This window comes from Ictalurus furcatus, chromosome 10 (assembly GCF_023375685.1).
Source record: "Ictalurus furcatus strain D&B chromosome 10, Billie_1.0, whole genome shotgun sequence".
Classification (NCBI taxonomy): Eukaryota; Metazoa; Chordata; class Actinopteri; order Siluriformes; family Ictaluridae; genus Ictalurus; species Ictalurus furcatus.
This window is the reverse complement of record NC_071264.1, coordinates 29,585,070-29,655,917: the sequence shown is the minus strand read 5'-3', so window position 1 is coordinate 29,655,917 and position 70,848 is coordinate 29,585,070. Positions and strand designations below refer to the sequence as shown.

At 40.8% G+C, this 70,848-nt stretch overlaps 5 protein-coding genes across 6 annotated transcripts in view; 4 read left to right on the top strand and 1 right to left on the bottom strand.

Moving 5' to 3' along the window:
- The window catches only part of LOC128613591 (adhesion G-protein coupled receptor G5-like), a 26,355-nt gene extending 16,356 nt beyond the window's left edge, over positions 1-9,999 (top strand). The window contains exons 6-14 of the mRNA XM_053634491.1: positions 75-197; positions 1,012-1,122; positions 3,221-3,263; positions 3,457-3,560; positions 5,767-5,885; positions 6,005-6,264; positions 6,882-6,981; positions 7,087-7,358; positions 7,924-9,999. Of these exons, the coding sequence (XP_053490466.1) occupies positions 75-197; positions 1,012-1,122; positions 3,221-3,263; positions 3,457-3,560; positions 5,767-5,885; positions 6,005-6,264; positions 6,882-6,981; positions 7,087-7,358; positions 7,924-8,063 (1,272 nt within the window). The 3' untranslated portion in view covers positions 8,064-9,999. The remainder of the gene's footprint in view (positions 1-74; positions 198-1,011; positions 1,123-3,220; positions 3,264-3,456; positions 3,561-5,766; positions 5,886-6,004; positions 6,265-6,881; positions 6,982-7,086; positions 7,359-7,923) is intronic.
- Positions 10,000-19,762: 9,763 nt separating this feature from the next.
- si:dkey-181f22.4 (receptor-interacting serine/threonine-protein kinase 2) lies at positions 19,763-33,098 on the top strand. 2 transcript variants are annotated; one of them, XM_053634366.1, is made up of 11 exons: positions 19,763-20,897; positions 22,130-22,280; positions 24,311-24,460; positions 24,733-24,875; positions 24,966-25,015; positions 27,418-27,579; positions 27,669-27,754; positions 27,844-27,912; positions 28,534-28,708; positions 28,830-28,988; positions 31,294-33,097. In XM_053634366.1, the coding sequence occupies exons 1-11, from the start codon at positions 20,758-20,760 to the stop codon at positions 31,599-31,601; spliced, it is 1,593 nt and encodes a 530-aa protein (XP_053490341.1). In that variant the 5' UTR covers positions 19,763-20,757; the 3' UTR covers positions 31,602-33,097. The 2 variants fall into 2 exon arrangements, with proteins under 2 accessions (XP_053490341.1, XP_053490342.1); XM_053634367.1 differs by having other exon boundaries at positions 20,807-20,907; positions 31,294-33,098.
- Positions 33,099-33,613: 515 nt separating this feature from the next.
- Positions 33,614-48,798, top strand: slc7a6 (solute carrier family 7 member 6). The gene is made up of 10 exons (XM_053634368.1): positions 33,614-33,844; positions 38,231-38,770; positions 40,929-41,054; positions 42,780-42,924; positions 43,042-43,165; positions 43,908-44,011; positions 44,109-44,205; positions 45,398-45,547; positions 45,835-46,018; positions 48,172-48,798. Exons 2-10 carry the CDS (start codon positions 38,242-38,244, stop codon positions 48,234-48,236), a joined length of 1,524 nt encoding a protein of 507 aa, XP_053490343.1. The 5' UTR covers positions 33,614-33,844; positions 38,231-38,241; the 3' UTR covers positions 48,237-48,798.
- Positions 48,799-48,887: 89 nt separating this feature from the next.
- On the bottom strand, positions 48,888-53,597 carry slc7a6os (solute carrier family 7 member 6 opposite strand). Its single transcript, XM_053634369.1, has 5 exons — positions 53,301-53,597; positions 51,155-51,451; positions 50,836-51,042; positions 50,304-50,436; positions 48,888-49,624 (listed from the first exon to the last, which is right to left on the bottom strand). The coding sequence occupies exons 1-5, from the start codon at positions 53,481-53,483 to the stop codon at positions 49,503-49,505; spliced, it is 942 nt and encodes a 313-aa protein (XP_053490344.1). The 5' UTR covers positions 53,484-53,597; the 3' UTR covers positions 48,888-49,502.
- A 5,416-nt stretch (positions 53,598-59,013) lies between these two features.
- LOC128613327 (zinc finger protein 709-like) lies at positions 59,014-66,513 on the top strand. Its single transcript, XM_053633992.1, has 3 exons — positions 59,014-59,518; positions 62,610-62,976; positions 65,320-66,513. The coding sequence occupies exons 2-3, from the start codon at positions 62,914-62,916 to the stop codon at positions 66,511-66,513; spliced, it is 1,257 nt and encodes a 418-aa protein (XP_053489967.1). The 5' UTR covers positions 59,014-59,518; positions 62,610-62,913.
- Positions 66,514-70,848: the final 4,335 nt, after the last annotated feature.

Below are 70,848 nucleotides of genomic sequence, written 5' to 3'. Positions count from 1 at the left end.
TAAAGTAACCCAGACGTCCAGACGTCGATGGGCCTGACCGTATACGTAATGTTAATATCGATCTGACGCTCCAGGCTCCGAGGGGTGTACCACCAGAGAGGATCCCGTCAGTGCACTTACCCACCTGCCTCAAACCCGCCAAAAGACGGATATCCAAGGTGGTGTGTAGCTTCTACAAGAACAGCACGTTTTTCCAGGTACAGTCTTTCTGTATTTCTTACACTAATAATAATATAATATAATAATTATATTACTGATGAAGTTAGGGTCATCTGGAATCTTGTGTATGAATAAGCCATCTTTATTTATTTCGCATTCTACAAGTAGAAGGTGCGCTCGTTTAAAATGATGTAAACGTTGAAGGAGATATATTTAAATGTAATATATTTGAATGCCCTTTTTATTTTTTTTATTTTTGTTTTTGAAGTGGACATTTTGCTTTAAATATCCAAGTGAAATTCAGTGGGAAATTCAGCTCCTTATTTTATTTATCTGACGGTAAGAATTTGGTTCACGGGAATCACATTTTTAAGACCCGACGCAAGAAAATACAAAGAGGAACATTATAATAAGAATAAAACGATTGATTAAAAGAAATAATAATACAAACGGTAAAATGAAACAAATATATACACGGTGAAAGTTCATTTAACTCCAAAAATTCGAGGAAACGAATTAATTCGGAATTTTTAAGTCGATAAAGCAATTGCTTTGAGCCAGATACGCTTAAATATAACAAAAACTCATTTTAAATGACAGACTTTGAGGTAAATTTTTGTTATATTTAAGCGTATCCGGCTCAAAGAAACTGATTTATCGACTTAAAAATTCCGAGGTAATTCGTTTCCTCGGATTTTTGGAGTTAAACGAACTTATCCGGGTTTTACAGTGTGTTATTGTAGAGATGAACGTCCTCGGAGGCGTTTGCGTGGTGAATGTGGGTCGGTATTCAGGTGGTGGAGATCGAACACGAGATAAACGGTTTCGTCTGTAACGTGTGTCTGCGTGCAGAAAAGTTCTCACAGGATTTTAGAAGACGTTGTTGGGATTTCGGTGGAAAACGAGATCATCACAAACCTCCCGGAGCCCGTCAGAATCAAGTTTCATCACCCGGGACTCGCGGTGAGTGAGAGTGTGTGTAAGTGTGTGTGTGTGTGTGTGTGTGTGTGTGCGTGTGTGTGTTTAAGTCACATGACAATGCAAACATTGCCGCTTCACAGCAAACACAGCCGAACACAACGCCACACTGAAGTGGTTATAACATGTTGATAAGCAGAGGCGTCGTGTTATTTCTCTTTCTCTGTTTAAACAGTCAGAGTGAAAGGCCACTCGAGTGCGTGTGGAGGTGAAGGACGAGGAACGTGAGAAATGACAGAAGACAGACAAAAGAAAGAAACAGAGCTGATTTTATATTAGTTTTTTTTTTTTTTTTAATCAACAGTGACCTCAAAATAGTATTTCTACACTTACGAAAATGTTTGAATTTCAAACCAAGCGCAGGGAGATAAAAGTGAAGCCGCGCTTCGTGTGAGGAACTCAACCATGTGGTTACTGTGTAGAATCAAGAAAGACTTTGCATCAGACACCAACCACATGCAGCTAGAGCAAAAACTATTCAAAACAGGATCATGAGTACAGATGGAGAGTGATACAGCGGAAACCGTTGATCAACCTCAAGAACGAGAAGGATGAAATTTGCAAAAGAACGTGCACAGAAAGACAGCAGCTTCTGGAGAATGGTCTCATCTTCAGATGGATCCAAATGGAACTCGCACGGATCTGATGGTAGAGCGTTTGTATGGAGAACTCGCACGGATCTGGTGGTAGAGCGTTTGTATGGAGAACTCGCATGGATCTGACGGTAGAGCGTTTGTATGGAGAACTCGCACGGAGCTGATGGTAGAGCGTTTGTATGGAGAACTCGTACGGAGCTGATGGTAGAGCGTTTGTATGGAGAACTCGCACGGATCTGATGGTAGAGCGTTTGTATGGAGAACTCGCACGGATCTGATGGTAGAGCGTTTGTATGGAGAACTCGCACGGATCTGACGGTAGAGCGTTTGTATGGAGAACTCGTACGGAGCTGATGGTAGAGCGTTTGTATGGAGAACTCGCACGGATCTGATGGTAGAGCGTTTGTATGGAGAACTCGTACGGAGCTGATGGTAGAGCGTTTGTATGGAGAACTCGCACGGATCTGATGGTAGAGCATTTGTATGGAGAACTCGCACGGAGCTGATGGTAGAGCGTTTGTATGGAGAACTCGTACGGAGCTGATGGTAGAGCGTTTGTATGGAGAACTCGCACGGATCTGGTGGTAGAGCGTTTGTATGGAGAACTCGCATGGATCTGACGGTAGAGCGTTTGTATGGAGAACTCGCACGGAGCTGATGGTAGAGCGTTTGTATGGAGAACTCGTACGGAGCTGATGGTAGAGCGTTTGTATGGAGAACTCGCACGGATCTGGTGGTAGAGCGTTTGTATGGAGAACTCGCACGGATCTGATGGTAGAGCGTTTGTATGGAGAAAGTCAGGAGCAGGTACTTGCACAACGAGGTAGGAAGCTGTTTTTCCTACACCAACACCTTCCTGCTGTTGCGTATTTCCTTGTGTTCATTGATGGCATCATGAACTCAGAAGGGTACAGAGACATTCTGGATCCAAACTTGCAGAAATCAGCAAAGACCAAAGTGGATTTCTCAGCAGGATAACGATCCAAAGCACCCGCTGCCTTTAGAAACTGAACTCTGTAGAGCATCTCTGAGATGCAGTGAAGAAGAACTGAGTACACTGTGTGAACTGAAAGTTGGAGGAAACTTCCACAGTAACTGTTACAGAAACTGATGCCCAGATGCTATGAAGAAGTTCTGCAAAACAAAGGATGGCAAAATACTAAATACTAAAACACCGTCACTGTGATATTTAACCAAGCCACTATTCAGCGTCCAAATCTGTCATTTATCTCATTTTGAACATCCATCATTCTTATATTTTTAAACATAACAATCGATATGTTTGAAAAGCGTGCTAATGGCGTCTTTCTCGAAAAATAAATGCCACTTGGTTTGACATGTTGTTTTGTAATGCAGTGAAATTCTTACATTAATACGTGCGCCTTAAATGTATGAATACTTTGCAGGTGTTTTTAAGTGTTTCCTGTCGTTTACTGTCGTGACATTTTTGGCTCTTTTTCTTTTTTCTGTCTTTTTTTTTTATACAGAAAACACAGAGGAGAAAATGTGTTTCCTGGGATACAAGAAAAGGTAAAAACTCATCGTTTCCCATTTCTGTGTAAATCCCGTCCAGCGCTGATCGGTGCACGAGCCCGGAGTTTAGTCTGTAGAAAATCTAGTAGTCTAGGTCTGTCTGTAGTCTAGGTCTGTGTGGGTGAGATATCAGACGAGACGTGACGTGTCTGTGACCCGTTTCTTCCCCCCCCCCCGCTCTGCCGTGTAGATAACGAGGTCATGTGGAGGGAGACGGGTTGCATAACGCTTCAGCTCAGCGCAGACGAGACAGAATGCTGCTGTAATCACCTCACGTACTTCGCTATTCTTGTGGTGAGTGACGAGTTCGGATGGAAACGTACACGGCAACCGAGTAATGATTTCAGGCACGTACAGACAGCTACAAAATTATTGGCACCCCATCATAAAAATGAGCGAAAAACAACAACAAAAAAAATCCCTGTATTAATGAGCAAGATGGACAATTGTTGTTATATTCATTTGTTGGTTTGTTTTCGCAAAAATGAAATAAAATACTGGTTTCTAAATTATTGGCACTCCACCGAGAGGCTTCCTCTAATGTCGGAGATGCGTGCACATACTCTCACAACATTTTCTTCTCCGGTGTACGCCGCAGTGTGTGACAGAGTTCAGATCCACTGACTGAAATGTTCATTGTGAAATATTCGTTTCTGTGTTGATTCTGATTCAATTTGGACTCACTTCAGTTAAGCCAAGGCTTAACCGCGACATGATAACACGCTCAGTTCCTGCCAAATGGGATCATCCTTATTACACTTTTAACTGTTTATGTATTTGTACATCCATTAGCTGACTTGTGCCGGACAACAATCCATCTACCTTTTTGTTCACAGTGATTGAATTTAGGTTTCAATTCTGTAATTTTACACCGAAGGACATAAAAATACTAATTGATTCATTAAACAAACAAACATAAATAAATAAAATACTATTTTTAGACGGATACATTCGAAGAATTGTGCGGTCCTCACCAGCATCTGTAAACAAACAAATAACGAGGCGACTACAAAACCACAACGGATTACAATACATCGTCGTTCTTTCCTAAAGAGTAAACCAACATTGAGAGACCAGGTGGGGGAAAAATAAGTACACCCTTCCTACTTCCACAATCATTAAGAGAGAAATTAGCAGCCGGGTGTTGTATCTAATGAATTGTTAGGTAGGAGAATTGTTAGGAATGGTCAGAGAAGCAATCGTTGCCGCTCATCGATCTGGGAAGGGTCATAAGGCCGTCTCCAAACAATTTGAAATTCACCGTTCTGCAGTGAGAAGGGTTGTTTACGAATGGAGAGATTGCGAGTCAGGTGCCAATCTTTCCAGGAGTGAACATCCCTGCAAATTCAGTTCAAAGTCAGACCGTTTAACGCTCAGAGATATAAAGAAAACCCCCCCAGACGTACATTTTAAAAGAGCTGTGCATAAACTAATGCCCTCAAACAGCAATGAACTGAAGCAATGATGTAAAGAAGAGTGGACCAACGTTTCTGAAAGACTTTTGTTGTTGCTAAAGGTGCTGAATTATGGGGTGTACTTATTTCTTCCCAGCTGGTTTCTGAATAGTGGTTTACTTTCAGGGAAAAAATGACTACGTATTGTGTTTTTATGTTGTCACGCGAGTTTAGTTATTTGTTTATAGAAGTTGCTGAAGACCGCACAATTGTTATTTAGGCCTGATAAATAAAACAGAGAATTGAAGGAGGGTGTACTTTGTCCACTACAGATACGGTCATGTGAAAAATAAGTACACCCGAATGGAAATTGTTGGGTTTTTTTGACATATTTGGACGTTTGATCCTCTTTCAAACAGTCACATGGAAAAAGTAAGTACACCCCGACATTTATCACACCTTCAATTGCATAAAATTGTACTCAGGTGTTGAAGATTGAGTGCCAGTAATCAGAACCTGCTTAGGGAGTGCAGGGTCTTATTTATACCCCTCTCATATCTAGTGTCTAGTGTTCCATTTGTTATTGAGGTGTGTGGTCATCATGCCAAGATCTAAAGAGGCGTGGGAGGCATGCCAGGAAAAAGCCGTTGCAAGACTTGCAAGAGAGTGCGTCATCTGAAAAACCTCTCGCTTCATACCAACTGCCAACTGTGAGGCACGGCGGTGGAAATGTTATGGTTTGAGGTTGCTTTGCTGCATCAGGGACTGGACAGCCTGCATTCATCGATTCAACTATTCAATTATTGACTAACAAAATTACATTATTATACATATATTTCTAAATTAGTATAGTATTAGTATTTTTAAAGCTAAATAAATAAATAAATCAATAGTGTTCTATAAAAGAACTGTTTTTTCGGGGTGTGTAATGTTTATTTAATAGAATAGTTTTTGCCCATTCTTTTGAAGTGTGCCAATAATTACGGACTGACTGTACTACACCTTGCTGACCTCAAATAAATGTACTTTCATTACCTTGGATTTTAAAGGGCATTTGTCAGGAAAGAAATCTTTAATGTCAGTTATATCTCCGTCTTCTGCTGTAGGATCTGAACCCTACGAGGAGTGTGCGCCACCTGGAGGCTCTGACCTTCATTACAGCGGTGTGCTGCGCCATATCCATCGCCAGCTGTGCCGTTCTCTTCGTATCACTCTGCAGGCAGAGGTCAGAGGTCATTCTGACGGTATTGCTGTAACGTGACGTCTGTGCGCTGTTGTGAAACAGGTTATAGAAGGTGTTAGAAGAACCGAATAAACACTTCGGATTTTGGTTTGTTTTTTCAGGAAATTGAAGAACCAGTCGAGTCTGGTGCACCGTGGTCTGGTCGTGGCTCTGTTCTTCCTCCTCGTTCTCTTCATCCTCACCGGCACCGTGGCCAACGCCGCATCCGACAGCGTGTGTCGCTTCATCGGCGGCCTGCTGCACTACATGCTCCTCAGCGTCCTCTGCTGGATGGCTGTGGAAGTGATTCACACCTTCTGGATGATGTACATGGTGTTTAATCCCTCACCAAAGCCATGGATCTGGTACCTGCTGGGATTCGGTACGTTTACTCGCTAATTCTCAGAGCGAAGTGTGTGAAAGTTTCAACAGTAAGAAATTCCGGAGCAACCCTTATAGTTTTTTAAGGCAAAAGTTTTCAAATTTAGTTGAATTTAGACACAGGATATTTGAAAATACCAGCTTGGAGTTTTTCAAAATTAAAAAATGAAGGTATTCCAGGTATCAATCCAAGCAGTAGAAAAACTAACCACCCCCCCCCCCTCTTTTGGGTTTATATGAATTTAGGATTTCCTTGGATTTTTGCAACCACGTTAATACATTTTTTTCTCTTTTTTACATTTTATTTCTACCAATTTTTTAAAGCCGGATCTTCAGCACTTAAGTTTCAGAAAGGTGAATCGTATGAAAATGTATGAAAATACGAATCAACAAACAAATAAATAAATAAATAAGACTAAAATGCTTTTTATTCTCTGCGTTGTGAACTCTGTAATTTTACATTAGAGCGGCACGTGATGTTTATGAATAATTGATAACTACAAGTGAAATAAGCCTTGTTTTTGTTTGTGTATTGTGGAGAAATCTGATCCTGCTGCATGAGCTATGATGAAAGAACGTCCTTGATTTGGAATTTTGTCATCTCCGCGTCCGTTCCAGGTGTTCCAGCTCTGCCGGTTGTTATCCTGGGATCCGTCGGAGACATTTATGGCCAGAGGACGGTGAAGTCCGACGATGTTCTCGCAACTCCGTATCGCATGTAAGGCATAAAAATCATTTCACAGTCTGCGCGTACGTGGATTATTTGGATTCTCGATAATAATAATAATAATAATAATAATAATAATGTGGGGTGTGGGTTCAGGTGCTGGATGACGGACTCTCGCTCGGCTCTGATGGCTCACTTCATCATCAACATGGGCCTGCTGGTGGCGGTGGTGAGCTCAGGCCTGGTCATGCTTCTCCTGGTGTTCAGGAAGATCCGTCACCGGGACGAGTGGAAGCGGAACCGCGTGGCCTTCCTCAGCATCTGGGGCCTCAGCTGCCTGTTCGGTTCCACCTGGGCTCTCGCGTTCTTTACGTCTGAAGCCTCAGAAACCGTCCTCTTCCTCTTCTGCATCATTAACTCATTACAGGGTGAGTTTCTGGTTTCCTGTTAGCCCTACGGACCGAGCGGTTTAAGTGCGGCACCATTGTTTATGTGGCAGAAATTTCCTGTAGAGATGATATCAGGACCAAAAGTTCCTGCTGTGTGTTTACTTTATAAGCTGCCCGCTGTTGAACTCCTCGTGATTCGGTCTGGAGTTTAGTGAAGGTCTGAAAGCCTTCGTTTAGCCTAGACTGACTATTTTCGGGAATTAATGGTAAATTATGAAATAAATTTTTTAATCAGATTAATGCATGAAGGAGGGCTGTATGATTTGTAATACAATGTTAAAATATGAAACGAATCATCACGTGGTGTAACTGCCAACACAACACTCAACGCTAATCAATCGATGAAATCAACAGAAGTTTTAATCAAGTTGACGGATCAAAAACGTAGAGAAATATCCCGTAATATAAGTGGAAACGATTCAATAAACTCAAAATACTGTAGGATTTGTAATAGAATGACACCTTCTGAAAGAAATCTCTCGAATTAAACTGTTATGAATCGCTTAGAACGCTGTATGATTTTCATGGAAATGAATCTGTCCAGGATTTTTCCTCATGCTGCGGTTCTTCGCTCTGGAGCGGATACAGAAGAACTCTCAGTCCAGTTCCGACTTCAGCAGCACCGGATCCACACGACAGCACATGCTGCAAGCTCAGGAGGAAAAACCCGGAGTGATCTCCTGAACAAATGACTCTCATATAAAAAGCTAGGAGTGTGTTTAGGTGTCCTTTTAGAAGCAGTTCTCAGAGACGGGCATTTATAAAGATTTATAGTTCAGCATTAAACCCTGCTGGTCAGGTCTGTGGCGGTGCACTGAAGAAAGAAAGAAAAAAAAACAGACCAAAAATTTTTTTTAAAAAAAAAAAGCTTCCTCGACATTAAGCTGCGTATTCGACTGTGTAAACCCTGTACTTTTCCTACGCGTTGGGATTTCATTCCGTCGTTAGCACTTTAGTTTTATTCCTTACGCTTTGACTACTGTTCAGAAATACTGTGTCCATTTTTAGATAGAATGGAAGGTAGATTTTAAGCACAAAAAGTACAAAAGGTTTATCATTAAAATAAATAAATAAAAAATGATTCAAATATAAAATGGTTTATTGGTTAAAATCTGGGGATAAACCCGACACGACCTTTATATATATATATATATATATCGTTTATTGCACTGGACATTAACTTTAAATTTATTCCTAATTCATTCACAGAAACTTTAAACTAAATGAAATAAATAAATAACTCGTATCCCGCGTTCCGCTCCTGAGTTTGTGTAAATTTGCGTGTGACGAGACTCGTTTAAATCACTTTATTTCACTCACATGCCAACGTGGGACAAAAATAAATTAAGACACAAGACCAGCAGTTTAATCAGGATAAAAGTAATGGCTCCCTGTAAAAAGAGGAGGAGTTAGCGCGTGTGGTTTTATTTACGGTAGCCGACGAGCCGCAGTGGCGTGGCTGAGCTGCGTTACTGGAATTAGATCCAGGAGGAGCTCTTTCACCGTTCAGTCGCCGTTTTGACTTCTTTCCGAGAACTTTCGTGGGCGTGTCCGAATGTAATTGTGCCGTGAACGCTCTTGGTAATTACAGCGTTTATCAGCGTACAAGCGCGAACTGTAAATCTGGAAGGGATTGTAAGGTCTGTTGGGACACATCTTTAGTAAACGATGAGAGACGAGACCCGATGTTGGCGCTGTTACAGAAGTAGAGCTCACACTCTGATGAAGCTTAATTAGGCCACGATTATAATAGATTAGTGTTAGTGTGTGATGAGTTGTCATCGTGTACAGGGCGTAAATGCAGATTTATAGGCCATATGAAGTAAATATCGGCCCTCGACTGTAAGCGTTTCTAACGGTAGACGACCGGTTCATTCGTGTCTGATCTCGGTGAGGAGACTTTGCGTTCGTTCTGTCATTCTGCTGCAATTCCACATGTTTCCGTGATGTAAAATATCTTCCGATATGTTGTGTCTGTGCGTGTTGATAAACCTGTCCTTTATTTCAAACTATTATTGAACCGGCGATAAACTGCAGCGCGGCCGGACGAACCTGCTGCGGTTTACAGCACTTTCACGATGTGATTTTATTCATTTGACGAGAGAAATGGTTCAGACGAACCCGATCCTGTGTTCATGATGTGTCATTTGATTTTAGTGGAAATGTGTGGAGTATTATTGTCTATCTTTGAAACTGACAGTTTGCGATTCTCAATTAGGAAAAAAAAAAAAATGTAAATAGTAAAAAACGTAATCATTTATCATCTTACATTCAAGTCTTTCTGATGATTTAGGATTTGAAAATAAAGAGCTAGATTTTCTATTGCTTGATTTTTTTTTTTTTTTATGCAAATTTTTTTTAAAGATGTGAATGTAGAGTGAATATATTTAACGATCCGAGCTCTTTTCATATTATATTCATATTTAAGCTATGAACGTCATTATTTCAGGTTCAGGAGAATTTCCTACACTGAAGCTGAGCTTTTTTTTAAGCGAATAAATACGTTTTTAAAGTTGTTGTTGTTGTTGTTGTTGTTGTTTTTGTATTTGTGTATGATTGATATCGAAGTGATTATTATGTTGTGTGCAGCGATGAATAAAAGCCGATGACATTATTCGCACGCAGAAGCCATCTGTGGGTTTGTTGTTGTTGTTGTTGTTGTTTTTATTGAGCGTTCATTTGTTTCTCGCGTTCTACTTTGAGACGTTAAGACTTTTATAGTTCAGCGTTATTTAACTTGAGAAGTCCGAAGACACTTTTAATGAAGTAGATAATGTAAACATCCACATCCGAAATCTTTCATTTTAAATTTAGACACTGATAAAAAAATTTTTTTTTTTAAATGTTACGCACATACTCATTTGCATATTCAGTAAGCTAGTACGCCTGGTCTAATTAACTGTAGCTATAACGTAACTTCTTGTCGTTTTTACGCCAAACTGTCACACAGCATCCTGATCACAGACTGGAAGTGTTTCACTCAACACGTTAAATGTTTGCTGATGTTACGTGGTGATCGATATCATCTCACGTACGTCAGTGCTCAATCTCGGAGGCAGTTCTGGAAGCATGAGGAGGAACAGACACTTCATAAGTAAAGTAAAAATCGATTTCTGAGGTGTTTTATCACTTTCGTCATGCGATGAGAAATACAGCTAGGACATGTTTCCTGACACAGAACCAGCGGAGGTGTGGATTTAGGAGAGCAGAACCACACTGTAAAAAATATTTCTTGACTTTAGTAAGTTCAACTTCTTTCACTCGGTTGATCCGGTCAATAGCCGATTTAGTTGCATTGACATATTTAAACGAGTCGGCTCAACATTTAATTATTTATATGGAATCACAAATGAGTTCAACACAGCGTATTCACTATCAACCGATCACGTTACTGCTTACGTCACCTCCGCAAGCCGTTACGTTTCCTTCACAAGCGATCGAGCTTCGAGCTTCCGGTCAGTGGTTGTACACGTTTCTACTGGAGCCGATCGAGGTTGCACTTTCAGCACATTTATAACGATTCTTTTCAAAATGGTGCTTACTTGTTATCCTGGGTGTCAAGCGGACCTGCGTTACTTGAAAGGAACAGCGACCTCTGTAGGCTCCGATACAAATTGCGTACAATTATGACTAAAAAAGTTTGAAATATTTTTCCATTGTTTTACATAGATCTAACGTTTGGCTTCAGGACACATTCATGTACACGGTGGAATTGCATGGAATACTTTGATGCAGCCTTTATCTGCTGTTTGGACTGAAGTTCTGGCACCCATTCATTTACATTTTATGGAGCTGTGTGTTCCGATGAAGACACAGGCATACAAATCATGGACGACCTGCGGTACATGATCAGTAAATTTTCATTTTTGGGTGAACTAACACTTTTAACGGCTTCGGATCATAATTACACATTGGTCTGTGTGCTTCAGCGATATCTTATTGGTCAGCTTGTGTATAAGGCTTATACTGTGTGTTTGTAGACAATAAATGTACTCAGCCTTTGAAGTGTGATAGTGCTGTGTTTTGTTTTTTTTTTGGTTAATTTTATACTTTTATTCTCAGTTTTATTTATTTAATGTACTAATATTGAGTACATCCAACTTAAATGCTAGTTGAGTCCAACTTGGACTGCAGTCGAATAAAGAAGTTGAGAGGACTTAACTTAAGTTTTCCTAACTACATTTTATAATTTACAATTACTTTTTTTATTTGTTGAGTGAACTTTTCTATTGAAGTTCACAAAACTCCAAAAAGCCAATGGAAAAAGGCCACTTAATATATTAAGTTGGCTAAATTCAATTTTTAATTTTACTAAATTTTTTTTACAGTGCATGGTTCGGTTTTCATTCTACACATTAAATTCCTCTTTGTGGACTATTATTTATTTATTTATTTATTTATGTAAATTATATATTTATTTATTTATTTATTTATTTATTTATTTATAACAGCTTGCTGCTTATTTATCGCCCAATAAATACCAGATTAAACGAAATGTCTTCAAAACCTGGCTAGGAATAAATTAATAATAAAGTACAACATATTATTTAACAAATGAATTAAATTATATTGCAATTATATATGTATATATATATATATATATATTTTAAAGTGCACTATAGATCAGTGTACATTTTGTATGAAGGTTTAATGGGATAAAATAATTTGTGACAAAAATCTGTTTGCAACGTCTGAAAAACAAACAAACAAACAAACAAAACAAAAAAACAATAAATGATTATGTTTGCCATGTACTAAAAAATGTAATAGTTTAGTGTGTTAAATAATTAGGTAGCTGGTTAATTATACCAGATCAAGGGAAAACAAATTATCCCTAATTATAACCTCACGCTTCAATTAAATTTTATTTACATTTGAATTCTTTAGCGCTTTTAACAGTGGACGTTGTCACAAAGCAGATTTACATGAATATATAAGTTCAGGATATGGATTTTAAAGGTATGGATTTATCCCTGATGTGCGAGACAGAGGCGACGGTGGTGAGGGAAAAACTCCCTGAGACGATAAGAGGAAGGAACCTTGAGAGGAACCGGACTCGGAAGGGAACCCGTCCTCATCTGGGTGACACCGGATAGTGCGATTATATATAAATAAATAAATCAATCAATCAATAAATTCCTTCTGTAAATGTGTACCATAGAGTCAAATAGTGCAGTTGTGTAACCAAGAATTTATGAGCTTATGAGTAACTTATGAACATGAGCATCAGAGGTATTTCTGAATCGGTTCTAGTTTTAACTGAAGTCTGCCGTGTTCGGTGATTCAGAGACACGTCTGTCCCGTCATTCATTCATTTATTTATTTATTTCCAGCTTCCAGGATTGAGATGACGTCAGCGTGATCTGTCTGAAGAGCGACGTCGTTATAAAGGGACGGAATGACCGAGCGAGTCCAGACACTAGAGGATGCTATAACATTCTCAGCATTCTCATAAAAGCATCCGTTTTGCATGTTGCGCAATCACTAAAAGAAAGACGTGGCTTCCGTTGACCAATCGGATTTCAGCAGATATCTGAGCACAGAATTGACCACGTTGACGGAACGGATTAATATAATGGGATCCATATTGAAGGAGAAATCTGCTGTGACACAAAGCCATCCATGTCATTAGTGTGACTCAGGATGAATGGAGTAACGCGTTACCGTATTCGAATGAACTTTTTCGGATAACGCAGTAAAGTAACGCTTTACATGTTCAGTGTATGTAATTACTGATTACTGTTACTGACGTCAGTAAAATGACATCACTTTCGTGCGTTACAAATTGAGGCTTAGCGGTTAGCACGTTCACATCACACCACCAGGGTCGGGGGTTCGATTCCCGTCTCTGCCCTGTGTGTGTGTGGAGTTCGCATGTTCTCCCCGTGCCGCAGGGGTTTCCTCAGGGTTCTCCGGTTTCCTCCCCCAGTCCAAAGACATGCATGACCTCGTCCAGGGTTTACCCCGCCTTGTGCCCCATGCTGCTAAATTTTAGCGCGCGCTAAAATCACCGAAAGTACTACGAGTTTCACTTCGTAGTGTATTTTTGTAGGTTTGATAGGTTGTGACAGTAGCGTGAAAGTAAAGCAATGCGTAATCTGAGTAGTCATTAGTAGAGTCGTGGTACTCGACTCAATCATGGACCCAATTACGAACGAACTCGGACTTCTCACACGCTCGGGTAGATTGGTACTCGGACTTGACACAGACTCTGGCGTTTTGGACTCCTGACATTTTCTATGACCATGTGAAAAGGAAGATTAAAATAAATAAATAACGACGTCAAAATCACGATAACAATCAGTTAATGAATGTCTCTCTGGCCTCTTCGTACGAGAACAGAAATTGAGTTGGCTTATTACGCTCGGACGGTCAAATAAATAGACACACATCATGTCAAAATGCAGGATTCATGCAAACAGTGGGTTCTGTCTTATGCATGCATATACAGCTCAGGCGAATGTAAGCGGCCGGGGTGAAATCGGAGGCGTGTCGGTACGGTATATCGGATCTGTGCATCAGGTCTTAAAGTGACAGCGGTCTAATAAACCTGCTGCTGTGTGTCATTAATGTTCATCACACAACTGAACACACAGAGAAAATCCTTCACTCAGTCCTCTGACTGAATAACATCAGTACATTTCATAACAATCACTGTATATGTCATATTTACTTGACATCTTATTGCGTCATTCAATTTCTGTAGTATTTCTTCCTTGAATACTATCGATCGACCTACCCGAGAAAACGTATCGTTATGCTGAAATAAGAACCTAGTCGTAAACATGACAGTTTAGTGCTTCCGGTCCGGACTTTCACGTTAAAAATAAGAAATGTACTTCTTAATGTCGGAAATATCATAAACCCTGCTGAGAGGGATTTTTTTCCTTTTTTTCATTTTACGAATTAAGGACTTGGTCTCGACTCGAACTCGACAAAGATTTTCATAAAAACGTGTATTTTCATTTGCTATCAAATATTTGATGGATTATATCCCGATGTTTATGCTGGGTTTCACGCTGATTCTACCTCTGTTTTGTTATTTATAGAGCGAGTTTAATTTATATTCCATGATTTTAACTGCATACTGTATACCGTGGGGCGCACGGTGGTTTAGCGGTTAGCACGTTCGCCGCACACCTCCAGGGTCGGGGGTTCGATTCCCACCGTGGCCCTGTGTGTGTGGAGTTTGCATGTTCTCCCCGTGCTGCGGGGGTTTCCTCCGCGTACTCCGGTTTCCTCCCCCAGTCCAAAGACATGCATGGTAGGCTGACTGGCGTGTCTAAAGTGTCCGTAGTGTATGAATGGGTGTGTGAGTGTGTATGTGATTGTGCCCTGCAATGGATTGGCACCCTGTCCAGGGTGTACCCTGCCTTGTGCCCCATGCTCCCTGGGATAGGCTCCAGGTTCCCTGTGACCCTCAAGGATAAAGCGCTATAGAAGATGGATGGATGGATGGATTGTATACTGTATATTTTTTCTGTGCATTCTACTACTTTTTTCCCCCTTTATCTTATTTCTGCTCGATCGTACAGCGCTTTGACACACCACTTTCTGGTGTTTTCCTCAAACGTAAACATCATTCATTAATTCGGTTATAACATGCCTTACAACTTGAAATCTTTTCGAGTCTAAAGCTATAGTTACAATCCCTGAGACGCAAAAACTACACACCGATACACTCTGTAGTTTCTAAATAAACCCAGATTAAATGCATTTGAAAATCATTGAAAGTAATAACTTTAAATAAATATTGAGCTCAAATAAACAACTTTGTGTTCATATTACAAAGCTATGTTATGGAACTGAGTTAAATATTCTGTCTGTATTTAAGTATTATGTAAATTCCCTTATACAATGCATTGAACTTTTTTCTAATTTCCAAATGAAATTTCATTTCATGTTTTACGCCAGTACACTACAAACTCGCATATTATCTCAGTGATGCTGATTTGTACTTGAGACGAATTTACTGTCTTTACCGTGTGTGTGTGTGTGTGTGTTTTTTTTTCCTCTTTAATTTAACCGGATATCAGTGACAACACATATTTGGCAAAGAAATGAAAGCAAGTGGAAGAGAAAGTCAATGTTGGTCAAATGTGGAAAAGAAAACCAAAAGAAAGTTGCAACACCTCCCTGGAAAATTACACCACAGGGTTTTTACTGCAGTCCCTAAGTGACTTGGGGAGATCACTCAATTACAAAATTACACACACACACGCACACACACACACACACACAGCACTGTTAAACAGAGGAATTTGCCAAATGTATGATGTCATATAGTAGATGAATTATTTATGTGAGTGTGTGTGCGCGTGCGCGTGTGTGTGTGCGTGTATGCGTGTGCGTGTGTGTGTGTGTGTATGTGTGCATGTGTTATGTGCGTGTGTGTGCGCGCGTGTATGTGTGTGTGTGTGTGTGTGTGTGTGTTATGTCCGTGTGTGTGTGTGCGTGTGCGTGTGTTATGTGCGTGTGTGTGTGTGTGTGCGTGTGTTATGTGCGTGTGTGTGTATGTGTGTGTGTGTGTGTGTGTGTTATGTCCGTGTGTGTGTGTGCGTGTGCGTGTGCATGTGTTATGTGCGTGTGTGTGTGTGTGTGCGTGTGTTATGTGCGTGTGTGTGTATGTGTGTGTGTGTGTGTGTGTGTGTGCGCGCGTGTGCGTGTATGTGTGTGTGTGTGTGTGTGTGTGGAAAAAGCTTTTGGCTCGTATAGTTAAGTCACTGTTCTGGTGAAGTCTGTCAGTTGAGTGGAGTCATGCTCACAGGACTTCATGACCAAATTACAGGAAGTGATCATTCTGTAGTAAAGAAAACTTAACAATGAAAACAGGAAGTGAGGTCTGAGAGGTGGACTTTCACATCCATTTATAATCTATCATTTATAGCAAAATATATTCACATTGTTCTTTTAAACAGAAGGAAAAAAAAACACAAAAGGTGATTCATTTTATTTTTAGTACCGCTGTAGCGCGTATCCTTACAGAGTCACGGGAAACCCGGCGCCTATCCCAGGAGGCACGGGGCACAGGGCGGGGGACACCCTGGATGGCGTGCTAATCCATTGCAGGGCACAATCACACACACACACACATTCATACAGTACGGACACTTCGGACACGCCAATCAGCCTACGAGTCATGTCTTTGGACTGGAGAGGAAACCCTTGAAGAACGAACCCTCAACCCTGGAGGTGTGAGGCGAGCGTGTTAACCACCAAGCCACCGTGCGGCCTGACACACAAAACAGTTTTTATTTATTTTATTTTTTTCTTGAAGCAAAAAAAAAGAAGTTATCCAACACCTATCACCAATGTGAAAAACTAATTGCCAATTGGTTGTGCCACCTTTAGCAGCAATAACTGCAACCAAACGCTTCTGATAACTGGAGATCAGTCTTTCACTTACTTCTAGGACTAGGACTTACTCCTACGCTTTGGATCGTTGTCTGCATAATCCAGTTACGCTTGAGTTTCAATTTACGGACTGAAGGACATTGTCCTTTAGGATTTTCTGGTAGAGAGCAGAATTCATGTTTCCCTCAATTACTGCAAGTTGCCCAGGCCCTGATCAGCAAAGCATCCCCACACCATCACACTTCCTCCACCATGCTGGACTGTAGGTATGATGACCTTTTAGTGGAATTCGGTGTTTGGTTTACGCCAGATGTAACGGGACTCCTGTCTTCCAAACAGTTCCACTTTCCACTCATCAGTCCACAGAACATTCTCCCAAAAAGTTTCATCAGGGTGTGTTTTGGTGAAATTCAGACGAGCTTTAATGTTCTTCTGGGTTAGCAGTGGTTTTCACCTCGCCACTCTTCCATGGAGCCGTTTTCCCCCGGTGTCTTTCTGATAGTGGAGTCATGAACACTGACATTTACTGATGCCAGAGAGACCTGTAGGTCCTTTGATGTTGTCCTTGGCTCTTGTGTGACTTCCTGGATGAGTCATCGCTGTGTTCTTGGAGGAATTTTGGAAGGTCAGACACTTCTAGGAAGGTTCACTACTGTGTCGAGTTTTTCCATGTGGAGATAACGGCTCTCGCTGTGGTTCTTTGGAGTCCCAGAGCCTTTGAAATAGCTTTGTAACCCTTCCCAGACTGACTTATTCCATTCACCTTCTTCATCATTTCTGGAATTTCTTTGGCATAGTGTGTTACTGGGTAAGATCTTTTAACCAGTTTCATGGTGGTGAAAATGTTCTATTTAAGTGTTGATGTGATTGAACAGGGTTTGCAGTAATCAGGTCTGGTTGTGTCTGGTCCAGCTGAACCCCATCATGTACGCACTTTCATAGATTTGGGGAACTAGTAACTATGGGGGCAAATACTTTTTCACAGCACAGTATATATATTTATATATATATATATATATATATATATATATATATATATATATATATATATATATATATATATAGTGTGTGTGTGTGTGTGTTTTTCTTCTGCAGTTTGAGATACACACCACTATACAAGTGTGATCTGTGTGCAGTTCTCAGCGTTTGGTCCACGTTAGCATGTGAGCCGGGGAAGAGAAGGGACTTCCCGTTATTTGTCATCCTCGCTCAAGAGGAAAGGTTAATGACTCACGACTAACGCTCTGATGTGTGTAAATATACAGAGGTCTTATATATATATATTCATAAAATGTCTATGAAAGTTTAAAGACACATTCTGATTTCTAGAATTAGTGACAGTTCATCGGTTGAGGCTTTGGTGATAGCGATATGAATAAATCTATACAAAGCAAAAAAATAAAAAAATAAAAACGTGAATCGACACAAAGATGTCACAAAGTAACACAGATTTCTTTCTAAAGATTATTCAAAAAAATTACTTAATAATAAATGCACACAAATTGTCATCTTTGCCAAGAACATTTTTTTCATTTATATATAATGCTTTCCATTTCCAGAAATTTCCTTTTGATGAACATGACGTTGGGGAGATTTTGTGACTCTAGTGAAGACGTTGCCAGGAATTTTCACCTCAAAACCAGGTTGCCTCTCTAAGGAGGTGAAAACGTAACCATAGATTAATATTCCAACATGATTGTGAGGCAAATCTTTCATCCTAAACCACGCTGAAATGGTTTCGGGACACAGAATGAATCCATGTGCACAGAATACAATGCCAATTAAAATGTTGTGGATGGAGAAGAATCTGAGATCCTCTACATGTCCCTCTAGAGATCCGACTCAGAGATCCGACTCAGAATCAGTGCGATAGACTCAGATCTGACCTAATAGATCTGACTCGGATCTATAATAAAATGATATAATAACAGTTCCTAATGATTGACTCAGATCAGTTATTAACCGCAAAGAAAGTAACACGGTCACCAAAACAGCACCCTATCATCTTAAAGATTTAAAAGAAAGAATTAAAAGATTATTGTCCCTACAAGACCTTGAGAAACTAATTCACGCTTTTTTTTTTTTTTTACCAGCAGGGTCGACCCCTGTAACCGGACTTCCTAAAAAAAACCAACGATTAAAAAGTCACATCTCATTCAAGACCTCTGCTTCTAGTCTAGAAATCATAGAATGGTCTGGATCCTGTGCAGGTCAGTTCGTTACAGCTTCAGCATTCAGCAGTTAAGCCGAGTTAACTGAAATCAGCTCCCAGATGAAGTAAGACATGCCACAAATGTCGATATATTAAAATCTAGATTAAAACATTTGTTTTTTTTCCCCCCCTGTGACACTTAACCTCGCACTTTTCACTGAATCTATTGCGCAATAATCTTTCCACTACTTTTTCAGCATTTCTTTTCTTTTCTGTTGAATTTTTATGATAAATATTACTATAATTTTATTGAAATCTTTAAGTAATACAAATTTGGCATTGTCTTTTTCTATTCCTCGTGTTATTTGTAAAGCACTTGTGAATTGCCTTGTGTATGTAATGTGCTATACGAATACACTTGCCTTGCCTTAAAGGATGCCAATATTTCTGCATTTGACCGCAAAGGTAAATAAAATTATTTAAAAAAACAAACAAACAAAAAAAACACACACACACACACACACACACTTGATGTGATATGATGTAAATAATATCACCTTTTTGTTGACAGAGTGTGGATCTATACTGTAAAATATCTCATTATAAATCATCTTATCATGTGTTAGGTATGACTGTGTGATCAGGAGATTCGACACAGTCTGAACATGAAGTCTGCTCCGCTGAAGTCATGAACTGTCCACCGATGGGGACCCGAGCACAAAGTCTGTTTGTGCAGATGTTCGTGGCAATTGCAGTCCTAAAACCGTCACCGCAACTGCAGTCCCAAGACACCGCACCAAAACTGCCCGCATCAATCGCAGTCCAATGCCATCTCCACGGCTTCCGAGTGTCTCCCCAGGCTGTCCATATGGAGAATCCTCAGCAACACGAGTGGCCTCCAAGCGACGAGAGCTCCAACCAAAAGCGGGGCACCAGGACGGACCAGGCCGGCCCGGAGAGCAGAGCGGGCCAGGCTCACTGCCACCAAAGGAGCAACGATTAAACGTTGGTATCATCCAAAGTCTTCACAGGCGTAGGGGTCTTCTGGAATCTTCGTCGAGCCTGGTTCTGAACCGGAGCTGGCACGTTCACTGATGCCCATCCCGAGACAGGAACCAGAAACAAAAGGAGAAGGATTAGCGTAACTGCTGTTCATTCCATTTCAGGCAGAAATGACTGAGATGAGACATGTATGTGAATGCTAGGCTAAAGAAATGTGTCTTGGATCTGGATTTTTTTGGTTAACTGGGAAATATGAGGCGAACGTGCTAACCCTAAGCCACCGGTGTCTCAAGGTTTCTTCTTCATGTGGTCTCAGGGTGTTTTTCCTCACCACGTCGCCTCTGACGTGCTCACCAGGGACCAATTTATCAATTAAGAACTGAGATATTTCGGTAAATCTGCTTTGTGACACTGTCCACTGTTAAAAGTTCAGAGTGATTAAAAATGACATGAAAATCCCTCCATGCTGCGTGAAAAACTCCTGACTGAAATGAATTTAAAATACACATGAGGATATTGTAGGTATTTTTTCTGTCTGCTGCTATAAATATATCTTTGCGGAACAGCATGTAGGTTTTTCTGTCTCGAACTGTTTTTATTTCTCAGTCTGACTTCTCGGTTTGACGCGGAAGGTCACTCAGCTGGGAGAAGAACACAGAAGCAGGAGTTGAAAGACGGAGGAGGAGCTGGGAGGTGAAAGGGGATTTTCCGCCGCACCGGCAACCAATCAGAAGCGACATAAACACGTTACGTCATTTTTTTTTTTCCATTTCGCTTTGCGCGAGCCAGACAGCGACCCGGTCCTCGGTGTCTTTACCTCCGTTATGCGCGTCTCCAAAAACACGTTGATCTGAAAAGAGAAGAGTGAAAATGTCTGCCGTGCTGCAGGAGGTGGATGAAGCAGAGCTGGTGCGCGTGGCGTTAGTCAGAAGCAGCGCGGGCGCGTGCTTACGGGGCGTCCTGAAGAGATCCGCGCGCGCAGTCGCTCTCAAACTCCTTAACACGGACAGGTGAGTACAGGTGAGCGCAAAAGTTTGCATCCCCGCCAGGGTGGCTGAGGGTTAACGGAGAAATCTGTAGTAATTTTGCAATTTATTTACAAAAAAAAAAAAAATAATAAACAAGGAAAAAGAATTTAAAAAATACCAACAACACATCTGTAATATTTCACCCGAGAGGAACCAACATCTGGGAAAGAGGATGTGAAAGAATTTCTTAAAGAAAAGAGGTGAAAATCTCAAATTATTAACGAATATATATACATATATCACATTCAGAAAAGGTGGGGTGCAAACCTTTAAACTGATATTTTAATTATTTTTTATTTATTTTTAATTGCTATTAATCTTCGCTTACAATAAGTGGCCATTTAACTGTAGTTACAATAGTTACTGATCAGAAGGTCGGGGGTTCGAGCCCCAGCGCTGCCAAGCTGCCACTGTTGGGCCCCTGAGCAAGGCCCTTAAGCCTGTCTGCTCCAGGGGGCGCTGTATCGTGACCCTGCGCTCTGACCCCAACCTCCTGACATGCTGGGGTATGCAAAGAAAAGAATTTCACTCTGCTGTAATGTACACGTGATAAATAAAGACTCGTTATCATTATAATTTCTCTCATCTGTATTTAATAAAATAAAGATCTGTGAGGAAGAACCTAACCCACGCTACGCTTTCAGAATAAAGGTACTAAACTGTACGTAACTGACTGGCTTGTCGCTGAGTACCACTGTGTACACCCTTTAAAGAACCTTTTCTAATTCTAATTGACGAATCAGCGTCTCAGAAGTAGTTATAGTTCTAAAGGTTTATAAAGGTACCAAGCTGTCGTCGTTCAGCTGGCAACGCGCATGTCCTTTACTGTCAGTGAACTAACTCAGTGCCTTAAACCATTTCTTTGTAAAAGTCACACACAAGGTGTTCGCATGGCAGAACTAAGCCAGTGACGAGGAAAAGTAGGCTGCACTTTTGTTTGTCTGAGCGTGTGAGAGTATTTATCACTTTCAGAAAGGGGATTTGATCTAAATACTGTACAATAGTATAACGTTTAGACGCACTGTGCGATGTTGTGATCATTATGGTGATGATATATTTGGTGAAACTTCTCGAGTGTTTGCAGACGGACGGTCATGCGGAGTCATCAAACGCAAACTGAAACCTGGCGTAGGGTTTATTTTCACTTTCATGTTCAGATTTAAACAGATGACTGTGTGTGTGTGTGTGTGTGTGTGTGTGTGTGTGTCCTCCAGCTGTTTGTCACAGATCCAGGACGCATTGGCGCAGGGTGGAGAGTGTGTGGGGCGGGTTCTGCAGCCTGTAGGTGTGTATCGGAGTCGTTTTCTCACTGGCCTGCTGTGGGACTGGATGCCTGAAGGATCTCTTCATTCTCTGCTGTATGAGGTGAGATCACACTACTACAGGCTCATGTGTGTTCACATCACACCTCCACGGTCGGGGGTTTGATTCCCACCGTGGCCCTGTGTGTGTGGAGTTTGCATGTTCTCCCCGTGCTGCGGGGGTTTCCTCCGGGTTCTCCGGTTTCCTCCCCCAGTCCAAACACATGCATGGTAGGCTGATTGGCGTGTCCAAAGTGTCCGTAGTGTATGAATGGGTGTGTGAGTGTGTATGTGATTGTGCCCTGCGATGGATTGGCACCCTGTCCAGGGTGTAACCCGCCTTGTCCCCCATGCTCCCTGGGATAGGGTCCAGGTTCCCCGTGACCCTGTAGAATAAGTGGTATAGAAGATGGATGGATGGATGGATAAATGGATGGATGGATGAATGGATGGATGAATGGATGAATGGATGGATAAATGGATGGATGAATGGATGGATGGATGGATAGATGGATGGATAAATGGATGGATGGTTGGATGAATGGATGGATGAATGGATGGATGGATGGATAAATGGATGGATAAATGGATGGATGGATGGATGGATGGATGGATGGATGGATACATGGATGGATGGATAAATGGATGGATAAATGGATGGATGGATGGATGGATGGATGGATGGATGGATACATGGATGGATGGATGGATAAATGGATGCATAAATGTTCATTGTTAAATGTTCCACTCAGGAAAACCAGGACTAGAACTCGGCACTCCATTTATTTAAGATTATTTAAGACTTTTTTTCCTTTAAAAACTAGTAAGCCTTAAAAGCATTTTTTAAATTGAACACTTAAAAAAAAAAAAAAAAAAACAGGAAAAAGTTCATAGCTAAAAACTCGACTGACACAAAATCACAGCCTTGTTTATTCACTTAAACTCTTTCACACAAAACCCTTATACATAAAGTATATAAAACGTGTAAATAAAATACAAGAATGTATACAAAAAACGATAAATAAAGAATAAACATAATAAAATCAATCCTAACAAAAAATACCATCAAGTCTCTTGACGTGTCAACGCTTCCAGTTCCATAAAATATATTCAAAAAGTTTAAATCTGCTCCATTTGTCACATTAGTTTTTCTCTGAGATCCGATCCACCGCGTTTTTCCCGCGCGATCTGATCCAGGGTATCGGATCGGTGTGATCTCAAATCATTTGCAAACAAAACAAAGATGAATTTAAAAAAAAAAAAAAGAGAAATGAGTCAATGCAGAAGGGAGCACAGCGGTCAAGCTCATTTAAGCGGAGTGGAAGATTATGCAACCTCTCCATCTATTTTTAGCATCGCTGTAAGGGAAAGTTTGTTTTTTTTCAGTCTGGAATTTCCCAGCGTTCAGTTTCCTCATTCTCGACGCTCGGCATGTGACAAAACATGTTTGAGTTTTAAAAGTGCTTCATCAGTCCAAGTTCCACTAAAACCTGCTTTGGTGCCGTCATGACTCTGATCCTGATGTCCTGAGCGCTTTTACAGCGTGTTACGTCACTTAAAAACCTGAAGTGACTTTAAAGCGCCCCGTTACGCTTTTACAGAGATTCCCTTTCGTCCGGCGCGTTCGCGAATGTGAAAAGTCTCGAAACAAACCGAGTTATCGACTCCCGAGAGAAGGAATCGATTCTGAACAGCTGAAACGAGTCTTCCGGAACTCCAGACGTAATTCCTGTACTAACGTACGTAGGTTTGTAAAAATAAATAAATAAATAAAAAACCAAAACAACCCGGCTCTGACCTTGCCGAGGTTGCGTCCTGAGAGAGTCAGGTTCACGTCTAGAAGACTTCGTTTCTGTTGTTTTCTGCGCTGCAAAAGCAAAAGCGCTTTGCGTGGACTCCCATGGGATGAGGATGGAAAGCGTCGGTGGTTAGGATTCATTTTTAAAACGGTACCACGGCGGTTCTGCTTCCGAGCTCCGTTTCACCGAGGGCCGCTTCTCAAATCCAGCTGAATGAATGTTTAATGAAGCGCGGTGGTGACGCGCATGTGGAAGTGACACGTCGATGTCTTTCTCAAATCGAATCTTTTATCAGACTCGCCTGTACCCGGACCTGCCGCTGGTTCTCCGCTTACGGATCCTGCTGGACGTGGCCGAGGGTCTAAAGGTCCTTCACTCCGTCTCTCTGCCTCACGGTGCGCTGAAGACCACCAACGTCCTGCTGGACCACCAGTACCGCGCTAAAGTACTGCTCACATTACCATATTCCATATAATAATGCCTATTAATTATATAAATTATAGTATATTTTAATACGATAATATATTAAATTAAAATGAGGTTTATATTAAAATATAAAAATGAATTAAAGATCATAGGAATGAATAATAATAACAGCAATACTACTGCTAATAGTAATGATAATGTAATACAGTCGGCATCGGTGTGATGATTTCTTGATGATGGTGATTATTATTATTATTATTATTTGCTGAGTGAGTGTTTTCTGCGCTACAGCTGTGTGACTGGGGACAGCAGATGCTCGTGGACGTGAGAACCCGTGTCTCTAACGGCGGCGCTCCGTGTTTTAGAGACCTGGCTTTCCTGGCACCGGAGGTTCTGCTGGGAAACGTTCCGTGTGTGAAGTCTGACGTGTACAGGTGAGTTCCACATCTTCACACCTTCGCACGGATGAGCAGCTCGGTGATGTCGGGGTTTCACTCCACTCATCCCTCGCGGTTTTTTTTCAGTTTTGGGGTTCTGATGTGGGAGACTCTGAACAGACGACCGCCGTGTGAAGGTACGTCTTTTCTTTACCTGTCTGTCTCTCTTTCGCTCTGTCTCTCTATCACTATCTCTTTATCTGTCTAGCTCTCTGTCTGTCTCTCTACGTCTCTGTCAATCTCCCTGTCTGTCTCTCTCTGTCTCTCTGTCAATCTCAGTGTTTGTCTCTCTCTTTCTCTCTGTCAATCTCCCTGTCTGTCTCTCTCTGTCTCTCTGTCAATCTCAGTGTTTGTCTCTCTCTTTCTCTCTGTCAATCTCCCTGTCTGTCTCTCTCTGTCTCTCTGTCAATCTCAGTGTTTGTCTCTCTCTTTCTCTCTGTCAATCTCCCTGTTTGTCTCTCTCTGTCTCTCTCTACCTCTCTGTCAATCTCCCTGTCTGTCTTTCTCTCTCTTTCTCACTGTAGATCTCCCTGTCTGTCTGTCTTTCTCTCTCTCTCTCTCTGTCGATCTCCCTGTCTCTCTCTCTCTATCTTTCTGTCGATCTCCCTGTCTCTCTCTTCCTCTCTCTCTCTCTCTCTGTCGATCTCGCTGTCTCTCTCTCTCTCTCTATCTTTCTGTCGATCTCCCTGTCTCTCTCTTCCTCTCTCTCTCTCTCTCTCTCTCTCTCTGTCGATCTCCCTGTCTCTCTCTCTCTCTCTCTCTGTCGATCTCCCTGTCTCTCTCTCTCTATCTTTCTGTCGATCTCCCTGTCTCTCTCTTCCTCTCTCTCTCTCTCTCTCTCTGTCGATCTCCCTGTCTCTCTCTCTCTCTCTCTGTCGATCTCCCTGTCTCTCTCTCTCTCTGTCGATCTCCCTGTCTCTCTCTCTCTCTCTATCTTTCTGTCAATCTCCCTGTCTCTCTCTCTCTCTCTGTCGATCTCCCTGTCTCTCTCTCTCTGTCTCTCTCTCTCTCTCTCTCTCTCTGTCGATCTCCCTGTCTCTCTCTCTCTCTATCTTTCTGTCGATCTCCCTGTCTCTCTTTTCCTCTCCCTCTCTCTCTCTCTCTCTCTCTCTCTCTCTCTCTCTATCTTTCTGTCGATCTCTCTTCCTCTCCCTCTCTCTCTCTCTCTCACTCTTTCTCACTCAGTTCAATTCAGTGTGTGCTTATTGGCATGACAGAATATTTTCTGTATTTCCAAAGCAATATACAACAGCAGACCAAGAGAAGTAGGACGTGAACAAAACCTAGTTTTAAAAAAACAGTAGTGAAAAAATGAATGAATAAACAGATGCTGAGATAAATACGTAGCAAAGTTAATAACTAGATGCAACATCTTATACGTTAACGATAACACAGGAATACAGGGATAAGGTGTTGATGGTAGGCGGGGTTAGGGTGGGTGGGTCTTTATGATATGGTAAATGGTAAAATGGTAAATGGCGCACTTATATAGCGCTTTTATCCAAAGCGCTTTACCCTGTGTCTCATTCACCCATTCACACACACACACACACTCACACACACACACACCAATGGTAGCAGAGCTGCCATGCAAGACACTAACTTACCATCGGGAGCAATTTGGGGTTCAGTGTCTTGCCCAAGGACACTTCATGTGGAGTCATGTGGGCCGGGAATCGAACCTCCAACCCTTACGATTAGTGGACAACCCGCTCTACCACCTGATCCACAGCCGCCCAGTAGGTGGGGTGGGGTTCGGTAGGTGGGTCTTTATGATGGTAGGTGGGGTTAGGGTGGGTGTTTATGGTGGTAGGCAGGGTTAGGTTGGGTGTTTATGGTGGTAGGCGGGGTTAGGGTGGGTGTTTATGGTGATAGGAGGGTGTTTATGGTGGTAGGCGGGGTTAGGGTGGGTAGTTATGGTGGTGGGCGGGGTTAAGGAGGGTGTTTATGGTGGTGGGCGGGGTTAGTGTGGGTGTTTGTGGTTGTGGGCGTGGCTAGGGTGGGTGTTCATGGTGGTAGGTGGGTGTTTATAGTGGTAGGTGGGGTTAGGGTGAGTGTTTATGGTGGTGGGTGGGGTTAGGGTGGGCTTTTATGGTGGTGGGAGGGGTTAAGGAGGGTGTTTATGGTGATAGGCGGGGTTAGTGTGGGTGTTTATGGTGGTGGGTGGGGTTAGGGTGGTTGTTTATGGTGGTGGGCGGGGTTAAGGAGGGTGTTCATGGTGATAGGCGGGGTTAGTGTGGGTGTTTATGGTGGTAGGCGGGGTTAGAGTGGGTGTAAGTCGTAAAAAATCGTGGGTGTAAGTCGAGTGCAAATCGTAAAAAAATCTCTTAAAATCGTCTGATGAAATGACGTCCGCAAATCATTAGATGTACACAAAAAAGTAGACAAAAGTCTTAATAATCTTAATAAATGCCTGAAACTCACACTTCACTTAGTGTGTTGAGTAAAGAACTAAATATTTTTTAAATAAATTTTTGTAATATTTCACATTTCCATTTGGTTTGTTCTGTAAATGTATATGTGATGTTGATGTTTTTAGGTTTCGATCAGCTGCAGAACCTCGTTATGTGCACTCAGGAAGGGGCGGAGCTAGGTATGGAGATTAATCTGTTGCCCCTGAAGACACCACAAAGCCACGCCCTCACTCAGCTCATGACCAGATGTTGGTCTGTTGATCCAAAACAGCGTCCGCCGGCTGAAGGTCAGATAAACATCTTTCATTTAAAAAAAACCTTAAAATTTATGCGTCTTTTTTTTTTCCTTATGACATTCTTACATATCTGAATACAGAGTGTGTGCTGGTGCTCAGGAAGGTTCTGGAAACACTGGACTCGGGAGCTCTTTGTACAGCGGTCCACCTGATAAAAACGTGCAAGGTACTGAACAATCGCGCCATTCCTCATTTAAAAGAAACCAGACCGGAATAAATGACATTAATGAATCGTGTTTTGTGTGTTCTCACCAGGAGAGGGCGCTGCTGAGCTGTAATCACACTCCAGCCTGGGAGTTGCCTGTGGAGCTCAACAACCTGGAGGTAGAAGATTTATTTCATCTGCTTTCAAATTAAACGATCTGCTCTTTTAAGACGAAACGCTGCTCATAGAAACGATGATTTTGGTCTTGTCAGTTGGAGCGTCTGTTTAAAACGTAAGCTCCACCCACTTTATAATCACATCACATATTACTAAAAAGCATCTTTTTTATATACATCAATTTATGCGTCAAAAAAAATGAATCCCAATTTCTGCAAGCATTCATAAAGTTTGACGTTCGTTCCTGTCCCCATTTAGAAAGGTATTACAGAGGGATTTCTCAAATTCGTTTATTATTGTTGGATTTGCCTTCGATTTTACTGACAAATAGCATAAAAATAAATTTTAATAATGGTGCGCGGTGTTTTGTTGATTAAACAAAGTCTCCAGCAAAGTCTTTCTCCTTACCGTGTCTTCACACAGTGGGAAATAAACTTTTTTTTTTTTTTATTCTAACCACATCCAAAGAGTAGATTTGGGGTTTGATTAAGTATGCAAATTTACAAAGCCTCAATAGCATAAACACTTGCATGGATATCAGAACAGGAACTGGTGGAGATGAGTTGTGAAAATTCACCCACCTGTAGTGTCTCACCCTCAGTTCACTGTAAACACTTGCGCAGGGCTACGGTGGCTGCACACGTCCAAAATCCCTGATGTCCAAGGCGATTCCGGTGACGGTGCCGCACTCACACCGACACGCCGCTCGAACCTGCAAATCGGACGAGACGACTCCGAGAGGAAGTCCGCCTTCTCCCAGTCCGGCACGGGCGTCGCCTCCGACACCATGCTGCAGGGGTGAGAGAGCTTTCCTTTCTGATCCTGTTGATTTTCTTTTACAAATATATCACAAATCTCATCGTATCTTCTTTTCACGGCGTTGTCTGATTGTTTATTTTTGTCTAATTTTTTGTTATAGATGCGTCAGACGGTCCGGGGAGTTTATCCGGCAGTAACCGGGAGAGACGTTGCAGTGGAGTTTGTGGCGTAAAACCGTCTCGAGCATCTCCACCACCAAACACGCCGTCCGGCTCGCCCACGTCCCCGATACACACACCTCTACAGCCCGCAAACCAGCGTAAGGGTCAAGCAATTTTATATATATATATATAATACTCTATATAACACGTATATATATATATATATTTTACAGTACATCCATTATTGTCTTATAACAGTACATCCTCCAGTGTTTTACTCCACTTATACCACTTATACCACCTGTTCTCACTTACGTTATAGCAGCACTCTTCTCTCTCTTTCTCTCTCTCTTCTCTCTTCTCTTTCTCTCTTCTCTCTCTCTTCTCTCTCTCTTCTCTCTCCCTTTCTCTCTTTCTCTTCTCTCTCTTCTCTCTCCCTTTCTCTCTTTCTCTTCTCTCTCTTTCTCTCTCTTCTCTCTCCCTTTCTCTCTCTCTCTTCTCACGCTCTCCTCTCTCTCTCTTCTCTCTCTTCTCACTCTCTTCTCACTCTCTATTCTCTCTCTCTTCTCACTCTCTCTCTCTTTCTCTCTCTTCTCTCTCCCTTTCTCTCTCTCTCTTCTCTCTCTCCTCTCTCTCTTTCTCTCTCTCTCTTCTCACTCTTTCTTCTCTCTCTCTCCTCTCTCTTCTCACTCTCTTCTCACTCTCTCTCTTTCTCTCTCTTCTCTCTCCCTTTCTCTCTCTCTCTCTTCTCTCTCTCTTTCTCTCTCTGTCTTCTCACTCTTTCTTCTCTCTCTCTCCTCTCTCTTCTCACTCTCTTCTCACTCTCTATTCTCTCTCTCTTCTCACTCCTTCTCTCTCTCTTTCTCTCTCTCCCTTTCTCTCTCTCTCTCTCTTTCTCTCTCTTCTCTCTCCCTTTCTCTTTCTCTCTTCTCACTCTTTCTTCTCTCTCTCTTCTCTCTCTTCTCACTCTCTTCTCTCTCTTTCTCTCTCTTCTCTCTCCCTTTCTCTTTCTCTCTTCTCACTCTTTCTTCTCTCTCTCTTCTCTCTCTTCTCACTCTCTATTCTCTCTCTTCTCTCTCTCTCTTTCTTTCTCTTCTCTCTCCCTTTCTCTCTTTCTTCTCACTCTCTTCTCTTTCTCTCTTCTCTCTCTCTTCTTTCTTCTTTCTCTTTCTTCTTTCTCTCTCTTCTCACTCTCTCTTCTCTCTCTCTTCTCTTTCTCTCTTCTCTCTCCCTTTCTCTCTCTCTTCTCACTCTCTCTTCTCTCTCTTCTCTTCTCTCTCTTCTCTTCTCTCTCTTCTCTTCTCTCTCTCTCTCTTCTCTCTCTCTTCTCACTCTCTCTTCTCTCTCTTCTCTTTCTCTCTTCTCTCTCTCTCTCTCTCTTCTCACTCTCTCTTCTCTCTCTCTTCTCTTTCTCTCTTCTCTTCTCTCTCTTCTCTTCTCTCTCTCTCTCTTCTCTCTCTCTTCTCACTCTCTCTTCTCTCTCTTCTTTCTCTCTTCTCTCTCTCTCTCTCTCTTCTCACTCTCTCTTCTCTCTCTCTTCTCACTCTCTTTTCTCTTTCTCTCTCTCGGTTAACAAGACAAAAAAAAAATCACACACAGCTTGTTACGTAAAGAAGTGTAAACTCCTCTGCCTCGGGAAAGCTTAAAGTTACAGCTTTAAGGTATTAGAACGCGCGTGTCTCACTCAGGCCTCGATGATAAAGTGATTACTCTGAACTGAAGCTCAGCTTTGAATGCGCTGAAGAAGCGAGCCGCAGTAACGCGTGCAACCCACGTACGTATTTCCAGGTCAAGACGATTCGTTTACATGCTGGAACTCGCCTCCTGAGTGCAGCTGAGGCAAAATTACCCTTAACAAACATGGTGAGAAGTCCGTGTGTGTGTGTGTGTGTGTGTGTGTGTGTGTGTGTATGTAGTGCTCTGACTTGTGCACAGTAAGCACTTCTGCAAGGTTGTTGGCTAACTTCCTGAATGTGAGAGAACGTCCACGTCGATGCCTTATCTGCGCGCACGGCGTTTCCTCCCGAGAGGGTCACTGTTTTTCCCTTTCTCTGTTTTTCTCTTGATAAGCCTTCGCGTTTACACTTTTAAAAGCTGTGTGCCTGTGTGTGTGTGTGCGAGAGAGAGAGAGAGAGAGAGAGAAATTTGTCGATTGTTGATTGTGTGTCCCAGGGATGTTAGAATTTTAAAAAGTGTTAATTATCCTTTGGCTAGTTCAGTGAAGTGAAGTAAACAAATGAGACAAAAGTATTATACTTGGTTGTTTATTTATTGAGGAAAATCATCCTCGAGTGGCAAAAGTATGTGCACCTTTGCGTTCAGTATCTGGCGTGGCCCCCTTGTGTGGTAATAACTTTAACTAAACTTGATTATTTCCTCAGATACGAAAAGCAGCTCGTGATGTCTACAGACTGTCTGTTCTGATCTAATCTGATGTTTTCAATCTCCGTCTCCTCTCCGTAGCCGTGTGTCCCGCGTCCTCCGGCTGGACGTGCTGTCGGCTCCTGCGGGAGAGACGTGAGGCCATCGTGCGCTTCATGACCGAGGGGCGACTCAACAACCTGCTGGACGTGTTGCGGGCGAGGCGGGCGGTCACACGCGAGGACTACGAGTTCATCACGGCGGCCATGACACTGAGCGCACGCACGCGCTGCCTCCTGGACACGTGCGCTTGTCTGGGGGAGAAAGTCGCCGTCCTTGTAGCCACCACTCTGGGTCTGGTCTCTATCGAGGCCACAAACGGACACGCCCGCTCTGTCTCTCTCTTCTAAAGGCCAGGGAATGAAATCACTAAAGTGTTCCTCTGTTATTGACCTCGTTAGTGAGTTATCTAAGAAGCATCACGCCCTTTGTTATAGAGACGGCGACAGATCTGATGTAAACTCGGGGCGTGTGACTTGATCAGACGAGAGCTGATTTGATCACAGAGCGTTAGACATCATCAGCAGCATTCTGTGGAGGTGTGAACATCTTAATCAGCACCTTTTTAACTCTTTTAAGTGAATCTCAGGCTATCAAAGAGGTCCGTGATCTATTACAACCTAATTAAAGGAGCGTATTTATTCAGTTGTTTGTAAAAAATGTTTTTTTTAAAAAAAAAATTAGATGTTTTTAGTTTCTATGGTCTTCTTTTTTTTTTTTCTGTCCAGCTTTAAATGTACTCATTGTTTCTGTCGCTTTTATGAACCTATATGTGAGCTGGGATTGTCCATATTTCTCTCAGTATGTAAGCATGGTATGCTCTCCCGTAGGAGACGTCGTGCACGTTGCACAAACACGAGTATTTCCTCATCTAGTAGTGGATTTTATCCTGCAAGTATCTTGTAACAAGAACGTCTTTATTTTTTTTTTTTACTGTTTTATACAGCACCACGGTACAGCTCATGTACCGTATGGGATTAATCGGTGGACATTAAACTAAGTTTAAACGCTGTGGTGTGTGTTGGGGGTTTTTTTTCTTTCTTTTCTTTCAGTTCACGTGTCACGCCGCCTCTCACACGCTCGCTCTAATGACGTGCCGTCTCTCCGTGAACAGCATCGGGGTCTCTGTACGCTCCTCTCTAAAGTCACTTTTGTTTTGAACGTGTCGGATTTCTCACCCGTGTTATACTCTGTCACGTGCAGCGCTGTCTGAACCGGAGATCAGAAAACCGGTGATGGCGTGTTGATTAGTTTTCTATAACGGCACGTCTAAGAAGTAAAAGCGGTGTAAAAAAGAAAACGCATCTATTTCATTTAAAAAAAAAAATGTAACCAGTTATGATTATTTAATCACACGAGTATTAAACATACACGTACAAACAATCATTCATTTAGTAGTAAAGGAGTAAATATAATAAGAGAATGTTTGTTTGTTTGTTTGTTTGTTTGTTTGTATACTCATTACTGGCAAACCTCATATATTACTACTACTACTACTAATAATAATAATAATTTCACCACGGAGACACAGTGGCTTAGTGGTTAGCACGTTTGATTCCCACCTCCACCCTCACTCGATCGATTCCCACCTCCACCCTGTGTGCACGCACTTTTCATGTTCTCCCTGTTTTTTGGGGGTTCCTCCGGGTACTCCGGTTTCCTCCCCCAGTCCAAAGACATGCGTTGTAGGCTGATTGGCATGTCCAAATTGTCCATAGTGTGTGAATAGATGTTCGAGTGTGTGTGAATGTGCCCTGCACCTCTGTGCCTTTACCAGACTGCCATCAGGCAGACGGTACCGCAGCATTCAATCCAGACCCAGCAGGCTGAAGAACAGTTTCTACGACTGTAATGCAGTCGTCACTCCTTCGTCCGCTCTGTCTCTCACACCTCCACTACCTCCCACACGCCGCTCACCTCAGTGACGCTCATGGACAACCTCTTCACATGTTTCTGCCCCTTTCAGGCATGCTGCAATATTTCACCAGTACCCCTTCACTGCTGCTGAGGACATGACATATTGTACATACTCATGAAACACTACACATACTACTACATCTAATTTAATTATAATGATAAAATAATAATAATAAAAAAAAAGCTGCTTCATCTGCTTTTTATAATCTCCACCAACCCCCCCCACCCCCGCCCCCGCTTTTCTCTCTCATGACAAACAAACTTGAAAATCCGAGAATAATAATAATTCAGAGAGTAATAATATTATGAGTAATAACTCAGTAGCTCGCCTAGCCTATATAATACAAAAAGAAGAAGAAAGTACACACACTTGTGACTTATTTTCTGAAGTCACAGGTTATGTTTACGAGGACTAACACATAATCAAAATTATGACGTAGGAGAAGTGAGTGAACTCTGATTGGCTGATTGCGCGATTAAAGCGCGTGTGAGCCACGTGACCGCAGGGGTTTGCCGGTGTCACGTGATCCTCCGGCGGCTTGTCTACCGTGTTGAGGAGTGAGGAGGGCGTGAGAGGAGGGAGTGAGAGGATGCTCCTCGGTGTGTCCGGTGTGTCCGGTGTTCAGGAGTTCAGTTCCAGTTCCAGCTCCAGCTGAGACCCGGAGGACGGGACGAGGTGAGTGCCTGGACTTCATAAAAGTAAAGAAACAACAACAACAATAATAATAATAAAAATAATAATCAGCGATATAATGAGAGACGGATAGAGGAATAGAGAGAAAATGATTGAGAAAGTCATGTGGTTTTATTTCTTTCTCACTTTAACAACATGACCCTTCAGTAGAAATGAGCTGTTGAGTTATTTCTATATTCTCAGCGTTTGTTTTGTTCCACATGAGCCGTGATGTATTTCCTGTGGTGGTGAGTTAGTTGTTGTTTTGTCCTACACAGGACGTGGCATTTAAAAGGCTGTTTACAGTTTTGAACTGTGAACTGAATGTTTTTTGTTGGTTTGTTTAGAGAAAAGTCGTGAATAATACTGAATAATCTGAATAACCTGAATAACCTGAACACCTGTCCGCGAGATCCAGTGAGATTACAGCATGCTGGAATGAGAACCATGCTTCTCAAGGCTTGATCAGTGGTGGATATTTTAGAACGTGAGAACACCACACTGGGACATTTTAAACATTATTATTATTATTATTATTATTATTATTATTATTAATGATTGATATGAAGTGATGGTGTTTTCCATGAAACCCTCATCTGAGGGGAAAAAATCTTGTGATCCTCTCTCAGCTGATAAACACCTCTAATCCCTCAACTCTCCGTCAATGAACTCACATTTACCACCCCAAATCCAGATTTCTTTCCATACACTGATTCATGTAGAAACGTCATTAATTGTATATAATCGTTAAACTTTGTTTTAGTGTCTGTGTGTACCGCAATGCAACAAAGGAGGTTGCCAGGTTTCATGTTTCTATGGCTTTTTCATCTCCTAGGGTTGCCAGATTGTTCCAAAATCAGTGTTGTGCTCTTTCTATTTATATCTTCTTGGGTTTCTGACAGAGCGCGCGCGCGCGCGCGTGTGTGTGTGAGTGCGCTGCTGTTTTTTTTTTTTTCTTTTCTTTTCTTTTCTTTTCTTTTTTGTTTGTACTGTCAAGGCCAATATTTTAATTAAAACCTGCTTGAAGTTATCGGAGCGTGCAGATGTTGTTTAACAAAAACACCGATGAAATCCTTCAGTTATGCATAATCATTACGCTATCCATCACGTGACTATAAGTGTACTTTAAGGGTCACGTGATTCCTGTTTTCTTTAACAGCAGAGTGATAATTTATTTAACCATCGCTACGTCATCATTTTAAGTACTGAAACAAGTGTACCATTTCATTTTATACAAATAGTATATTGTGGTAAATATTTAGTGATTTAATTGAATAATTAATTACAAGTATGATTGTAATTAATTCATTAAATACTTTTTTTTTTTTTTGTCCATATCTGGAAAAACTTTTCTTTTTTTTTCTGTGCTTTTTACAGATGGCTTCTCAAAGTTTTCCTACATTCAAACTTGCATTTATTTATTTATTTATTTATTTAACTCGCTGAATTCTGCTTTGATTGTTTTGGTGATTGTCAAATTGAGCACTTTTTTCCTTTCTTTTGATGTTGTTGCTAAAGTCATATTTTCTCTGTCCTTCTTTTTTAAAGCCGATTTGGGGGTGGAGCTACGTATGAGCCCAGGTTATGAAGTCACTAAATAAAAGAAACTCCACAGAGTTTGATCTAATCGTGTCCTGAGATTAGAGGATGACAACATAGTACCTGGGGATGTTATCTTGGTTTGTAGACAACTTTAGCTAACGTTGGTGACCTACAAGCGGTGGTTGTACTGGAGACGTTGAAACGTATTCTAATAGGTTTTTGCGCCGTCTGTTAAATAAACCAGTGAGAGAATGAGAATGTAAACTGAGCCGGAGTAAACCCCTGCTCGTCTGACTAATGCCAGAGAGTTTACTAACAGTTACCTAGCTGAGGTAGCTAATGTTTGGAATATTAAGTCATTAGGAATTGCAGGAAGATGTGGAGGAGTGTCCAAATTTGCATATTCATGTATATTTAATAGACCCTGGCATTTTAATATAGCTGTTCCTTGGCTGTTTTTAGTCGTTTCAATTTAAAAAAAAAAAATTTTTTAGTAACAATATCTGTAAACAGTGTTTCCCTGGTTAAATTTTTTAACACTTCAAACTTTCCACAAACTGTATTAAAAATTTACACTCTGAGTAGCAAAGAAAGAAACCCAGCTGCTTAAAACAAAGTCACTGAACTAAAATAACAAGAAAACAACAGTATGCCTCAAGGGCATGAATCTCTCTCTCTCTCTCTCTCTCTCTCTCTCTCTCTCTCTCTCTCTCTCTCTCTCTCTCTCTCACACTCACACACACACACTCATCCAGCTGAGCTGCACAAGGTCAAAACCACGGTGATGAGTACAGGTTTCCATGGAGACCGTAACACACTCTTCATGCATCAGGGCTTTATATGGCTCAAAGTGCAGATGTTTGGGATTCGACGTTCCGGGAATCGGAAGAGACCCAGAACAAGACGAGGTCCCAATGTTTATTTTTAGCACAATATTGAAGTTTTTCCAGCCCAACTCAACTGAGACCCAATAACGTCTTTAAAAACTTTTACAAAAAGTATTTAACACAGAACAGAAGGTAAAAAACAAACAAACAACAAACAAACAAACAAGCTGTTTGTAAGAAATGAATTAGAAATCACATCAATCGATTACTTTTGTATTGGCGCCACTGAATTTTTCATACTAATGGGTATAATGACTGCTTTTTTTTTTTTTTTTTTTTTTTTTTTAAAATAAACCATGAATGACTTGATGTTTGCGAACCGTGATTGAATCAGAAAAGATTTACGCAAGACCTTGTCCACCTGTCAAAGTCGTCTAATCTGAGGAGCGCGTTATCAGCGAACCACCAGGGACCAGTCAGACCTCTGTGTTTAATCATTTAACAGCGTGTAACTCGTTGTACTCTTACAGCACACAAAACCTCTCTCGGTGCGAAGCTTATCTGAAATTCCTCTTTACACACTCAGGGAATTGTTTACCAGGATTTTACAGCCATTGAGATTGAGACACGGTTTCAGAAGGGGGGAAAAAAGTAACTATTTCTTCATCGAGTCAGTCCGAGCTATATACATGATCACACACACATCCCCCGAAGTTTGAAACTTTTCCCCCTCAATTATTCTTTTTATATATGTATATATATATATATATAATTATAATTTTTATATGCTGAATTTATCACCGTAAATGGTGCAGTGGAAATGGTCTCCTCTCCTTTGATCTGCGTTCACACGCTGAACAGGTTTGAACCTGCAAACCTGGACATTTCATATCTTCAGAGCATGGGTAAAAGAAGTAAGAACTTTATTATTAACAAGAATCTTTCCCTGGGGTATAAATATGAGGGCGCACACATCACTTCATCTTCTTTCACTATAGGGCGAGAACCAAACAACTTTAACTCAAAAGATATCGAGTATTAAAATACTAGGGGCTGTGGTTATTTTTTGCTTTGTGGAAGGTATGTTTGTGTGTGAGAAAGGAATGTTTTTGAGAAGAAAAGTCTCTATTTATAAAAAGAAAGAAAAGAAAGCTTAGTATTGTGTCTCTGGTTGGTGATTTTTGGCGATATTTTTAACGTAATGTTCTTCACAGAAGAAATAAAACCCTTCGGGCTGTGCTGTTATAGGAAAATAATCCATGATGTGGTAGGTTTTGGGGGTTTTTTCCCACAAAAAATTAGCTTTTTTCCCTATAACAGCACAGCCCAAAGTGTTTTTATCTCTCATCCAACAATCTACAGCAATACGAATTTTCACTCGGAATTGTAAGAACATGTTGTACTTTTTTTAAATTTTTTTTTACTATTATTATTTTATCCCCCTGTAGCTACATTTTAATGTCACACGAAACAAGTTGGTTCTCATCCTCGCTTGTGTTACAGCAGATATAAACAGTTGTTTCCTCACCAGCCCTCTCTTTGTTCTCTTATAGTTAATAAAACACACACACACGCACAAAAACGCAGCTTGTTACACGTTACCGAGAAACCACAATCCTGAAGATGTGGGAAAACTTAGTCACAGCTTTACCTCTGCCTGTTACACAGCGCTGACACTGGAGACTCCTTCCATACACGTTACATAAACATCTCCTTACAGAAAACTTCACCGTATCGTTTATCACTTACGCACGGTTTTCTTTTTAATCCGTTTATCATTAGGCTCAGATTGTTAGACTGTCTGAGCTTCTGTTGTAGAGAAATTAATCAACACTCCTGACCAATAACAATCCAGAATTCAACAGAGCTGGGGTGTAGATACACGTATGCATATTTGCTCCTTTTTATGAAGGGTGCCAATAATTCTGGTGCTGGATCCCATGTTAAAAACACTACAGCGTTCATCATGATGAGTTCTCGACCTGATGAAACGTATATAAACCCTTTTTCTGTGTTCCAGATCGAAGCAGGATGCAGCGTTTGTTCCTCCACCAGCTCGAGGGCAGAATGGAGAACGGTTCTGGTTCTGGTACCGGTGCGTTAAACAGACGTCGCTCCGGGGGAACAGAAGAGTCCCGGCCCAGAGAGACGATGCAGCTGAAGAAGGAGATCTCGCTCCTGAACGGTATCAGCCTCATCGTGGGAAACATGATCGGCTCGGGGATCTTCGTCTCGCCTAAAGGTGTGCTGATCTACAGCGCCTCCTACGGGCTGTCGCTGGTCATCTGGGCCATCGGCGGAATCTTCTCCGTGATTGGTGCTCTGTGTTACGCTGAACTGGGCACCACCATCACCAAGTCAGGTGCTAGCTACGCCTATATCCTGGAGTCATTCGGAGGCTTTCTGGCGTTTATTCGGCTCTGGACGTCGCTCCTCATCATCGAGCCCACCAGCCAGGCCATCATCGCCATCACCTTCGCCAACTACCTGGTGCAGCCCATGTTCCCCAGCTGCGAGCCGCCGTACTCCGCCTCTCGGCTCATCGCCGCGGCCTGCATCTGTGAGTGCGGTTATTTTAATTTACTCTTCATCCAGTAGGGAAGTCCAAACAGCTGGAGTTAAAACGTATATTTTAATGTATCTTTCCTTGTTACAGTGAATAACAGTGACCTCACTAAAACTAAACCATTATGATGCTGATATATCAGTGATATCAAAACCATATCAAACTGCTGTGTGTTAGAAATGAAATGAACCTGTTTCTAGAATTTTATAAACCACAAAGCAAAAAAAAAAAGTTCTGAGGGTGTGTGTGTGTGTGTGTGTGTGTCGGGCTTAAAACACATCCTCAGTAAACAAATTAATGGGTTAGAAATTTGGCAACAGAAAAAAAAACAACCTTTGTTGTGTATGTGGAAATCACACTCGCACTGGGAACATGGAACCGAGGCTAAACAAATGATGAGATAATCAGCCATAACATTAAAACCCCTGGCAGGTGAAGTGGTGCAGGTGGAGTATCTCATTACAATGGCGCGTGTCAGGGGGTGGGACAGGTGCTAGTTCAGTTCTTGAAGTTAATGTGTTGGAAGCATTTAAAATGAGCGAGTGTAAGGATCTGAGTGACTTTGATAAGGGACAGATTGTGATGTCTAGACGACTGGGTCAGAGCGTCTCCAGAACAGCAGGTCTTGTGTGGTGTTCCCGGTATGCAGTGGTTAATACCTACCAAAAGTGCTCCAAGGAAGGAGAACCGCTGAACCGGAGACAGGGTCATGGGTGAAGGCTAGCCCATCTGATCCGATCCCACAGAAGAGCTACTGCAGCACACACTGCTGAAGAAGTTAATGATTGGAAGGAGGCAGAACACAGTGCATCACAGCTTGCTCTGTGATGGAGGCCCCACCTCGCATCTTGCAGGACTTGCTGCTAAAGTCTTGGTTCCAGATATCCCAACACACCAACCGAGGCCTTGTGGAGTCCGTGCCTTGACGGGTCAGGACTGATTTGGCGGCACGAGGCGGACCTACACGATATTAGGCGGGTGGTTTCAGTGTTGTGGCTGATCGGTGTACAGTACGGTGCAAAAGTCTTCAGCACAAAGAAATGCTGTAGAGCGACGGGGCCTGCAAAAATAATGAAATGTTTCTACGTTTAAAAAAAAAAATATATATATATAATATATACTGTGATGAAACAAAGCCGATATTTGGTGTGATGACTATTTACTTTTTTATTTTTTATTTTTAAATGTAAATCCGGTACAATTGTGTGCAGTTTTCTAAGGAAACGAGGTGTAGGTTTTATTGAGCATCTTGCAGAACCAGACACGGTTCTTCTGGAGGCTTTGACCGTCACACGTTCTTCTTATTTTTGCAGCAAAATCCAGCAGCTTTCATTGTGTTTATTTTTGTCTGAAAAGTATCTCTCTGCTTTCTGTACTGACCTTCAAACACTTTTCTGTAACATTGTCATTTTGTGCTAGAACGCTAAAGTTTGGGAATCTAAAACGTGTTTTTTTTTTTTTTTTTTTTTTTTTTTGTTTTTTCGTTCTGGCTCGATAATACCATGACAGTGTTTGTATTGAAAATAACCATAGGGTGCCAAAAACGTCTGCACATTACTGTGTATAAATAACAAGATCTCTGTGTTTTATTTTCTCCAAATCTCTAGAACACAGTGTTCCCTCCTTTGGTGTTGTCTGAATGTTGCAACACAGAAACACTGTCGTTAAAAAAAAAAAATAAAAAAATAAAATTCTGCAGCTCATCATGTTTCTAATCCTTTTGCCCCAACATAGTCGTTAATCCATTTTCCTGGAACGTGTTTTTCCGGTTCTGTTGAGCTTCATCTTCCCTACCCGTCTCCTCTGGATCTCTCGGTTGCTGTCGTGACTCGGAGCGTTTTCAGAGTTAATGACTCCCCTTTTTGTTTTTCTACACTTTTTAGAGCAGCAAAAAAAACATTTCTGTTAAAATGTTTATGTATGAAAGTGTAAAAATTCTGCATGTGTGAGACCGAGAGAGAGAGAGAGAGAGAGAGAGAGAACGAGAGAGAGAGAGAGAGAGAGAGAGAGAGAATTGTATGAGTGTTGAAGTGAGGATGTTATGGATAATTGGATTTTCCATTGTAAAATAAGACGTGTAGACTCTGAGGTTTTTGGACCTGATCCAGTTGAATCATCATAAATCGATTGATCTTTTCTCCACCTGTTGCAGGTTTGTTGACGTTCATTAACGCGGCGCATGTGAAGTGGGGTACCAGAGTGCAGGACATCTTCACCTACGCCAAAGTTCTGGCCCTCATCGTTATAATCATTACAGGCCTGGTGAAGCTGTGTCAGGGTGAGACTCCTGTTCTCCTTTACACCACAGCGCTGTTCAGTTCTGCGCTGTGATTGGTCAGGAGGTGTTTTTTCATTTTTATTTTCTTGTTTTTGGGAAGAAGAAGGATTTATTTATTTATTTATGTATGTATGTATGTATGTATTTATTTAGTATCACCACAATTCCAAAAGAAAAGTTGGGACGCTGTGTGAAATGTAAATGAAAACAGAACGCAGTGATTTGCGAATCTCAAAGTTTAGAGGACGTGCCGCGTCCATGCTTTCTTAAAAAGGATTTCAGATTTGGATTCGTCTGACCGCAGAACAGTTTTCCACGTCGCCTCGGTCCACTTTAAATGAGCTTTGGCCCGGAGAAGACGGCGGCGTTTCTGGATCATGTTCACATGCGGCTTCTTCTGTGCACGATGGAGCTTTAACCAGCGTTTGTGGATGTCACGGCGAACCGTGTTCACAGACGATGAGTTCTGGAGGTGTTTCTGAGCCCATGCAGTGATTCCCATTACAGAATCAGGCCTGATTTTAACGCAGTGCCGCCTGAGGGCCCGAAGATCACGGCCATGCGGTATTGATTTTCACCCTCGTCCTGTGTTGCGCACAGAGATTTCTCCAGATTCCCAGAAACTTTTGATGATATTATGTACTGTAGATGATGATGAGAGATTCAGTCTTCACAATTTTACACCGAGGAACATTATTCTGAAATTCTTCCACAGGTTGTAGCCGCAGTTTTCCGTGGATTGGTGAACCTCTGCCCTCTATCTTTACTTCTGAAAGACTCCGCCTCTCTAAGATCCTCTTTTTATACCCAATCATCTTACTGACCCGTTCCCAATTCACCTCCAGCTGCTTCTTTTTACCACCACTTACTCTACCAGCCTTTTGTTGCCCCCCCCCCCCCCGTCCCATCTTTTTTGAGACGTGTTGTGGCCATCGAACTTCTTTTTTTTCCTTAAAACTTTACGTTCCCTCAGTTTAAACGTTTGATATGTGTTCTGTGTTCTATCGTGAATAACATACGGCTTTACGAGATCCGCAAAATCACTGCGTTCTGTTTTTATTTACAACTTTTTTTTTTTTTTTTTTGGAATTGGGGGTTGTATGTTATATGATATTTTTCTACAAGAATTTTGTCTTCATTACATATTTTCGACCTGACTGTTAAAAGTTTTGGGAGGATTGATATATCTGATATATTTCTAGCACACTGTTTTAGCCTTTTGGATTCGTTTAGAGACGACAGTATTTAGACGGAATCAAAATTCTTATATTTACGCCATCTTCAGTCCTTTTTTTTTTGAAAAAAAAACTCTACAGAATGTGGATTATGCATATAAAACATTTATGCACAAAAGGGTTAAGTCTTTAACTATAAACTGGTTTAAAAAAAAGACATTGTGTTCCGTGATTAATGAAAATTATAATTGTTTGCTGAGGACGTGCTGTTTTTAGGAAAATAAATAATTCTACTGTCTCAGCACCACACACACACACACCCACACACACACACACACACGCAATGCTCTGTTCATGTCTAGGATAAACCTGATTTACACGTTACGGAGCTGTTTAATTTGCAAAACTTATTTACAGAAAGTCAAACAAGCCAGAGCTCTTCTAAGTTTGACATTTTCACATTGTTTATTATTTACAGTATTTATATATTTATTGCTTATTAGTCTTTACAGTCACTTAACGTCGCTCTTTGTTGTGCTCCGTCTTAAAGGTCGTACAGAAAACTTCGAGGGTTTTTTCCAGGGCTCGTCTCATGACCCGGGAGACGTTGCCCTGGCCCTGTACTCCGCCCTGTTCTCCTACTCGGGCTGGGACACTCTGAACTATGTCACTGAGGAAATCAAGAACCCAGAGAGGTGTGTACAGGTGGAACTCTCCCTCATGTCGTTTTAACAAGAAATGAACCTCGACGCATATAAACCGGTCCTTCCGGTAAGTTCTAAAACTGAAGCGTGTCACGTTGATCTGTTCAGGAATCTTCCTCTGGCCATAGCCGTGTCCATGCCAGTCGTCACCATCATCTACATCCTGACCAACGTGGCCTACTACGCCGTGCTGGACATGAGCTCCATCCTCGCCAGCGACGCCGTGGCTGTGGTGCGTTTTTACAGAATTAAAAACCCGGGACGGCGTTTACACCCGAGAGCTTTCGTGTTTCACGTCCGGATCCTGATCACGTTTGTATCGTACCCTGACGCATCTCCGTGTAGCTGGGGGGAAAAAAAAAAAAAAATCTGTACACAGGAGTGTGTTTAATATACAGATCGGCTCATTCCACTTCACACCCGGCTTCCTGCGTGATGTACCGCATTGAGACGTGTTCTGGTTTGACCGTCATTTCTGGAGAGACGTCTATACGATACGTACGCTCGAATGTGTCACCTGATCGGTCACCTTTCAGACCAATCGCAGGTTTATATTAATTAATTCGCTCATTCAATATTCATTTTGACACGTTCAATTACAAATAATGAATAGATTTAAAAAAACGTGTGTAATCGTTGACACGGTGACGTTTTTCTGTAAGGAGAAGTGTATCTAACGTCGACGGAAGGAGTCTCCAGCGTGAGCGCTTTGTAACAGTCAGAGCTAAAGCTGGAACCTGAGGTTTTCCGACACCTTCGGGACAGAGGAATGGTTCTTCTGAGGTTTCTCGAGAACATGCCGTTGTTTGTTTTTGTTTTTTACATCAAGAGGGGAAAAAAAATGACGTCTTGCTCTTTAATAAATAAATAAAAATGTAACTGTTGGTAAATTGATGTTGCGCATGCGGAATAAAACATTTAGGGACCATTAAATATTTTGTGTGTGTGTGTGTGTGTGTGTGTGTGTCTTGCAGACGTTTGCCGATCACACTTTAGGTGTAATGAGCTGGACAATCCCCATCGCTGTGGCTCTGTCCTGCTACGGTGGACTCAACTCCTCCATCATTGCAGCATCCAGGTCAGATTCATCACACACACACACACACACACACACACACACACACACACACGCACACACAAAACCTCCGTTTCCTGACACATCCTGACTGTTTTAGGCTTTTCTTCGTCGGCTCTCGGGAAGGTCATCTCCCCAATGCTCTATCGATGATCCACGTGCAGAGGTTCACGCCCATCCCTGCGCTCCTCTTCAACGTAAGTACAAACTCCGATCAAATCCTACATCATATGATTGAATGACTCTCGACCCAGACTGTGAGAGAATTCCTAACTAGCATGCTAACTTGATCTAGTTGAATATTATTTAATCATAAACTGCTCGTGCAGTTTTGGCTTTGACTTTTGCCTGGAGGTTTAAACGGCCGTGTGTGCCGCACCTTAAACGCGGCTCTGCATCTTTACTCGGGTTGCCAGATCGTGTGTCAAGATGGAGTTCATTTGAATTTTTCATTTTAATCCCAATTTTATAGAAAAAAATGACTTTTTTTTTCGATAATAGATATAATCTCGTGTCATTCCCTCTGGTTCGCACTTGGACGTGACTCCGCGACAGGCCATCGTCGCTTTTCTACGTACATCGAAGAACCACGATTTCAGCAACACGCGACATCTGAACTGAGGATTTTTCTCAAAAAAATGGCAAAATATGCCGGTATGACGAGCGACAAATCCAGAACCATTGACTCGAAGCAATTCCTCAGGCCGATCGGATCATACGGCGCGTGGTGGGAAGACGTTTCTTCGGTTCCCCGCTCACAGATTTAGTTCCTACCTGCAATTGGTTCCTGTAAAAATGGAAGAAAGTTATTGCTACTACAATTTCTTATTGGAAGTAAAAATTAAAAACAATAGATGGATGAATAGATAGATAGATAGATAGAACCCCTGCTCTTAAACCGAGTCTTATCCTTAAAACAACTAGCAGTGTTGATCTGATGAGGCCACGCCCAGGTCAGCTAAAGGGGCGGGACTGTTCTGTTCTGTTCTGTTCTGTTCTGTTCTGTTCTGTAGAAATTCCTACTTATCCATTAGTTACATATAAAGTACACAAACGCTCACATAAAAGAACACAGAGTGTGGTTTAGTGATCTCCACGTATATGCCTTTTCAACTCTTCTGGCCTGTGCGAATTGTGTTTAATTATCATTTTGTAAAATAAATTCAAATTGACCAACGCTGCACTAGACATCAAATTCGACGTCACTGTTTGTTGTCGGTGCCTGTGATAATAATTAAGTGACCCCCAAGGGAATCCTGCAGATCGGATCATTTGATCTAATCCAGCAGATCGGGAATGTCGATGCCGAGCTGCAGCTCCCTCTGGTGGTCAGGTTTCTCTTGAACGCTGATCTCACTGATGTCGGATGTTGTTGGTTTTTGTGCTCAGTGTGCCATGGCTCTGATCTACCTGACCGTGCAGGATGTGTTCCAGCTGATTAACTACTACAGCTTCAGCTATTGGTTCTTCGTCGGTTTGTCCATCGCTGGACAGGTCTACTTACGCTGGAAAGATCCGGAGAGACCGCGGCCTGTGAAGGTGACTGAGCTGTATTATCATCCTTACATTACAGCAGGGGGAAAAATAAATCTGCTGTGTGATTTTTAGTATAAATCTGCTGTGGTTTCAGTTTTAATTTCAGGCGTCGGACATAGGAGGAAATCGTATTGGTGCTATGAGCTGTTACTATAGAAACGATAGCCCGTTAATATAAACCTGTGATTTGTAGCTGCACTACTGCCAGAGAATCAGACTCAACTGTGCTGTAGGATAAATACGTTAATAACTGTAACCGAGTATTGTTGATTGTGTGTGTGTGTGTACAGTTGTCCCTGGTGTACCCTGTGGTGTTCTGCTTGTGTACGGTGTTCCTGGTCACAGTACCCCTCTACAGTGACCCACTCAGCTCCTTCATCGGCATCGCCATCGCTCTCTCGGGCGTTCCCGTGTACTTCCTGGGCGTTCACCTCCCCGAGTCCAAACGGCCACCGTTCATCTCCGCACTGCTGCGTGAGTGTTTCTGCTGCTCACCAACACTCGTAAAACATGATTCAGTGTCTTTAACTGCACCGATTCGAGCCGTGTCTCTTAATCCGCTGAGATGATGATGATGATGATGATGATGATGATGATATAATATCAATATTGTGATCAAACACTGTAGGGATCGTGATATCTTTGTATACTTGACTTTACTTTTTTGTTGTTGTTGGTGTTTGTTTGTTTTTAAATAACTGACACTAGAAGTAACTCACTTTCATTTGTACAAAATGGTCAAATTAAATTACAGAATTTTATCCTACTTTTTCCATGTTAAATAATAAATACTGTGTGTGTGTGTACGTGTGTGTGTGTGTAGGTGGATAGATGGATGAATGAGATGCTCAGAATTTCGGCTTTCATTTCCTGGTATTTACATCTAGATGTTTTAAACATTTTAAAATATGGCACCTTTTTTGTATCGGACCACCCAATTCTTAGGTGAGCAAAGGTATAGGAACAGAAGTCTTGAAGTAAACTAAAGTAAAGGACACTTAATATTTGGTTGCATATCGCTTACTCAAGCCTGTGACTCACTGACATCAAGTTCTTCCTGCAGCTTCTTTCAGTAGTTGTTTGTTTCGGGAGGGTTTGAAGGGCAAAATATCGCCAAGTCCAGACAAGACGCTCCACACTGACTGAACGCTGTGATCTAATCTAAAGGTGCTTCAACTAAGTATTAGTTTAGGGGTGTGCAAACTTATGCAACTAGGTTTTCTTTTCTTTTTTTCTTTCCCTAAAATGATTCTTATTGCTTTTCACTTTAATGAACAGATTAAAATTTCACAATAAAGGTGAAAAAGTTCTGACATGGTTTATCTTAGTTTAATTTTATATATATATATATATATATCACATAAACCTGCCATTTTAACAGGGGTGTGTAGACTTTTTATATCCACTGTATACTTCTGCTCTCGAATTCTTCGTCGGACGGTGGCGTGTGATCCCTAAACCTCTGCCCTGTGGCGGTTCACTGACTGTTATTTTGGGGGTTTTCTTCGCAGCGCTCGCAATGTTTGTCCTCCGCTGTTTCTCAGTACACCAGCGGTTTCGTTCTTTTTCAGGACAGTCCACATTGTTGTATTGGCTGTGCTTGCTTTTCTCCCATAGACAGCTCTCTGATCTTCATGTTGGTCTATCCTTTTTATCAACAAGGTGACACCGAAGGCTCAAACCATGAGTAGATGTTCCGAGCTATTCATCGTTTAAACACTCAACCTAACAGGACTCACCTGGATAACAAGAAACACCCATCAGTCGTGTGTTCCAATATTTTTGCTCACCTACAAATTGAGTGGTCTGATACAAAATGTGTTGTGTTCTATGCGGTTTAACACGTCTACACGTACATACCAGGAAATAAAAGCCGAAATTCTAAACTATCATCTCGGTCATGTTTTGATCTCGAACCGCGACGTCTTTCGATACGACTCTAGATATTACAGCTGGGTGACGTAACGATTTATTATTATGATATCTATGATCATAATTCGCTTCTCTGAGACATTGGGATATCTTTTTACATTTTTTAATGGTTTATTTGAATAATTACAAAGTGACTGGAAACTGATTTGGCGTTAAACTTTTGTAATTAGTCTTTAAAATGATGTAAAATGCTTCACGTTGTTTTAAACAATTTTCAGCATTTAAATTTTTTTTTTTAAAGAATTTTTATAAAGAAGTTATTTTTAAATCTAAAAGTAAGAAAGTAAACTTTTTTTTTTTTTTTTTTTTTACAGATTTGTAAAATGATCCTTTCAAGTGTTGCACATTTTTTCAAATTTTTAATCAGTTATTTTTAATTATTAATAAATAAATAAATAAATAACTACATGATTCGTAGGCATCAAATAAAGTATTAGATTTTATTTTTCTTTACAGAAAATGCAGCAGTACTGTATTGCGATCTTATTTCACGTGAATCGCCTGCTCTAATGGATATAATCATCGTAATGTCCTTTTTTTATTATTTTTTAAAATTATTTTTACGGCATTGAATCTTATGCTTTTATTTTCTTTCTCTTAAAAGTTCCACTCTGGTTACACCCACTGGTGTCCATTGTACAGACCGGGTCACTTTCATATAATTTTTTTTTCCCCTCTCTCTCTCTCTCCTGCAGGTTCTGTCACTCGATTCACTCAGTTCACGTGTTTCTGCGTTCTCACGGAGATGGATCCTGTGTAAAAAAGAACTGCTTCTCCAGCCCAATGTGTTCTGGACACCTACAGTCAGGTGAAGGAGCCCCGTCATGTGACCTGGGACTAGTTGTCCTCTAAGAGACGTGTGCGTGTGTGTGTGTGAGGTGCCTTACAAGGGACGTGAGCCGATGGACTTCCGATCGTCTTCCTCAAATATATTTATCCATCTGTGTTTTGGAATTCTAACGGACTCTTTTTATATAATGGTGTAAAAAAAGCGAGTTATTTATTAGCTACATTTATTTGAGATGTTTTGGATATTTAGAAAGTCTCTTCTACGCTGCAAACATTCACGTCCTGGCGAGTGAAATTATCTCTAATATATTCAGATTGATCTAATTTGCTGTTACAGTAAACCCAGTATGAGATAATTCGACCGATTTTCATTCAATAAAATTAGGGTTTTTTTTTTTTTATTTTAGGGAAAAATATAAAGCTTGAAATTAGTAAAACTGGGAGGGGGGGGAAAAAAAAGCTGCATAATCTTGTATTTGATTAATATATATAAAATGGATAAACTTGTCCATATTAAAGATATTTTCACTTGATCATTATTTGCAGTGTACTTTGAATTGTTTGATGTAATTGTGTGTTGATTTTAGAAAGGGAAACACAACCACCACAAACCTAACACTACTATTAAAAAAAAAAAAAATGAAGATGAGGAAAATAGCAGACACGGCGGGGCGTGTTTCACGTCATCACGTGTTTTTTTTTTTGTTTTTTAAAACAGGTTTTGTAGGCGATCACAGCATGAAAGGGTTTATCACCAAACTTCTCTTCAGACACGTGCTGTTCAGAGGACTGAAACTATATAAAAACACTTCATTATACCACTGGATTCTTTACACCTAAAAATAATAATATAGTAGACTGATTTTAATCTTGTTCACTTTCATAAAGTGCAGCGGAGAGATGTTTCATTTCATTTATGTTGCAGCACGTTAATAAACACTTCTGAATTTTGGAATCTTTCATTTTTATTTTGGTTTATACACATCTACATATTTACAAGAAGTCACCACTGCCCTTTTTTTTTGGGGGGGGGGGGGAGAGAGAGTTTATACACATCACACACACACCTCATCACACTAACATGCACATCAATCACTAAACACGGCAACATCACGCATCTCTAACACAACACAAGATACGCATCAACTGGCACACAAACACAACACTGCATCATACTGGGAGTAAAAACTCGCTCTCTAACACACACACACACACACACACACACACAGTCAGTGTCTCAGTCAGAATCGTATTCTTCTCTGTCCTCATCGTCATCGTTCTCGTCAAACTCCTTCATCACCTCCCGCTGATAGCACTCCCAGCTCCTCCGGCTGTACGAGTGCTCCTCGCTCCAACAACCTGGAGGGATAAAAATATACAGAATTAAAACGACGCATGTTCACACGACGCTCTTAAGATCCGCAAGGAGCCGAAATATCTTTTTAGGTAGCGTTCTAGAAGTTCTGAAGTACGCTTTAAGGCCTAGAACATGAAGGTGAAGATAGGAAGCGTGACGCGGAGTAGCGAGGCTGGAGTTACACTTAGTGCTGAGAATGACGAAACGTTTATAAAAGTCATAACTTTAAAGCCCTGATTGCAAATTATTTACAGATTAACAGAATATTCGTTTCTCCTGACATGCTCCTGGAGCAGTTCATTAACCCTGCAAAATTAATAACACCCCTCTTAGATAACAAGACGTTTACGATAACAAGACGATTACAGCATTCCTACAGACTCTTATGTACCTGAGGGTCATGTGATCATGATCTGCCTTTTGATTGGTCAGTTAGGGTTGTTTTTTTTGTTTTGTTTTGTTTTGTTTTTTTAAAGGCACAATGATCTTAAAAATGGCCATGAGCGAGATAGTTTCCAGAAATGAACACGTGTTCGTACGCAGCCTGTGAGCAACAACATTTTGCTTCTATTTCCTCATTCGTAAGGTCGCTTTGGATAAAAGCATCTGCTAAATGAATAAATGTAAGTGAGCTCCAAACGTAAATGTTTACTCAGGACAGAACCCGACCCACGCACGCACCTCCGTAGCGCTCTTCGTTACCCTCGCCGTCGCTGTCCTCCTCGTCTGGGTAATCGTTCCTCCAGTTGCTTTCGGCGTTTTCATCGTCCTCGTCCTCGTACACATCCTCCTCCCAAGCGACCTCCTCAGGTACCTGTGGATTTTAATCGCGTTACTTTGATTCCGGAAGCCTCGAAACTACCTTCTCTTTGGGATGAAGACGTGCTGCTGCTAATTAGCTGCTAATTAATAGTTTGGTAAAGAACAGCGACGCTTCGACGAGGTTAAAGTCACCTACACGGGTGTGGAAGACCATAGAAGTGTTTATGTATTAAATAACAAATAAACGCTCGACGAATATATACAAGTCACAACTCCAAGCTCCTCTGGGAAACCTTTTTTTATATATGATCTGCATTTGAATACCACATCCTGATTGGTTCTTAAATGTTATGACGTCATAACACCGGTAAGACGATGTCCAGCTGTTTCTTAAAAGAATCTGCGACGGTTTTCTGGTTTTATATACATTTTTTTTTTAAATTCCACTCACCAGCTCTCCTTCATCAGTGTAGGGTCTGACCGATAAGATGTCCTGAATCCAGCCGGGCGTGGCCGTCTCCTGGTAGTACAAATCATAAACGTAGTCGTCCTCCTTCTCACGATGTTCGGTCCCGGCTCCGTGAGTCGACACGCTCAGCTTCTCACGTACCATCTTCACCGAGTTACACAGAATGGCCTCGGGATCCGACTTCACATTCTGGAGGAGACGGACAGAGAAGCGATTTAAAAAAAAAAAAAAAACACAACAAAAAACCCAGAACAACAGTAGAATTCCTCATCGTCATCACACGTACTTCCAACCTCCTTACCTTCTCAGGATCCTTCTCGTCCTCCTCGACGTCCTCCTGAACGATATCGAACACCTGGACGTCTCCCAGACGAGGTTCCGTGTCCGTCTCTGCGGGTTCTCGTCCTTTACGAGGTTCTGCAGGAAGCCCGGCGCGGTGGCTGGAGAGGATCCGGTACCGCTCCTCTCGCCTGGTGCTCCATTTGGCGCTGCGCAAGTTGCCGACGATCCTGTTGGAGGTGCCATGAGACGGACGCAGGGCGTGCGCGAGACGTGGACGTGACAGGGCTTCACGCACGTGTCTCTGCACCGGGGCGTCCTGTAAAGAAAACACACGGAACGCGTTAAAACGTGAGATGTGTTTATTTTACAGCTTTAACGCTCAAAGATTCAGAGTTTAATCTGTGATATCACTTTTTTTTTGTATCTGTGAGTGATAACTAAGCAGGTATTCTAATTTATTAAAATTAGAATTTGATCATTTCACAAAAACTAGTCCTACATACCGTAAGAAGCAAATCTGTGTTCTGCCGTATTACCAAATTAGAAATGACCTCTGTGCGTCCTTATGGACTTTTATTATTATTATTTTTTTAAATCATTTGTTCTGTGTTAATGAAACGGCAATAAAATTTGCAAAAGGTGTGTAGTTTTATTGGAATTTTAATATTTCACCCTCATTTGTTTTCATAAATCTATTCTAAACGAGGTTCACAAAAACGTCCCCATTGAAACCGCAATATTTAATCCCCGTGACGTTTAAGCATCGAATCATGCGTTCTGTGTTTATCTGCTTTTATTTCGTTGACAAGGTTTCAAAACATTGATTTTTGTAAAAAAAAAAAAAAGTTCTGAAACGTGTAATATCCTCCTCAGGTTTAGCCTCTGGGGAAAATCCACGCTTTTCCTGTTTTCTGATTCTGCTGCATTCTAGAGTGCCGCGGACCAGCTGAATACATGAAGCAGATAGAATTGTGAGGTTGTGTGTGTGTGGATATGAGAGTTGTGGTTGGTACTGTATGTGTGTACTGAAGATGTGTGTGTGTGAATATATATATATTATATAATTATGTCATTAATAGGACATCTATTTTTTGAAGAAAACCATTCAATCCAGTTCGGGTCATTTTGAACCCCCTTTATGCATTCGTGAAGGTTTTTTTTTTGGTTCATGCATTGTAGGGTTAAATATCAGAAATCTAAAAGGTGTGCGTTATAGCTGACACCTAGAGGAACACTTTACAGTTGGATGTGTGACTAAGTCATATCCTTCAAATCCTATTGAGCTTTAAATTATGCTATATTTTGTGTATGGGACCATTCTGTAGTGAACTACATGGTAATTATATATATATATATAATAGTTTATTTGATAAAATATCAAATCTAAAAAGGTGTGCATTATAGCTGACATCTAGATGAACATTTTACAGTTGGTTATATTCCCTTCCCTAATATTCCCTTCAAATGCTATTGTAGTCAGAAACGTGTTTAACAATGTGTGTAACTTTAGAGACGGTCCCTTAATTTCCCCTTATCCGCGAATATCGAACGTCCGACGTCACACCAACTTTATTCCAGTCTTAGCATTTAGTATATGGAAAATAATGGCTTTTTTTGTTTTTTATATATATATATATATATATATATATATATATATATATATATATATAAACGTTCAACATTTAAAGGGTTAAAATTCTGAAAGAGAATGAATGTTTGGTGATTATGATTATGATCAGATCTGATGCTGGGGGTGGGGGGAATCGACTTCAGTGAAAGGGAAAATTTAAAAAAATACATAAATATTTTCATGATGATTTTTGGACATGGGCAGTTTTTTTCCCCTCTATGGACCTATGTGTAACTTTCCTTAATTGATGCCCAAGGGTTAAAATGTAAAATACAGTGTATAAACTAGACAATACCGTTATATTTACTTGTCAAGTTAGAAGCAAACTAAAGTTCACACCTGAGGCTAATTAGCAAAGTTAGCTAGCAAACTAGCGAACAGAACCCAACTGTCACCGCTGTTAGTTAGCTAGTTAGATAGCTAGCTAGCTAGCTGATTAGCGACTTGATAAAACGGTATCGTACGCAGCCGGTGCACGGTTAAGATTAAATGACTAAATAGATAAGGAGTTAGCACATCGGCTAGTTAGCATCACCTGTGTGGCGACCGTGGCCACGAGCTTAAACACGGAGTTCTCGATGCGCGCGTGCTCGGGTTCGGGTTCGGGCTGCTCAGCGCTGGACTCGGCTCTGATCCGCTTACAGGCCAGTAGCAGCGCGTCCGCGGGGTCCGTGCCTCTCTTCCGCTTCACCCGCAGGATGGTGGTCCCAGGGTCCATGACGCTGACGGCGCGCTGTGTTCGGGGGAGAAAACACCGCTTTCAGGATAAAGGCACGACGACAACAACACAGACGGCGATCTTGCTCTTCCGCGTCGTCTTCTTCTTCTGGTTTAAATGGCGGTTGGCAAACCAACTCAAAGTGCATTACCGCCACCTACTGGACTGGAGTGTGGGCAGCAGGTTGGCAGGAATATATATATGTATATATTACTAATAATAACAATAAATAAATAACTATATAATATATATTCATACTAAATTTCTAAAGTCTCTCACTTATCCCAGTATTTTTCAGATAGTTTATTAGGGGACGGTGCACTTTTCCATGTGTTTTCCCCAGCAAGTTCTCTAGTGTCATGTTTTGTTTTCCAATCTGCATCTCTAGCTCAGTTCTTTCCTCCTCATACCTTTTGCAGTCTAACAGAATGTGTTTTACAGTCTCTTGTGTACTGCAGTGTGCGCAGAGTCCAGTGGGGTGTTGTACTACTCTATGTAATGCTAGATTTAAGCCAGCACGACCTATTCTAAGACGCATATTTATCATCTCTTCCTTTGGGTTCCTGCCCTGCCTCACACTCATGCCTACTTGTTTTTGTATAGTATATAGATGTCATCCGGTGTCAGTTGTGTCCCAGTATTCCTGCCATATTTTATGTGTGTCCCTTTATAATGGTTTTAATCTCTGCTCTACTTAATGTTACTTGTATATCAACTGTTTCGTGCTTTATAGATCTTTTTGCCAGTTCAACCACAGTTTCATTTCCTTCTACCCCTACATGTACAGGATCCCATTTCTTCTTCTGTTTCTGGTTCTACTTTTAAAACAAACAAACAAATGCATTCTGACAAATAACTTACTTTCTTTAAGACACTAGAATACACTGATGTATACACACACACACACACACACACACACACACACACATATAAGATGCACTGCTATGTTGACCACCGTAATTTTGTTCTTCAAATTTTCTATAAAATTTTTTAAAATCCTCTCATCCTTCTGCTCATCATCAGGTCAAGTGTGTTTTTACTGTCATTCCTCTAAGTAGCTTGTATACATTGGAACAGTACAGAACAGTACGCAAGGCTACATAAAGTGCAAATATACAACAGTGTGAGGCAAGTGCAAAACAATGAATACACAGGACAATAGATATACAGAACATGGACTGTAATTGTAAACATGGATCATCTTCACCATCATCTTCTTCTACTATGGAAGGTATTTTGTGGCAAAATTCAATTTAAAACATGAAAATTAAAACAATTTCCCATTTGCCATTTCTTTCCTCATATGTGCTCCCATACGATGGTGCCACAATGAAAAATAGAGTGAAATAGTTCCATTAGCACTTAGTTTTCCATGTAAGCATGCAACACTGGTGTCAAAAATAAAAAAACAGAATCCATCCATCTGTACATTTTCTACCATACATGTCTTTGGACTGGGGGAGGAAACCGGAGAACACCCCTGCAGCATGCAGTGGTTATACAAAGTGCTTTACAATGGTTCTTATTAACCCACACACACACACACACACACACACACACACCAACGGCAGTAGAGCTACCATGCACGGTGCTAGCCTGCCATTGGGGGCAATTTGGAGTTCAACGTCTTGCCCAAGGACACTTCAGCATGTGGAAGAATGCGGGCCAGGGGTTGAACTGCACCCAGTGATTAGTGGACAACTCGCTCGACCACCTGAGCTACAGGGGAGGGTCTAAACAATATACACTGTAAAAAATGTGACCAATGGTTACTTAAAAAAAATGATGGCAACAAAGTGACACGTAATATAATTGAATAGATTTTAAGGACTACAACTTTGATTAAAAAGTACTGAAAAAATTAAGTGCATGGTAATAAAAGCAACAATTAAAATGTGTTGGGTTTAGTAATAGCATGCCAAATGACGAGTTATACAGTCCAAAAATACTGAGTAAATCCAAATTAATTTCACAAGCAAAACTGATTTATATTTACTAAAGTATCTGAGCAAAAGTAATCTAAATATACTAAATATCTGGGGGAAATTGATTTATATTTACTGAATATCTTATGGAAATTGATTTATATTGACTACTTATCTGGCTGAAAATGATTTCGGTTCACTAAATAAAAAAATATCTATAACTCATATTTAAGCACATTGTTGCTTAATTCAACTCATTTACAATGCTATTCTTATTTATCTGTACCTTAATTAATTGTTTAAAGTCTTCATTGGTATCACATGACTTTAAATATATTGAATGTCACTTTCATTTTTCTATTTCTAATCCAACCAATATCATGCCTTCTTGGTGCCAAAGTTTACTTCAGTTGGGTCAACAGATCACCATGCATAAAAATAACAGAAGGTAAACATTTATTTGTGCAACTTTGTCGCAACATGTTTACCCAACCCACTCTTTCATAAGTTTCGTTGGCAGACCAAATGTTTGAAACAGCCTGTGCAGGTACATGAGAGGTACACAGGACACTTCTGCTTGAAAACAAATGTAGTGGAAGACTGTGTGCTACACCCTGTCTCCAGCAGAAATGATGTACAATACAGTGATTTTTATTCTGTTTTTGTGTATATCTCATACTAAATAGTTTTAGATCTTTAAACGAAATACAACAAAGGCAACCTGAGTGAACACACAATGCAGTTTTTATTTATTTACTTTTTTATTGAAGCAAAAAATCCAACACCTATCACCCATATGAAAAATTTATTGCCCCTTAAACTTAAAATTTGGTTGTGCCAACTTTAGCAGCAACAACTGCAACCAAACGCTTCCGATAACTGGAGATCAGTCTTTCACAGTGCTGTGGCCCACTCTTCATTGCAGAACTGCTTTAGTTCAACTACACTGGAGGGTTTTTGAGCATGAACTGCCTGTTTAAGGTCCTGCCACAGCATCTCAATTGGATTCAAGTCAGGACTTTGACTAGACCACTCCAAAACTTTCATTTAGCTTTTTTTTACTCCTATGCTTTGGATCATTCAGTAGGTTTAAATGGACAACAATAATCCAATACTAACCCGATTAAGACAATACTCTGATTAAGAAGCTACCATGTAAACAGCATTTTTTTATTAGCTTAATCTGACTAAATTCATACTCGAAGTAAACACAAATCTAATTAAGACGTGGCGTATTCCTGTTTTAGTCGCATTATCGACGTGTATTACAGACATGTAAAAACCTTAATCACACTATTAACGTCGTGTGGGAGTTTTCACCGCATTTTGCGACAGGACATGTACACACAAAGCAGTGCTCAACTGTTTGACGGCAAACAAGAGAGCACGGCTGCGTCCGAAACCCCATACTTACCTGATATATAATAGGTGAAATACATGTATCTCGGCTACTATACAGTAGGTAAGTACATGGTTTGGGACGCAGACCACGACTTCAAGCAGTCGTCTATTTGCACGTATAGTATGACAAATAATCAACTGCACTTGAATCTTTAGTAAAATTAAAAATGAAACACCCAAAACTGTATATAGTCCCATAACAAAGGCCAACTGTATGAAATTCTGGCGGGAACGTCGGGCGGCGTGGGGACGTAATGACATGTGCCATTAATCGATGTTCTATAACATGTAAAACGGGTACATGAAAGGAGTATTCTAAAAGCAACTCATGTAAACACCTTAATCACAATATTGTCTTACTCAGAATAAGGTCAGTAATTAGATTACTGCTGTCCAAGTAAACGTAATCATTGTCTTGCTGCATAATCCAGTTGTGCTTGAGTTTCAACTTAAGGACTGAAGACTGGACATTCTCCTTTAGGATTTTCTGGTAGAGAACAGAATTCATGTTTCCCTCAATTATTGCAAATTGCCCAGACCCTGAAGCAGCAAAGCATCCCCACAGCATCACACTTCCTCCACCATGCTTGACCGTAGGTATGATGTTCTTTTTGTGGAATTCTGTGTTTGGTTTACTTCAGATGTAACATGACCCTGTCTTCCAGCTCATCAATCCATAGGACATTCTCCCAAAAGGTTTGAGGATCATCAAGGTGTGTTTTGGCAGAATTAAGATGAGCCTTGATCTTCATCTGGGTTAGCGTTTTTCATCTCGCCACTCTTCCATGGATGCTATTTTTGCCCTGTGTCTGTCTGATAGTGGAGTCATGAACAGTGACCTTTATGGATGTAAGAGATGCCTGTAGTTCCTTTGATGTTGTCCTTGACTCTTTTGTCACTTCCTGGATGAGTAGTTGCTGTGCTCTTGGAGGAATTTTAGAAGATCTGCCACTTCTGGGAAGGTTCACTACCGTGCCGAGTTTTTCCATGTGGAGATAACGGTTCTCACTGTGGTTCTTTGGAGTCCCAGAGCCTTTGAAATAGCTGTGTAACCCTTCCCAGACTGATGTATTTCAATCATCTTTTTCCTCATCATTTCTGGAATTTCTTTCAACATTGGTATAGTCTGTTACTGGGTAAGACCTTTTTAACCAACTTCCTGCTGTTGAAATTGACAGCATTTCTGAGTTTACAGACTAAAAGTTTTTTTTTTTTAAATAATTGTTCACATTAAAAAAATTACAAAACAGATCAACTTTTAATACATGTTGTGAAGGATTAAGCTGAAAAAAAAATACATTTATTAAAACATAAGAAACTATTTTTTAAAAACTATATGGTTGTTGTTATTGCTACTGCTGTTATTATTATAAATCTAACCATAAATACATTTTTTAAAAGTTACGATGGTTAATTTCACAGAGGAAGTCAAAATATGATACTAAAACGTGAATATTTTTATTTCGTCTTAACGGTTTTTTTTTCTTTTTTTTTCTCCAAATTGGTAGACAAGCAAACCCTCTCAAAACAGTCCGGAAGGCTTCCACCATATTTGTAGGCGGCGGTGCATTCTGGGAATTGAAGTTCCGCAATGGCGTGGACATGACAACAATAAAGTTCAATTCCTTTTACTGTAGAATTTTAAAGTAACTGCACTTCAAATTCATTGGACTTAAAAGATGTTTTTAGTAAATGTAGTTTTATTTGGCTTAATGCTTTACAACGTCTCTTTAAACTTGCTTGATTTTGCAATTGTTTAAATGCAAAAAGTTATAAAACCGTGTTGACTGTATACTCATAAATACTGTCAATTGTTTTGTTTGTATAAATGTTTATTTGCTTGTTGTGTAGGAGCTCGCCGAAGCTCGATTTTCGCTTTCGCTGCTGTTAAACTAAGTGTGTAAAAGCCACGCCCCTATTTATGTGAGGCTAGATTAACCGTGCAGGAACCGTTCAGGAAGAGCGGCTGGTTTAACTAATGACTTAAATTTGTGCCAAAATTAAACAAATAAATATACCATTTCGCAAACCAACACAATCTGCTTTGCAAAGGAAAGCTCGACTCAAACAAACAGAAAGCGATTTTCTCATAAGTGCAGCTAAGCAACGTCCTCTTCCAAACCAACAGATGGCGCTATCGGTACACTAGTGTCCCGAGCGAGAGAGAGAGAGCGAGAGAGAGAGAGACAGTTGCGCCACCGGAAGTTCAAAACGCTTGATCGTCACGTGATTCATGTAGACTTCAGGAAGTTATTTGCGGGCTTTTGACCCAAACAGCCAAAGAGTAAGTGAATAAAACTGCTGTATGCTCGTATCTGAGCACGTGATGGCGTGACGCTCCATGAAACGTCGTGACGCAGCCTGGCTCTAATTGGTGCATTTTGGTATGACGCCAGTTCCCAGCGCATAGTTCTGATCCGGACGTGAAGCTCTGGTTGGCTGGAGTGGGCAGGAGATGGCAGAAGGAAGTGACGAATCAGGAAGTGACGAATTAGTAAGTGACGAATTAGTAAGTGACGAATCAGGAAGTGAGATGGGGTTTGAAGAAGATGGCGGGAGAGATAGGAGTGTATGGAAAATACTACGATCGAGAAAAAGGGAAAAAAGGAAAAGAGAATATCTAACACAGAAGAAACAGATAGCGAGCAACAAAACAGGAAGAGGAACACAAAGTAATCATAAAATTATCTCAAGAAGGGACAACGTTTGGTGAGTGGAGTCCGGTTCAGCTAACACAATCGATAGACGAACTACTGGGTGACGTCAAAAGTGCTAAAATATTGAGAAGTGGATCTCTACTGATTAGTTGTAGAAATAAAGCCCAGCAAGGGAAAGCCATGCAACTGAATTAAATAGATGGTAAGAGAGTTTAGTTTGTTGATTGGATATAAAAATGGGTTCGAGGAGTCATCTCAGGGATATCTACAGGTGTTACAGAGGAAAAAATAAAAGACAATATCTCAGGGGCAAAAGTACTAGAAGCAGAACGTCTTAAAACAACTAGAAATGGATAGAACTGTGACAGCTTGGCTGTGATGATTAAGTTTGACGACTCTAGACTGCTATGTAAGGTGTACATAGGATATATGAGCCATGAGGTCAGGCCATATATTCCTCCACCAAGGACTGTGAAGGAGTGGAAGAAATGTTAACTGTAGGAATCTAACTCTCCGTCATGGACTGGCAGCTCTTCATGATCCTAGTTATATTGCAGTGGAATTCCAGGAGTCTTATAGCTAATGGACAAGAATTCAAAAAGTTTGTGACTGATCTGTTAGATAAACCTCATGTAATGTGTGTGCAAGAGACGTGGTTAAAACCACGGTTAGACTTTGTGATTTATAGATATACCACGATCAGAAACGATAGGGAAACGGGTAAAGATGGAGGGGTAGCAACTTTTGTAAGAAATGATGTGAAATATAACCTAATCAATAAAGGGAAAGAACATGAATATGGGGGAGTAAGAACACAAATATAAATGGATCAGTAATAGAGGAATTTATAGACGATAAAAACCTGGTATGTGTTAATGACGGGAAGGGCACATGGTAGGGCCGCACGATTATGGCCGAAATGATAATCCCGATTATTCTGATCAATATTGAGATCTCGATTATTTATCACGATTATTTAATTGATTTTAGGGACAACATATGTTTACTGCACTTTCACATTTAAATAAACAGACCGCTGCTTTCACCGCCGTGTTGTGCTACATTCCTGCTAATCTTTAAATCTTTGCATCAAATTAGACTGATCCTTAAAGTGCATCATCTCGTAGAAACAAAACATAAATAAAATAGTACCCAAAATATAGGATAAGTAAAAATGCCATCAACCAAATGAAAATATTCATCAAATATAACAATATGCAACCAAATGAAAACAATTCAGGCGAATGCAGAAAAGTCAATAACAGTGTTTACAGGAGGAGAGACACAAGATAATAATTCTTTAATAATAATTACAAAAACTTAGGAGCACAGTTGAAGATTTTATTTTATTTTATTTTTAGAGATGGTAACATTAATGTGCCACAATATAACACACAAGTAGGCATGAGAAAACTTGAGCTGGTCAATTATGACAGAATTTAGGAACATAGTGTGAGCCATGACGCATTAATTTACCTTCCGATAAACTAAATTTAATATTTTAGTTAATTTTACAGAAAGTATGCAAAAAAAACAACCGTTAACCTGTTCCATCTTGTAAACAAATACAATAAACATCAATGTTCAGTGTTTGAAGTCTGCTCCTTTTAAATATATTTAAAGCTACACTATTAGACATTTTCCACGGTCATGGTTCTGGGCTGGAGTCAGTTCTCGAACCGCTCTGTGTATATTATGTAGATATCTGAATATTCTCATATAGGATGTGATTGGGTGAGTTCATTTACCCGTCAGATGCAAAGCGCTTTAGTTTAACGGTGTTCATTACTGATGCGCCGATCAGGATTTTTACGACCGAAACCGATCCAGATACCAATCTTTTTTTGTTTGAGCTTTAATCTGGAAGTCTGTCATAAACAGTTAAATGTAAGCGCTCTGCTCATGGTCACTATTAATTGAATTAAAATAATAGCAATGACAAATACTGTTGGTTAATTGATAAATAAACAAGCATAAAATATTTATTTTTAGATATTTTTAACAATAGACCTGATTAAAAGTAGATTAACACAAAAATGATCCATATTTGGAAAAAGGCTAATAGATTTCTAAGGAAATAGTGAAGTAAGCGTAATGGCAAATTGATATTAAAAGCAACCTATAGTAATTAAACATTGTTTCATTTATCATTTTATTTATATTTTATGAACTTATTATAATATCTATTTTTTTTATATTAAATGATTTATTTATAACTAAGCACATTTTCTGTCTTTACATTTTATTAGTTTTCTGTTTGTTTATCAGTTTTTTTGTTTATCCTTTTAGATCGGTTCTCCAGTACGTCTGCTGATAATATTGTTTTTTGGGGGATTAAATCAGAACATTATTATAATTTTATTTAATTTTTTCTGCCAATCTACTGCCCACACTCCAGTCCAGTAGGTGGCGGTAATGCACCTTTAGTTGGTTTGCCAACCGCCATTAAAACAAAAAGAAGAAGAAGATAGAGTTAGAGCGACAGAACTGCGATTTTTGGAAATTAGTAGCCAATAAATGCATTGATTTAAAATGTTTATATAACACACAGACATGTGAATGTAGTATGTATATACAGCTGCATCAATGTTGTTGAAAAAAAATCCACAAATATTTGAGGATTAATGTGGTCAGTTAGCCTTACCTGCCTTGTTAACCCACCATGGTTAAAGACCATGTTGCGGTTGTTTTTAATTAATATTTAAGTTCTTAAATATTGTAAATATGTAAGTTAGTCAAGGGCAATCACTAATGTCATCTTTATGACTTTCAGATAGGACAAGAGACAGGACAACTCAACAATGGGTCAATGTTCTAGCAGCAACATGATCATAAGTGTGTTGTCTTAGAAAATCCACTGCAAATAAGTGAAATGTAAAATTAAATGAAGTGAAATTAAATTAATCTTATTGTAAGAATAATTTTTATATTAGTATTTTCTCCAATAACGAAATTTTTAAAAATCCACAAATGCGTTCCCACAATTTTTCAATACACTAATAGGCAATAATATTATCTTATTTTTTAATGCCAGGGTACTAACAGCACAAGTGTGGTGATATAAATGTGATTTTTAAATGATAAAAAAAGATCTAAACTTTGTTTACACTTCACAAAACTTTAATTGTTACTCGCGTGCACAGCTCGCGCTACATCACCATGTCCCTTTAGGGGCGCCGTACCGCTACAGCCTGGCAGAGGGCATATAAACTGAGGTTTGTGTCCAGCGCGCGCATAACGGTCGTCCCTGCTGAGAGGATCTCCAGACAGCGAGTGAGTTTTCCTGAGGTAAATACTTTCTACTTAACACGTTTTTAACACGTTTCTCTTATAAGTTACTTTTAAAGCGTAAACCATTACCACGATCAATTAAATATAGCTGGAGTTCTGGAGTCATGAATCTCTGTATTTTTCCTTCCAGTGTCCTGATTCTTTACACCTCTTATAATGAAATCCAGACGACGCTCTTCAGGAAAATCTCCACAGACTCCTGCTGCTACTGGCTCAAAGGTAAACTTTAGTCATGTGTCTGATTTCTCTTTTCGTTTTTAAACTCTGAGAACTTGTTGATAATTAAATAACCATTACAACACTATATACAACAAGCAGAACACTTCCCAGCAAACACAGCACACTCTGATGATGACAATGTTGTCACCACGTCTTGGTAAAGTTGGCATTTGAATATAATATGGGAAATTTACTAAATGTATCAAACATTTTATTTAAGTACATGAATCGAGGTCTGAATTTTATTATCTTTTGATATTGTTTGTCATACATCAATGGCAAATATCTGGCAGCAAAGGGGTAATTTACAACACCCACCAACCATTCTGCTCAGTAAATGCTGATTATTCATAATATTATATCTTTGGGAATGAAAGAGATTTTTTCAATGCTGAGGAATAAATGCTATAAATGTGTTGCTGGTTGTTGCATGATAGAATAAACAAGTTCAAAACTAATGTTTATAGTTTCGTAGCAATTCACAAAAGTATTCATCATTGTTCAAAAGTTTGGCGTCAGTGTTGTTTCAGATACATCTGTGGTTTCAATCAAAATGATTCAAGCCCCATGGTAAAATGGGTTTATTGTCAAAATTGACAAATTTTCAGCTGTTTGCAATGAACAAATCAAACAAAAGCAATTCAAATAGTTCAACACAATGCATGCTTCAAGTGGTTTCCCCAAATTCAAGTGAAAATGCAACTTATAATGATTTCTCCAGTTTCAAGATTATTTGAGTAATTCTAATAATAATTGCCCACAAAAATATTGGGAGGAGCTTGCAATTTTTCTAAATTACAGCACATTGTCTGCAGATTTGGGCCAAGATTCATCATGGGACATCAGCGTTCAGTCAAATCCCTCTTCAATTCACATGTGTCGAACAGGAGTACAGCTAAAAGCTCTCATTTACCAACAAACACCCCTGAAAACAATTTCACCAATTTTCCAGTTATCTGCAGAAAAAAGTACAAAAAACTCATTGAATTTTTTAAAAAAAAAAAGCCTCATCAAAATGAAGCATTTTTGGCTGCAACAGTCACAAGAAACTCGGACTGATTATATCACACAAGCCTAGCGACAATCATACAAGTCCCCAGGGATGCGGCATTACTGGAATTTTAAGAAGCATGCATGTGGCACGAGCTATAACTATAACACACCTGAATAATAGTAAGATTACTTTAACAGAGAATGTATGTTGATTACAATAATGCTGTAATCCATTTGTATTTGGAAACACAAAGTTACATGTTGATTTTCCAGAGTCTAAACACATTCAGTGCTTCAGCTTGAAAAAAATTACATTGACCCCCAGAGCAAGGTCATCTTTGTATAGCTTGTATCTGAATTTTATAAACATATAAAGTAGGGCTGCAACTAACGATTATTTTCATAATACAACATATAATGACAATAAACTTAAATTAAACTAAACCTTTTAAGCAGCTCGCACCAGTTTCCCCTGCCCCTTACACACAGTGGAGCATTTCGGATATAAACATAAGTTGGTGCTGGTGCAGCACTGTTTGATCTCCGCGGTGTTTAATATAAAATGCACCCCTGCCTTAGAGGATTTTCTTCCTCAGTCTCGTGACGATTTCGGCTCTGTCTGATGGAGACTGAGGTCATGTTGGGATTAAAAGGTAACGTTGATAAACAGTAAGCTGAAGAAAGTCAGTGTCGGTGACTCTGGGTATTAGGCTAAAGCTAGCGGCGTCGCGTTACGTCCGTATGACGTCATGCGTCGTCGACTAGGAAGCGGTTTACACTTCCGGTTAGTAAAAACCGCTAGTGATACATTTGAGGTTATATTACCTTTCTAAAATCCACACACTAGACGGTAGAGTACACAGTGCATAGTGTAAGTGTACAGTACTTCATTCGGGACACAGCTTTAGTATTTACTCCCCGAAGCGTGTTTTCGGAACAGAAGTAACGTAATGAGTAAATGCACCTCGTGCAGATCAACTAATCGATAATGAGATTCGTTGACAATGATTTTCATAATCGATTATTATCAATTTTATCGATTAGTTGTTGCAGCACTAATACAAAGATCTAGATTAATATTTCTGTGTGATTAGTGATGAGAAATCATGTGTAAGTTAGGTCAACTGTCTTGTTCATCTAAAAAATGATCAGTAACAGTAGGTTTGGCATTAGTAAAATTGGGCTGCAGTCGATGGAATTACGTTACAAATCTAAAATTACAAAGCTGTTACAGTTATTAAAGGTGGGTAATTTGGTGGTCAAGCCATATTACAGAAAACAATTCTTTTAACACATTGAGACAAAATCTACTATTATTTAAGCATCTTGAATAATTTTATTGTTTTTCAGATGTACCACTGCTCAGACTGTGGGAAGAGTTTTACTAAAAGTCATCATCTCAAAGATCACGAGCGCATTCACACAGGAGAGAAGCCGTATCACTGTGGACAGTGTGGGAAGAGCTTTACACGTCAGAATAATCTCCAAATACATGAGCACATTCACACAGGAGTGAAGCCGTATCACTATGGACAGTGTGGGAAAAGTTTTACTCATGAGAGTAGTCTCCAAATACACGAGCGCATTCACAGAGGAGAGAAGCCGTATCACTGTGGACAGTGTGGGAAGAGTTTTACTTGTCAGAGTAGTCTCCAACGACACGAGCGCGTTCACACAGGAGAGAAGCCGTATCACTGTGAACAGTGTGGGAAGAGCTTTACACGTCAGAGTAGTCTCCAAATACACGAGCGCATTCACGCAGGAGAGAAGCCGTATCACTGTAGACAGTGTGGGAAGAGTTTTACTTGTCAGAGTAGTCTCCAACGACATGAGCGCATTCACACAGGAGAGAAGCCGTGTCACTGTGAACGGTGTGGGAAGAGCTTTACACGTCAAAGTAGTCTCAAAATACACGAGCGCATTCACACAGGAGAGAAGCCGTATCACTGTGAACAGTGTGGGAAGAGCTTTATGCGTCGAAGTAGTCTCCATATACACGAGCGCATTCACACAGGAGAGAAGCCGTATCACTGTGGACAGTGTGGGAAGAGCTTTATGCGTCAGAGTCATCTCCAAATACACAAGCGCATTCACACAGGAGAGAAGCCATATTACTGTGGATGGTGTGGGAAGAGCTTTACTCGGGAGAGTTGTCTCCAAATACACGAGCGCGTTCACACAGGAGAGAAGCCGTATCATTGTGGACAGTGTGGGAAGAGTTTTACTTGTCAGAGTAATCTCCAAATACACGAGCGCATTCACACAGGAGAGAAGCCGTATCACTGTGGACAATGTGGAAAGAGCTTTACGCGTCAGAGTCATCTCCAAATACACGTTCGCGTTCACACAGGAGAGAAGCCGTATCACTGTGGACAGTGTGGGAAAAGTTTTTGTGACCAGAGTGCCCTCCGCAGCCACCAACAGAGTCATACAGGACAGAAGCCGTACTTTTGTGGACAATGTGGGCGGAGCTATACTCGTTCAAGATCATTAAGGACACACAAGTGCTCTGACATAAAGCCATCAGATCTTGACGTGAATTAGTCAAATTAAAACATTGTGTTTAGTTTAGCCCATTCCTATAAAAAAAAAAAGCTGTATAGTTTTGTAAATGTGAAAAACATTTTTTGATTGCTAGGTTACAATGCGGATTAAGGTGAAAAGTCCACATTTTTTTTGTATCTAGGCAAATTATTTCAAGCTTTGCAGATGCTGTTAGAAGCATGTATTTTAAATGAGACTTGGTTGGATTAGTGTGTTAGATACAAAGGGAGGTTAAAGCTAATGTAGTGATTATCCCATTGTTCCCTATTTTTCTGTATGTTCCTGTGTGTTGCTATAAAAAAATGGTTAAGAATATAGACAAATAATTATAAATGATATTGTTCTGGGTTAGGGTTATATTGTGGTGATATTGTCCTATAGAATACATAAACATGAAACGTGTCAAACATATTGTTATATAACAGCATGATTGTCCTTAAAGTATATCTTTCTTGTTTGAAATGGCACTATGAGTTTTTGCAGTCTTCCTCTAACTTAAGTTTATGGATCTAATGTCTCTTTGACAGTCAGGTAGTAGTCCAGTGTACAAGCTAAGCAGAAGAGTGCATTGAGGAGGCAGAGCAGTTGCTCTGTGGACTTCATGGTCACACTCATGTAGAACCATTGTTATTCTGGAGGACCTCATGCACATGAAGTTTGCCATTTGGGATAGGGCCTTTGTCCCACTGAAAAATGTGGCCAGTTTTAGTGTTTCATAAGATAAGTTTTGTTAGTTACAATATAAGCACACACAAACAGTTATTGTCTAAGCCAGCAATAGTTTAAAAAAATATATGAATGAAACAAAGATGAATTGAATGAAGGAAGGAATGAATCAATAAATGAATGAGAAAAATCCAGAGAGTAAGCAATAATGTCCCATGCAACAGAATACTGCAGTCCATGACAAATAATAATATAGTTTTATGCCTGAATGTCTCTTTACCTCCCTTTAAAAATCAGACAAACATGTATTTTTCTCTCATGGAGAAACTCTGTTACTGAAAAAAGCACATGAAAAAGGTCAATTGTATTTTAACGAGCCAGTTAGTATAGGAATTACTTTTATGTGAAATTGTTATTTCACATAAAAGCTATTATGATGTAGCTGTAGTATGATGCATTATTCTCATCTAGTACTAACTGTAAATATTAGTTTTATATACTGTACATTAACCAAAAATATAATAATACAAAGTAATTTAAGTCATAAACATTTATATTTATTTATTTAGCAGGCACTTTTATCCAAAGTGACTGTAAATAATTTACCAGTAAATTTACAGCAAAATACTGGCAGCAGTGTTTCCAGCCATTTACTGTTTAATTTCACAGTTTTGATAATGTTTTTCCATTTTACAGTTGTACTGTAATTTCACAGTAAAGTACTTGCAACAATGGTTCCAGCAATAAATCTACAATATAAAAACTGTTATCATACAAATATTTTTATTTACTCTATTTTCTGATGTCTGTTAACATCTCTAGTATATGTAGTTTATATTGTATACAAACATCCATCCATCCATCCATTTTCTATACTGCTTAACCTACAAGGTTGCGGGGAACCTGTGGCCCATCCCTAGCGAGCATGGACTCTGGACGGGGTGCCAATCCACCGCAGGGCACAATCACATACTGTCACGATCTCGCCGGCAGATGGCGCTGCGGCGACGACGTGCACGGAGAGCGCACGTGCTTTAAGTGCGCATGGACGACAGGAGTCGTCCATTTATAAATATAAATGTTTATGACTTAAATTACTTTGTATTATTATATTTTTGATAAATGTACAGTATATAAAACTAATATTTACAGTTAGTACTAGATGAGAATAATGCATCATACTACAGCTACATCATAATAGCTTTTATGTGAAATAACAATTTCACATAAAAGTAATTCCTACACTGAACCGCATCATGAATTCTCTCACGAACTGTGCTACACTATCAAGCTACGGGGAGGTCTCAGCTCTGGAGTTCCAGCCTGAGGTCAACTTTGCGACCTCGGAGCTCCCATCTGAGGTCAACCAGACGACCTCAGAGCTCCAGCTTGAGATCTATGGTGAGGTCTCAGCTCCGGAGCTCCTGCCCAAGGTCAAAACGCCGACCTCGGAGTTCCAGCTAGAGACCTACAGGGAAGCCTCAGCTCCGGAGCTCCAGCTCGAGATCAACTTGGCGATCTCGGAGCTCCAGCTGGAGACCTACGGGGAGGTCTCAGCTCCGGAGCTCCAGCCTGAGATCAACATGGCGACCACAGAGCTCTGACTAAGACCTACGGGGAGGTCTAAGCTCCAGAGCTCCCGCCTGAGGTCAACATGGCGACCTCGGAGCTCCTGCCTGAGGTCAACCAGGCGACCTCAGAGCTCCAGCTGAAGACCTACGGGGAGGTCTCAGCTCCGGAGCTCCAGCCCGAGGTCAACTTGGCGACCTCGGAGCTCCCGCCTGAGACGTCCGCGGAGGTCTCAGCTCCGGAGCTCCAGCTCGAGATCACCTTCGCGACCTCGGAGCTCCAGCTAGAGACCTATGGGGAAGTCTCAGCTGCACAGCTCCAGCCCAAGATCAACTTGGCGACCTCGGAGCTCCAGCTGGAGACCTACGGGGAGGTCTCAGCTCCGGAGCTCCAGCCTGAGGTCAACCAGGCCAGGACCGCTGTCCTGTCCCGCTGTCCTGTCCCGCCGAGGAAGCCGTCCCGCTGTCTTGTCCTGCCGAAGACGTCTCTCCGAGCTCCAGCCCCGCTGCGGACGTCTCTCCGAGCTCCAGCCCCGCTGCGGACGTCTCTCCGAGCTCCAGCCCCGCAGAGGATGTCGCCCAGCATTCCAGCCCCGCTGAGGACGTTGCCTCGAGCTCCAGCCCTGCAGTGGACATCGCCTGGTGCAGGTGGTGCTCTGCCTGCCTGCTGCCCAGCGGAGGCCACCCTGTTTCCTGATGCAGCGAAGGACAGGTTACATAGGGGGCCAGGACCGCCGAGCAGTCTGTTCTGTCCCCTCCCTGTTAAGTTATTGTCGGAGGTGTGAGGGTGTGTTCGATTCTTACCAGCGGTAGGCATTTAAGGTAAATGTCATTAGTTATTTAAAGCCCTCGCGTTGCTGCGCACTTCGCGCTTTATTATAGGTTACATGTTTGTTTTCATGTTTCGCGGATCGGGTCTAGTTAATGTATAGACGGATTGGTGTAATGGTGCCATACAGTAATGCTTCTATGTTCTGCTCTGGTTTCGTGTTTCATGCCATCCATCCATCCATCCATTTTCTACCGCTTACTCCTTCTTCAGGGTCGCGAGGGAACCTGGAGCCTATCCCAGGGAACATCGGGCACAGGGCAGGGTACACCCTGGACAGGGTGCCAGTCCATCGCAGGGCACAATCACATACACACTCACACACTATGGACACTTTAGACACGCCAATCAGCCTACCATGCATGTCTTTGGACTGGGGGAGGAAACCGGAGTACCCGCAGGAAACCCCCGCAGCACGGAGAGAACATGCAAACTCCACACACACATGGCCCCAGCGGGAATCAAACCCCGGACCCTGGAGGTGTGAGGCGAACGTGATGTTCCATGCAATAGTCTTCCATGTCTAGTTTCTTGTTCCATGCCATAGCCTTAGTTAAATGACTTCTATGTCTAGTTTCTTGTTTTATGCCAGAGCTAAACGATAGATGAGTATAGATTTAAAACGGGTTAATGTATAGATATTGTTTCAAAGTCTTGTTCTAAGTTTCACGCCTCAAATCTAGTTTATGTTTTGACCCCGTTTCCTTTGACATTGACTTTAGTGTGTCAATAAAGACTATTGATCCTGCACTTACTCCCTGTCCCAGTCACACACCCATACACTACGGGCACTTTAGACACGCCAATCAGCCTACCATGCATGTCTTTGGACTTGGGGAGGAAACCGGAGTATAAATACAAACAATAAGAAAAAAAGCAAAATTGTGCTTGCTTTAACCAACAAAAATCCTTCAAAGGATTGGTTCAAAAATGAAAATTATATATTAGACAAGGAAAACAAACAGGGAACGAAAGAATAGTAAGAGGAATAGCAAAGGGAAAATGCCAACATCATGATGACTAATTTCTTCCTTTTCTGTACTTTTTCTTTCTTTATCTCCCTTTTTCTCATGGAAGTCTTTGTGGGTGGGATCCCAAAATGTTAATGGGATGAGGGATGGGAGAAAGAATAGGTTACTTTCAGAGATTGTACAGTTAAAAGATATAGGTGTGATTTTGCTACAAGAGACTCACAGTGACCAAAGCAATGAGGCTGAATGGGGCCTATGGTAGGAAGGAGAAAAAGTCCTTAGTCATGGGTCCAATTTGAGG

Coding starts and splice junctions, on each gene's coding strand:
- si:dkey-181f22.4 (XM_053634366.1), top strand. CDS start 20,758: ATGTCTGCCGTGCTGCAGGAGGTGGATGAAGCAGAGCTGGTGCGCGTG. Junction 24,461..24,732: donor ACCACCAGTACCGCGCTAAA/GTACTGCTCACA, acceptor TCTGCGCTACAG/CTGTGTGACTGGGGACAGCA. Junction 27,580..27,668: donor ACAGCGTCCGCCGGCTGAAG/GTCAGATAAACA, acceptor ATCTGAATACAG/AGTGTGTGCTGGTGCTCAGG.
- slc7a6 (XM_053634368.1), top strand. CDS start 38,242: ATGCAGCGTTTGTTCCTCCACCAGCTCGAGGGCAGAATGGAGAACGGT. Junction 44,206..45,397: donor TCCCTGCGCTCCTCTTCAAC/GTAAGTACAAAC, acceptor TTTTGTGCTCAG/TGTGCCATGGCTCTGATCTA. Junction 46,019..48,171: donor GTTCATCTCCGCACTGCTGC/GTGAGTGTTTCT, acceptor TCTCTCCTGCAG/GTTCTGTCACTCGATTCACT.
- slc7a6os (XM_053634369.1), bottom strand. CDS start 53,483: ATGGACCCTGGGACCACCATCCTGCGGGTGAAGCGGAAGAGAGGCACG. Junction 51,452..53,300: donor TGGCCACGGTCGCCACACAG/GTGATGCTAACT, acceptor TTTTCTTTACAG/GACGCCCCGGTGCAGAGACA. Junction 51,043..51,154: donor ACGAGAAGGATCCTGAGAAG/GTAAGGAGGTTG, acceptor CGTCTCCTCCAG/AATGTGAAGTCGGATCCCGA.
- LOC128613327 (XM_053633992.1), top strand. CDS start 62,914: ATGAAATCCAGACGACGCTCTTCAGGAAAATCTCCACAGACTCCTGCT. Junction 62,977..65,319: donor CTGCTGCTACTGGCTCAAAG/GTAAACTTTAGT, acceptor ATTGTTTTTCAG/ATGTACCACTGCTCAGACTG.